Here is a 71,840-nt window from a genome sequence, read left to right as displayed (position 1 = left end):
GTACCAAGCCAGAAATAATCAGACACCCATTTTTCAAGCTAGCATATAATGTCACAAAAACCCAGAAGACAGCTAAATGCAGCACTAACCTTTGATGATCTTCATCAGATGACAACCCTAGGACATTATGTTATACAATACATGCATGTTTTGTTCAATCAAGTTCATATTTATATCAAAAACCAGCTTTTTACATTAGCATGTGACATTCAGAACTAGCATACTTCCGGGGAATTCGCTAACATTTGACTAAATTACTCACGATAAACGTTCACAAAAAGCATAACAATTATTTTAAGAATTATAGATACAGACCTCCTCTATGCACTCGATATGTCCGATTTTAAAATAGATTTTTGGTGAAAGCACATTTTGCAATATTCTAAGTACATAGCCCAGGCATCACGGGCTAGCTATTTAGACACCCGGCAAGTTTAGCACTCACCATAATCATATTTACTATTATAAAAGTTTGATTACCTTTTGTTGTCTTCGTCAGAATGCACTCCCAGAACTGCTACTTCAATAACAAATGTTGGTTTGGTCCAAAATAATCCATCGTTATATCCGAATAGCGGCGTTTTGTTCGTGCGTTCCAGACACTATCCGAAATGGTAATGAAGGGTTTCGCGCATGGCGCAATTCGTGACAAAAAAATTCTAAATATTCCATTACCGTACTTCGAAGCATGTCAACCGCTGTTTAAAATCAATTTTTATGCCATTTTTCTCGTAGAAAAGCGATAATATTCCGACCGGGAATCTCCTTTTCGGAAAACAGAGGAAAAAATCACAAAGACGTGGGCGGTCAGGTCACGCGCCTAAGCACAGAGTCCCTTGATCGGCCACTTGAGAAAGGCGATAATGTGTTTCAGCCTGGGGCTGGGATGACGACATTCAGGTTTTTCCCGGGCTCTGAGCGCCTATGGACGACGTAGGAAGTGTCACGTTAGAGCAGAGATCCTTAGTAAAAGATAGAGATGGCAAAGAAGTTCCAGAAATGGTCAGACAGGCCACTTCCTGTAAAGGAATCTCTCAGGTTTTGACCTGCCATTTGAGTTCTGTTATACTCACAGACACCATTCAAACAGTTTTAGAAACTTTAGGGTGTTTTCTATCCATATGTAATAAGTATATGCATATTCTAGTTACTGGGTAGGAGTGGTAACCAGATTAAATCGGTATGTTTTTTATCCAGCCGTGTCAATACTGCCCCCTAGCCCTAACAGGTTATGCCAACCCCTCTGAATCAGTGCCATAACAGAGTACAGTGACAGTCATGCTTGCACCTTTACATCACTGAAAACTGCGTATCTTTCGCCCCCAAAACATTCAAAAGTTATGCACCTATTACCAGAGCTACTTTTCCTTTTTCTACCACAATTCACACACATTTCATATCATAAACCACTGGTGGGCCGCTAACTGGGGGTTAGATAGCAAACAACCTTGTTTAGTCATGTTACCTAGCTAACTAACAACCTGGTAACTTGACCAATAGGTTATGCACAAATCTGGATGGCACAGGAAGAACAGAAAAGAGATTGATAGCCCACTCAAAGAGATGCGCTTCAAAACTAGGATGCATATACCTAGCTATATCTTAAGCAAACATGTCTTTTTTTGCGGGGCAAGAGAGCATTACATAATTTTGTACTTTTCTTTGTGCTATCACAATAGGCCTAGTACCCAGTACCATTATTCTCTGCCTGGTCTCGCATCCTTAGTCAAATGTTGGTATTGTGACAACACAAGCACATATTTGGGCCCTCACCAGTTTGCATCCCTGTTAATAGTCAAATTGCCACGTCCGTTTGTGATATTACAACAACAAAGACTGGAAACAAGGGACCCAGATTCTTTTTCCTCTGACATCATTGCATGTGTGATAGAACAGCAGCATATGTACTGCAATTTTTAACCTTGATGCTCCCCAGCTCTGCTTCATCAACAAAACGATAGCAACCTGTTTCCCCTACTGCGGATTCCACTCTACCTACATGTACACATTACCTCAATTACCTCGACTAACTGGTGCCCCTGCACATTGACTCTGTACCGGTACCCCCTCTATATAGCCTCGCTATTGTTATTTTACTGCTTGTCTTTAATTATTTATAGCTTTTATTTCTTATTTTTTACTTATCAATTTTTTACTTAACATATTTTTTCATAAAACTGCATTGTTGGTTAAGGGCTTGTAAGTAAGCATTTCACTGTAAGTCAACACCTGTTGTATTCGACGCACGTGACAAATGTTTCTCTTAACTTCCCATTTTACTAACTTCTCATTCTTACATTTCTCATCCGTCCTTCTGCTCATTCCCTTTCACTCTCTCTTTCTCCCCCTCTATCTCCATCTCTCTATCCCCCTCTTTCTCTCCATCCCCCTCACTCTCCCCATCTCTCCATCCCCCTCTATCTCTCCCCACTCTATATCTCTCTCCTTCTCTCTATCTCTACCGCTCTCTCCATCTCTCCATCCCCCTCTCTCAATCTCTCCCCCCTCTATATCTCTCCCCTTCTCTTTATCTCTTCCGCTCTCTCCATCTCTCCATCCCCCTCTCTCTATCTCTCTCCATCTCTCATCCCCCACTCTCCATCCCCCTCTCCCCATCTCTCCATCCTCCTCTCTCCATCCCTCTATCTCTTCATCCCTTTCTATCCCCCTCTCCCCATCTCTCTCCCTCTCAGTCGCTCCTGGAGGCCCACGACATGGTAGCCTCTAAGTGCTATGAGGCCGTGCCCCCAGCGGAGCTGTTTAATGAAGAGCTGGGGAACAGTTCTCTGATGCAGGCCGATGCTGTACGCATGATCGGCATCCGCAAGAAGTCTGGAGAACCACTGGTGAGAGAGTGAGAGAGTGAGAGAGAGAGTGAGTGTGGGAGAGATCGAGAGGGAGAGAGATGGCGAGTTTGTGTGTGTGTGTGTGTGTGTGTGTGTGTGTGTGTGTGTGTGTGTGTGTGTGTGTGTGTGTGCATTTGTTCCTGCTTGTGTGCGTTTCTGCATCTCTGCAATGATTTCATTGACGATCTATCTGTTCCTTCCCTCTCTCAGGGAGTGACGTTCAGAGTGGAGAAGGAGGAGCTGGTCATCGCTAGGATCCTCCATGGAGGAATGATTGACAGGCAGGGTCTGCTGCACGTGGGTGACATCATAAAGGAAGTGAATGGGCGGGACGTAGGGAACAACCCCACTGAGCTGCAGGAGATGCTGAAGGACTGCAGCGGAGGAATCACTCTGAAGATACTGCCTAGTTATAGAGATGCACCCGCCCCACCACAGGTACACACACATGCTCATACAAACACAGCACATGCAGGGACACACACATGGACGTACACGTGTGCCCTCTCACACTCAAGCATTCATGCTCTCTCTCTATCGCTCTCCCTCCCCCTCTCTCTCTCTCTCTCTCTCTCTCTCTCTCTCGCTCTCTCCCCCTCTCTCTCTTTCTCCCCCTCTCCCTCTCTCCCCCTCTCTCTCCCCCTCTTTCTCCCCCCCTCTCTCTGCCCCTATCTTTTTCCCTCTCTCCCCCTCTCCCTTTCACTCTCTCTCTCTCTCCCCCTCTCCCTCTCTCTCTCTCCCCTTCTCCCTATCTCTCTCTCTCTCTCTCTCTCTCTCTCTCTCTCTCTCTCTCTCTCTCTCTCTCTCTCTCTCTCTCTGTCCTTCTTTCTCACCCGTCACACATACTCCATCACTTAAACAGCCACATGAATGGATACAATCACGCAGGTCCACACACAGACACACACACTCACAGACTGCTCTTATTTGGCTGTGTAACAGCTGCAGATGTTTGGTGGTGGTGGTGGGGGACTGGTGGTGAAGTGAGTCCTGGGGCCGTCCCAGAATGCCCTGCTCTGGAATCTGAACCCTGGCTGAGAGCCCTATTAATAACCCTCCACATAGTATCTGGGCCAGGGAGACACACACACCAACACTGTACAGACTCACACACACTATCTTAAATGTCCACACACACACACATCCAGTCCGGATCTTGTTTCAGTGTTTCTGTCTGGCTGCCAGTGTAAGCTGACAGTGCCCAGACCACGCACCTCTCTTGGCAAATACCTCTGTTGGCAGGATGTGAATGCCTGTGGTCAGTCCTGCACTAGATATCTTGTGTGTGTGTGTGTGTGTGTGTGTGTGTGTGTGTGTGTGTGTGTGTGTGTGTGTGTGTGTGTGTGTGTGTGTGTGTGTGTGTGTGTGTGTGTGTGTGTGTGTGTGTGTGTGTGTGTGTGTGTGTGTGTGTGTGTGTGTGTGTGTGTAATCCTTCCACTAACCTTATCTACCTAGCTGTTGTGTGTAGAAAAACACTAATCCTTCCACTATCTGTATCTACCTAGCTGTTGTGTGTAGAACAACACTAATCCTTCCACTAACTGTATCTACCTAGCTGTTGTGTGTAGAAAAACACTAATCCTTCCACTAACTGTATCTACCTAGCTGTTGTGTGTAGAAAAACACTAATCCTTCCACTAACCTTATCTACCTAGCTGTTGTGTGTAGAAAAACACTAATCCTTCCACTAACCTTATCTACCTAGCTGTTGTATGTAGAAAAACACTAATCCTTCCACTATCTGTATCTACCTAGCTGTTGTATGTAGAAAAACACTAATCCTTCCACTAACTGTATCTACCTAGCTGTTGTGTGTAGAAAAACACTAATCCTTCCACTAACCTTATCTACCTAGCTGTTGTGTGTAGAAAAACACTAATCCTTCCACTAACCTTATCTACCTAGCTGTTGTGTGTAGAAAAACACTAATCCTTCCACTAACCTTATCTACCTAGCTGTTGTGTGTAGAAAAACACTAATCCTTCCACTAACCTTATCTACCTAGCTGTTGTGTGTAGAAAAACACTAATCCTTCCACTAACTGTATCTACCTAGCTGTTGTGTGTAGAAAAACACTAATCCTTCCACTAACTGTATCTACCTAGCTGTTGTGTGTAGAAAAACACTAATCCTTCCACTAACTGTATCTACCTAGCTGTTGTGTGTAGAAAAACACTAATCCTTCCACTAACCTTATCTACCTAGCTGTTGTGTGTAGAAAAACACTAATCCTTCCACTAACTGTATCTACCTAGCTGTTGTGTGTAGAAAAACACTAATCCTTCCACTAACTGTATCTACCTAGCTGTTGTGTGTAGAAAAACACTAATCCTTCCACTAACTGTATCTACCTAGCTGTTGTGTGTAGAAAAACACTAATCCTTCCACTAACTGTATCTACCTAGCTGTTGTGTGTAGAAAAACACTAATCCTTCCACTATCTGTATCTACCTAGCTGTTGTGTGTAGAAAAACACTAATCCTTCCACTAACTGTATCTACCTAGCTGTTGTGTGTAGAAAAACCCTGTGTTGACTGTATATAGTTATAGTTTGGTTGTAGAAGCACCATTGATTAACATCAAACTTCCCTTTTCTCAGGTGTACGTGCAACCCCACTTTGACTACGATCCAGCAAATGACCATCTGATCCCGTGCCGAGAGGCGGGGATTTGCTTCAAGAGGGGGGACCTCCTTCAGATCGTCAACAAGGAGGACCCCAACTGGTGGCAGGTGATGGTGATCCTCAACAACAATACATCTTTTTTTGTTCTGGTTTCTACTGGTTTAATATTGGTTTGTAACTTCTACTGATTTCTACTGGTTTTATATTGGTTTGTAACTTCTACTGATTTCTACTGGTTTTATATTGGTTTGTAACTTCTACTGATTTCTACTCGTTTTATAGTGGTTTGTAACTTCTACTGATTTCTACTGGTTTAATATTGGTTTGTAACTTCTACTGATTTCTACTGGTTTAATATTGGTTTGTAACTTCTACTGATTTCTACTGGTTTTCTACTGGTTTGTAACTTCTACTGATTTCTACTGTATTTATATGGGTTTGTAACTTCTACAAGATTTCTACTGGTTTAATATTGGTTTGTAACTTCTACTGGTTTTATAGTGGTTTGTAACTTCTACTGATTTCTACTGGTTTTATAGTGGTTTGTAACTTCTACTGATTTCTACTGGTTTAATATTGGTTTGTAACTTCTACTGATTTCTACTGGTTTATTATTGGTTTGTAACTTCTACTGATTTTTTACTGGTTGTTCACTGGTTTCTACTGTTTGGGTGAGACAAGTTGTTCTGATGTCTGGTGTGCTCTCCTGTGATAGGCGTGTCATGTGGTTGGTGGAGCCACTGGACTGATCCCCAGTCAGTTCCTGGAGGAGAAGAGGAAAGCCTTCGTCCCAAGAGATTTTGATGGCTCAGGTACGGCTTGACTTTGCCTCCTAGCTCCATTCTCATCTAGATGAGCTAAACTGAGCTGACTGGCAACTTTTACGTAATGTAGCCAGTGACTGCTTGGTTTTGAATCAGTGGAGAGCACTTACTTTGAATTGTTTAGTTGGTCTGCCACTGTGAGGTAGCCTTGCCTGCCAGGCTGAGGGCAATGAGGTCATGAGATAATTACTCAGTAGCGCTCCATAGAATGGGTTATGGTGCCCCCTTCTGGCCTTCAGATGCAAAGACAGATAGGAAGACGCTTGCACCTGTATTGATGTGTGAATATGTGTGTTTGTGTATGCAACAGGGATCCTGTGCGGTACGATAACTGGAAAGAAGAAGAAAAAAATGATGTACCTAACAGCCAGGAATGCAGGTGAGCATTCAATACTCATCTCTCATTGGCTGATTCTGTCATGGCTCATTCTTCTAATTGGTTTTGTGCTGGGGCTTCCTGACTGTGTAGTTCCCCATTTACTAATCAGCATTTTACATCCCCATTCCCTTCTTTTATTGACTGACAACACTACATTCTCCTCTGTGATTGGCTTACTCTTGTGTGTTCCTCTCTGTGATTGACTGAGAGCAGAGTTTGACAGGCACGAGCTGCAAATCTATGAGGAGGTGGCCAAGATGCCCCCGTTCCAGAGGAAGACTCTGGTTCTGATTGGAGCCCAGGGGGTGGGCCGACGCAGCCTCAAGAACCGACTGGTGGTCCTTAACCCAACATACTTCGGAACCACCATCCCCTGTGAGTCTAGAACCCATACCGTTCTAATTCTATTTCTATTCTAGAACCCCCCTCCAGAACCTAGTGGACTACTGTACTCTCAGGACACTGTCTGAACAGACAGAAACCCTTGGAGTACGTTTAATTTGGCTGCTTTAAGTCAGCTTGTCTCGTGATCTTCCCCGTTGCTCCACTGTTCTTCTTACATTCCTGTTCATTCTCTCTCCATCTCTCTCCCACATCCCTTTCTCTTCTCTCTAACCCTTTTTCTCTTCTTGTCTCTCCTCTCCTCCCTCCCCGCTCCTCCCTCAGTCACCTCCCGGCGTCCCCGTGATGATGAGCTGGACGGTAAGTCGTACCGGTTTGTGACGCGGACGGAGATGGAGGCGGACGTGAAGGCGGGCGGCTACCTAGAGCACGGCGAGTACGACGGGAACCTCTACGGAACCAAGATGGACTCCATCCACGAGGTGGTGGACACGGGGCGTACCTGCATCCTGGACGTCAACCCACAGGTCACAATCAAATCAAATCAAACTTTATTTAAAGTGCATTTAAAAAGCACAACAATAAAAATAACAGGGTAGAATCCCAGTATGAGATACTCGACATGGTCTGTCTGTCTGTCTGTCTGTAGATGTGTTTGTCATCTCTAGCTGGTTGACTGACCCTCTCTGTCTGGACAGTAGGCTCTGAAGGTACTAAAGACTGCAGAGTTCATGCCGTATGTGGTGTTCATCGCAGCACCAGAGTTTGAGACGCTCAAGGCCATGCACAAAGCTACGGTGGACGCTGGAATCACCACCAAACAACTCACGGTCAGGACCTTTTCCTGGCCATAGACACTGAGCCGCTTATTCCCAGAGTATTTTCACATGTTGCTTTCCGGTATCCTTCCATTGTTATGTGATTTTAGGGCGTTATGTAGTTTTTTATGGAACATTCTCTCGCTAGAACACACAACACTCACAGTGTACTGTGCTTGTTAGCCACTGCTTCTCAAGAACATGCACAAACCGAGAGAGACACACACACACACTCACCCTCTGTCTCTGTCCCTGTCAGGATGTGGATCTGAGGAAGACTGTTGATGAGAGTGCTCGTATCCAGAGGACCTACAACCATTACTTTGACCTCGCCATCACCAACGACAACCTGGACCGCGCCTTCCAAGCGCTACAGGCTGCCGTGGACAAACTCTGCTCCGAACCACAGTGGGTCCCCGTCAACTGGGTCTACTGAGCCCCGACCGGACACTGTCTGACCAGTCAACATGACCGTGCATGTGTTCGACCACAGAGACAGGGGAAGGAAAGGAGAAAGGGTTCGTCATGTGAGGGACTTTGACGGGGGAAACCCAAAGCAACCGCCTCATCCCTCTCTCCCTTCCTCCTGCACACAATGCACATTTTTTCTACTCGAAACTCAAAAGGCAAATAGTTCTTATTTATTTTAATATTTGTAACTTTTTACGAAATATCTTTCTATTCATACCAACGTGGAATTCAGAAACATGAATAAAATAAAAAGGCCAAACATCAAGGCCATATTTATTGTTGTTGTTATGTTTGTTTTTTGTAGTTGTTCCTCTGAGAACTAATGATGTTTTTCCTTCTCCGAGGACTGCTCTAGAAAGAGTTTTTATTATTGTTATATCAACACAGTTCAAGAACGAAGTTCAAGAACGACACTATGGAATATTCCAGAACTCTGAGCAGTGTTGCCAAGGAAACCTGTTTACAGCGCTTGTTATTGCCATGACAACTACCGTGTCTCAGTCCAAATCCTGTGAAGCCCACCCTTGTGATTGTTGTAGGACCTCCCACCCCCACTCCAAAGAAAATCCCCTACAGTGCCCTGTAGTATGTACTGTAGTTGGCTACCCCTTGATTGGTTTGTGTTTACCTCTTTAGAATTATGACTTAAGGAAAAATGTACTTATTGTCTGAATATCTATCCCTCACACATCCTACAAAGAGAATGAAGACAAAAAGCTTTACACTTTACATTGTAGTATTGAAGATCAGGATCAAAACACTGTGTCTGTGTTTCATTCATGTCTTTCTTTGAGTTGTCTGTACTTTTCTTTTACTACCGTAGGATTCACTGTCTTTCGTCGCTACGGTGATCTTTTTAGCTAAGTGACATTTTTGTCTAGCATGATCCTTTGCTTTGAGTTGTTGTTTTCGAATATTGAACAAATACTACATCCTGTTTTGAAGCGTTCTGTCTGTGTTGTGTCGAGAACATGACCATCAGAATACCACTCACCATCTACCCTAATCTCTATGTAAGGTGCTTATTGTTGTTTTTTAATCTGTTGCTATCCCACAGTCCTCTCCTCCAATATCACAAAGCTCCAAAACCCTCCTGCACTGTAACCTAAATACTACATTCTGTTTCCTGTGGTCACTGAAAGATTTCCCAACTCGTGACCAAAAACAGACATCTCTAATAGCAATACATTGTTACAATAAATGAACTGAAATTCAGCTGGAAAGTTGTCCTTTTTTGTTTTGGGTAATGGTTATGTTTAGTTTATATTTAATGCAGTAATATTTAAAGCCATTCAGAGACAATGGATGGTTCATAAATATACAGTATATTTTATTAAAAACACAGAATGCATAGTTTTGTGGCAGCATTGCAACTATGTAGAATTGTGAAATTGCAGAATGCACCATATTGATATTCTACTGAAAAGCATGTTAATCTAACAAATAGCAATATGCTATGACTTGATGTTTTACAGAGGTAATACATCTACATACATACACATTCTGACTAAGCCATACCACTAACAGTACCAGCAACTGGGATGACTCACTAGAAATGAGCAGAAATCTATGAGCCCATAATCTCACAACGAGTTATAGAACATCTTGTCTGTAGATAGTGAGTGGTATGTTCATAAACTGAATAAACATTTTGTTTATATACATTACCAGTCAAAGGTTTTTCTTTATCTGTACTATTTTCTACCTTGTACTGATAGTGAAGACATCAAAACTATGAAATAACACATATGGAATCATGTACAGTGAGGGAAAAAAGTATTTGATCCCCTGTTGATTTTGTACGTTTGCCCACTTACAAAGAAATGATCAGTCTATAATTTTAATGGTAGGTTTATTTGAACGGTGAGAGACAGAATAACAACAACAAAAATCCAGAAAAACGCATGTCAAAAATGTTATAAAAAAAGATTTGCATTTTAATGAGGGAAATAAGTATTTGACCCCTCTGCAAAACATGACTTAGTACTTGGTGGCAAAACCCTTGTTGGCAATCACAGAGGTCAGACATTTCTTGTAGTTGGCCACCAGGTTTGCACACATCTCAGGAGGGATTTTGTCCCACTCCTCTTTGCAGATCTTCTCCAAGTCATTAAGGTTTCGAGGCTGATGTTTGGCAACTCGAACCTTCAGCTCCCTCCACAGATTTTCTATGGGATTAAGGTCTGGAGACTGGCTAGGCCACTGCAGGACCTAAATGTGCTTCTTCTTGAGCCACTCCTTTGTTGACTTGGCCGTGTGTTTTGGGTCATTGTCATGCTGGAATACCCATCCACGACCCATTTTCAATGCCTTGGCTGAGAGAAGGAGGTTCTCACCCAAGATTTGACGGTACATGGCCCCGTCCATCGTCCCTTTGATGCGGTGAAGTTGTCCTGTCCCCTTAGCAGAAAAACACCCCAAAGCATAATGTTTCCACCTTCATGTTTGACGGTGGGGATGGTGTTCTTGGGGTCAAAGGCAGCATTCCTCCTCCTCCAAACACGGTGAGTTGAGTTGATGCCAAAGAGCTCCATTTTGGTCTCATCTGACCACAACACTTTCACCCAGTTGTCCTCTGAATCATTCAGATGTTCATTGGCAAACTTCAGACGGGCATGTATATGTGCTTTCTTGAGCAGGGGGACCTTGCGGGCGCTGCAGGATTTCAGTCCTTCATGGCGTAGTGTGTTACCAATTGTTTTCTTGGTGACTATGGTCCCAGCTGCCTTGAGATCATTGACAAGATCCTCCCGTGTAGTTTTGGGCTGATTCCTCACCGTTCTCATGATCATTGCAACTCCACGAGGTGAGATCTTGCATGGAGCCCCAGGCCAAGGGAGATTGAAGGTTATTTTGTGTTTCTCCATTTGCAAATAATCGCACCAAATGTTGTCACCTTCTCACCAAGCTGCTTGGCGATGGTCTTGTAGCCCATTCCAGCCTTGTGTAGGTCTACAATCTTGTCCCTGACATCCTTGGAGAGCTCTTTGGTCTTGGCCATGGTGGAGAGTTTGGAATCTGATTGATTGATTGCTTCTGTGGACAGGTGTCTTTTATACAGGTAACAAACTGAGATTAGGAGCACTCCCTTTAAGAGTGTGCTCCTAATCTCAGCTCGTTACCTGTATAAAAGACACCTGGGAGCCAGAAATCTTTCTGATTGAGAGGGGGTCAAATACTTATTTCCCTCATTAAAATGCAAATCAATTTATAACATTTTTGACATGCGTTTTTCTGGATTTTTGTTGTTGTTATTCTGTTTCTCACTGTTCAAATAAACCTACCATTAAAATTATAGACTGGTAATTTCTTGTCAGTGGGCAAACGTACAAAATCAGCAGGGGATCAAATACTTTTTTCCCTCATTGTAGTCACCAAAAAAGTGTTAAACAAATCAAAATATATTTTATATTTGAGATTCTTCAAAGTAGCCACCCTTTGCCTTGATGACAGCTTTGCACACTCTTGGCATTCTCTCAACCAGCTTCATGACGTAGTCACCTGGAATGCATTTCAATTAACAGGTGTGCCTTGTTAAAAGTTAATTTGTGGAATTTCTTTCCTTAATGCATTTGAGCCAATCAGTTGTGTTGTGACAAGGTAGGGGTGGTATACAGAAGATAGCCCTATTTGGTAAAAGACCAAGTCCATATTATGGCAAGAACAGCTCAAATAAGCAAAGAGAACAACAGTCCATCATTACTTTAAGACATGAAGGTCAGTCAATCCGGAAAATGTCAAGAACTTTGAAAGTTTCTTCAAGTGCAGTTGCATAAACCATCAAGCTCTATAATGAAACTGGCTCTCATGAGGACCGCCACAGGAAAGGAAGACCCAGAGTTACCTCTACTGCAGAGGATAAGTTCATTGGAGTTAACTGCACCTCAGATTGCAGCCCAAATAAATGCTTCACAGAGTTCAAGTAACAGACAAATCTCAACATCAACTGTTCAGTGGTGCCTGCTTGAATCAGGCCTTCATAGTCAAATTGCTGCAAAGAAACCACTTCTAAAGAACACCAATAAGAAGAAGAGACTTGCTTGGGCCAAAAAACACGAGCAACGGACATTAGACCAGTGAAAATCTGTCCTTTGGTCTGATGAGTCCAAATTTGAGATTTTTGGTTCCAACTGCCATTTATTTTTGAGACGCAGAGTAGGTGAATGGATGATCTCTGCCTGTGTGGTTCCCACTGTGAAGCATGGAGGAGGAGGTGTGATGTTGCTTTGCTGGTGACACTGTCTGTGATTTATTTAGAATTCAAAGCACACAACCAGCATGGCTACCACAGCATTCTGCAGCGATACGCCATCCCATCTGGTCAGCGCTTAGTGGGGCTATAATTTGTTTTCCAACAGGAAAATGACCCAAAACACACCTCCAGGCTGTTTAAGGGCTATTTGAACAAGAAGGAGAATGATGGTGCTGCATCAGATGGCCTGGCCTCCACAATCACTCAACCTCAACCCAATTGAGATGGTTTGGAATGAGTTGGACCGTAGAGTGAAGGAAAAGCAGCCAACAAGTGCTCAGAAGATGTGGGAACTCCTTCAAGACTGTTGGAAAAGCATTCCCAGGTGAAGCTGGTTGAGACAATGCCAAGAGTGCGCATAGCTGTCATCAAGGCAAAGGGTGGCTACTCTGAAGAATTGATTTAACACTTTTTTGGTTACTACATGATTCTATATGTGTTATTTAATTGTTTTGATGTCTTCACTATTATTCTACAATGTAGAAAATATAAAAATAAAGAAAAACCCTTGAATGAGTAGGTGTGTCAACTTTTGACTGGTACTGTAGGTTACATATAGCTTAAAATAGCATTTAAGCAACATTATATATTAAAATAAGCATATACTGTACATTTTTCTTTTGGAATAACAAAATCTTCTGTATGCACGTTTTATCTGTATGACCATGCAGAAAGAATGTAAAGCTTATGTGAAATACTAGGGTGTAAGAGCAACATTTGAGTGTATTGAGATTTGAGGCGTTTCTTTCCAAACACAGTAAGGTAAAGACTGCTTGTCCAGGTTTTGAAAAGTGTTTCTTCGAACACAAGTCTTACTTCATGTTCTGGAGTTCATTGTTTTACAACTTTTCAAATTCAAACAGTTACATTGAGAATTAGTTTGTAAAAAAATGTGTTAGTGCCACCAAAAATACAGAATTCATTGAGTGCATATAAGGAAAACACACAGGTGAAACACTGGAGTTTCACACAAAATGCAATATTTGAAACATACCGATCCATGCACACACATCCTACCCCTTCCCAGTGTACAGAGATGTAAGTCCTTGCACAGCAATGCACATGACCAATGGAAACACTCCTGGCTTTGTTCCAGTCTCCGCCCACAGCCTGTCAGTCTCTCTCCGCAGCATCACATTGGAGGAGAGGAGGAGCTGCTCTGCCCAATGGAATGCCCCCTCTTCCTGCAAGGGGAGGGGCAGTGACTCAAAGGGGAGGGACTGACCATTTACCTTTAGCTGTGGGACAGACAACAAGTAAGGTACAGGGCAAAGTCTACAGTATAATTCATCCTGACTATTGTCTGGGTAAAACATAGTTATGAACTAATATTGGATCAGTCTATAGTAGAATTCATCATAACTACTGTCTGGGTATAATACAGTTATGAACTAATATTGGATCAGTCTATAGTAGAATTCATCATAACTACTGTCTGGGTATAATACAGTTATGAACTAATATTGGATCAGTCTATAGTAGAATTCATCATAACTACTGTCTGGGTATAATACAGATATGAACTAATATTGGATCAGTCTATAGTAGAATTCATCATAACTACTGTCTGGGTATAATACAGATATGAACTAATATTGGATCAGTCTATAGTAGAATTCATCATGACTACTGTCTGGGTATAATACAGATATGAACTAATATTGGATCAGTCTATAGTAGAATTCATCATGACTACTGTCTGGGTATAATACAGATATGAACTAATATTGGATCAGTCTATAGTAGAATTCATCATGACTACTGTCTGGGTATAATACAGATATGAACTAATATTGGATCAGTCTATAGTAGAATTCATCATAACTACTGTCTTTGTATAACACAGTTATGAACTAATATTGGATCAGAGTATTCATATCAAATTATTTTATTTGTGATAGAGTGATATGAATCAGGAGTCATGAATCGTAAAATCATATAAAGTGACTGGGGAATTTTAGAATGAATTGAATCAGACTGATCAGAGTGTTGAGAGCTTCAGTAATGAATGGTGAGTCGTGTATAGTGACTGTTGAATCCTATAGAGAATTGAATCAGACTGACCAGAGTGTTGAGGGTTTCAGTAGTGAATGGTGAGTCGTGTATAGTGACTGGTGAATCATATAGTGAATTGAATCAGACATACCAGAGTATTGAGGGCTTCCAGGACATCAGGGCTAGATTCTCCCAGCAGAGTCAGAGCAGCATCAGGCAACGCTACAGAAACACAAAACACAGGGCTTAGAGAATGCAACATACACACACACACACACACACATATATATATTCACACACACACACACACACACACACACACACACACACACACACACACACACACACACACACACACACACACACACACACACACACACACACACACACACACACACACACACACACACACACACACACACACACACACACACACACACTCACCCTCCAAGGCGCTAACCAGCAGGTGAGTGGCAGTCAGATGGAGGGGGATGGACGCTCCGTCAGCCTGTATCTGATTTGTTGGGAATTTCTGGACCAGGTCCGATAGGGCGGAGACAGATTTGATTTGAGAAACAGACAACTCCTTTACCTCTGTAGGGTCAACGTCCTCACCTCTACACAACCCCTCCAACTGAGAGAAAGAGAGAGCGAGAGATGTAATGTTTACTGTAGATTTTTCATTGTTTACTATCTATTTCACATTCTTTGGCAATGTAAACATGTTTCCCATGCCAATAAAGCCCTTTGAATTTAACTGAATTGAGCGAGAGAAATGGAGAGGGAGAGAGAGATGAAGAGAGAGAGAGATAAAGAGAGAGAGAGATAAAGAGATAAAGAGAGAGAGAAAGAGAGAGAGAGGGAGAAAGAGGGGGAGAGAGAGAGATAAAGAGAGAGAGAGATAAAGAGATAAAGAGAGAGAGAGGGAGAAAGAGAGGGGGAGAGAGAGATAAAGAGAGAGAGAGAAAGAGATAAAGAGAGAGAAAGAGAGAAAGAGAGAGAGAGGGTGAAAGAGAGGGGGAGAGAGAGAGATAAAGAGAGAATGCAATGAAAACAAATATAACCAAATCATACTGTGACAGATATGACTGTGCCTGATCTAAAAGGTCCACAAAACAATGCTATCAGACAAGCGCTACATCCCAAATGGCACCCTATTCCCTTATAGTGCACTACTTTTGGCCTTGCCCACAGTGCCACTAACCATGTGTTCTACAACCGTGAGTGTGGTTCTGTCCACTAGAACCTCACAGAGTCTCTGGAACAGAGTGGACCGGGTAGACTCTGGGAGAACCACTAACTGATGTAGATAGACCTCCAAGTGCTGCAAGTCTGTAGGGGAGAGGGAGATAAATAACCAATCAGAGCTTGCCTCTCAGGCTCACTTTTCTCATGACACATCATTCACAATATGATCACTGTATGATGCTATCAGAGGAATTCCTCTCAGTCTGATTCTGAGAGTGAAAATTTCCCCAATGTTAAATGCTTTTATCCAAAGTAAGGGAAACTCAGCACTGCACTTCCTCTCTCAGTATCATTCATTTGATGAAAAGAGGAAGAGTCAACCCTTGATTTCTGCTGTAGAATAATTTCAATTCCTCTTTTATACATAGGGCATATTGACACACTATCACACACAAACACACTGACATGTTGGTCAAATCAACTGCTGTATACCTAAATGTCAACAAAAAAGGGAACTAAATTCTCAACTGACATTCCTGGATCAACAATAAATGAATGAATGCATGAATGAAACACACACACAAACACACATACTTTTCTGCAGTGCGCTGAGTGGTGCTCCTTCAGGAATCTCCTTCTCCGCCCACTCCAGCCCGTCCACAACACACAGGGAATCAAAGGAATCCTGGGAAGGCGAGGTCTTCCCAGAGTCTGCCTCGAATCCTCCAAGAGTACCATGCTGTAGACACAGCTCTGAAAATACAGAGGAAATACAGAGAGAGAGAGAGAGAGAGAAAGAGAGAAAAATAGCCAAAAAGAGAGAGGGAGAGCGAGAGAGCGAGAGATAAAGAGAGAGAAGGAAAGAAAGAGCGCGCGAGAGAGAGACAGAGAGAGAGACAGAGAGAGAGAAAGGGAGAGAGAGGGAAAGAAAGAGCGCGAGAGAGAGAGACAGAGAGAGAGACAGAGAGAGAGAAAGGGAGAGAGAGGGAAAGAAAGAGCGCGAGAGAGAGACAGAGAGAGAGACAGAGAGAGAGAAAGGGAGAGAGAGGGAAAGAAAGAGCGCGAGAGAGAGAGACAGAGAGAGAGACAGAGAGAGAGAAAGGGAGAGAGAGGGAAAGAAAGAGCGCGAGAGAGAGAGACAGAGAGAGAGAAAGGGAGAGAAAGGGAGAGAAAGGGAGAGAGAAGGAGAATAAGTAATTTGCCTTGTAGAATTGCAACGTAATAGTACCTAGAGTGGGGGGCACACACACACACACACACACACACACACACACACACACACACACACACACACACACACACACACACACACACACACACACACACACTCACCATAGTGTCCGTCTTTCCTGACCTCTAGCTCTATGAGGCTGTAGGCGATGACAGTGAGAGGTGGAATCTCCAAGGAAACGTCACTGTCCATCTCTATACTGCTATTCTCCTGCACACACACCTGATATACACACGTGGAATAACATGTAATAAACACACACCTGGTGTGATACACAAACAAAACTAATATATACTCAATAACACATAGAAAAGATGTGTCGTAACGCAACACACACCTGGCACAACTAACGACATGTTAAAACATGTAACAACACTTCCCAGTCTCTCCGTCTCTCCTTTTCGCTCCCCCAACCCACCTTTACAGACTGTGTCCCCAGTCTGCCCAGTAGTCCCAGAACCCCCTGGCAGGTGCCCTGCTCCTGGACCTGTTCTGAGATGGAGCAGGGGGTGGTGGTCAGGATCCTCTCCTTCAACACAGCAAACACCTCGGCACGCTTCTGACTCTGCTGCACCAGCACATGCTGCATGTCCACCATCCTTCACACAGAGATGTGGGGGGGAAGTTACTGCTGGCCTCCAATGACAGGTACAGTACTGCACATAGACATACACATAGATGAATACACAGATGGATAAAATAAATAATACAAATACTGAGCTGTATTGTACTCAACAAAAAAAAGCGGGAAACTATATTATTTTATACTAATACAATTGCTCTGAGAATTAGATTTTGTTTAACAAGTAATATAAATTGCTCAGAGAAGGAGATTTTGTTTAACAAGTAATAATTATAATTTAATAATAATAAGAATTGGATTTATATAATGCTTTTTTATGAACTGAGGTACTCAGTAATCTTTTTTTCATCTAAAAAAGACAGTGGTAAAGATTATTGGCACCCCAGTTTTCAATACCTTTCAATACCTCACCTGGTGTGCAAAGAGCACTATTTTCATTTTCATTCAACCAATGGAAACGCCTTTACACTTGGATAGGAACCAATGGAAACGCCTTCACACTTGGATAGGAACCAATGGAAACGCCTTCACACTTGGATAGGAACCAATGGAAACGCCTTCACACTTGGATAGGAACCAATGGAAACGCCTTCACACTTGGATAGGAACCAATGGAAACGCCTTCACACTTGGATAGGAACCAATGGAAACGCCTTCACACTTGGATAGGAACCAATGGTAATTTATATCTCTAAATTCATAACATACTAACTGCCTCTGTAGCGAAATATTTACATATGTTTTTTTAGCATAGGCCTATTTATTGATATTTATTTCACTCATCACAAATTGTAAGCAAGTTAGAGTGCCTCATGATTGTCATTGGGAAATGATCATTGATGTTGATGATTGATGTAAATCTGCTAATTAGCTTGTAATTTATCTTCAACGCTCTTAAATAATAATGTCATAATATAGCCAAATGTTCCTAATCTTCTAACTCATGATATATGACTGGCTGGCTAGTTGATTGGGTGGATATTTTAGTGTATGGTGGTTAGCTAGTCTATACTACCTGTGTTTAGTGTTAATTAGTGAAAATCGGGAGGTGCCGGATCAGAAAGTGAGCGTGAGAGGGGGGTCACCTGGGGAGCTCTGAGCTACCGGAATGCATGAGATTTTGTTTTACCTTTATAATAAAGGTAAATAATTGCATGCATATCATCGCATTTGTGTAATGTCATAGAGCTGTAGAGTCTGTCGTAGAGCTGTAGAGTCTGGTATAGAGCTGTAGAGTCTGGCATAGAGCTGTAGAGTCTGGTATAGAGCTGTAGAGTCTGGCATAGAGCTGTAGAGTCTGTCGTAGAGCTGTAGAGTCTGGCATAGAGCTGTAGAGTCTGTCGTAGAGCTGTAGAGTCTGGCATAGAGCTGTAGAGTCTGGCATAGAGCTGTAGAGTCTGGCATAGAGCTGTAGAGTCTGGCATAGAGCTGTAGAGTCTGGTATAGAGCTGTAGAGTCTGGCATAGAGCTGTAGAGTCTGGTATAGAGCTGTAGAGTCTGGCATAGAGCTGTAGAGTCTGGTATAGAGCTGTAGAGTCTGGCATAGAGCTGTAGAGTCTGGTATAGAGCTGTAGAGTCTGGCATAGAGCTGTAGAGTCTGGCATAGAGCTGTAGAGTCTGGCATAGAGCTGTAGAGTCTGGTATAGAGCTGTAGAGTCTGGCATAGAGCTGTAGAGTCTGGTATAGAGCTGTAGAGTCTGGCATAGAGCTGTAGAGTCTGGCATAGAGCTGTAGAGTCTGGCATAGAGCTGTAGAGTCTGGCATAGAGCTGTAGAGACTGGTATAGAGCTGTAGAGTCTGGTATAGAGCTGTAGAGAGCTGTAGAGTCTGGTATAGAGCTGTAGAGTCTGGCATAGAGCTGTAGAAACTGGCATATAGCTGTAGAGTCTGGCATGGAGCTTTAGAGACTGGCATAGAGCTATAGAGTCTGGCATAGGGCTGTAGAGTCTGGCATGGAGCTGTAGAGACTGGCATAGAGCTGCAGAGTCGGATGTAGAGCTGCAGAGTCAGATGTAGAGCTGTAGAGACTGGCAAAGAGCTGTAGAGTGGTATAGAGCTGTAGAGTCTGGCATGGAGCTGTAGAGTCTGGCATAAAGCTGTAGAGTCTGGCATAGAGCTGTAGAGACTGGCATAGAGCTGTAGAGACTGGCATAGAGCTGTAGAGTCTGGTATAGAGCTGTAGAGTCTGGCATAGAGCTGTAGATTCTGGCATAGAGCTGTAGAGTCTGGCATAGAGCTGTAGATTCTGATATAGAGCTGTAGATTCTGGTATAGAGCTGTAGAGTCTGGCATAAAGCTGTAGATTCTGGCATAGAGCTGTAGATTCTGGTATAGAGCTGTAGATTCTGGTATAGAGCTGTAGATTCTGGTATAGAGCTGTAGAGTCTGGCATAGAGCTGTAGATTCTGGTATAGAGCTGTAGATTCTGGTATAGAGCTGTAGAGTCTGGCATAAAGCTGTAGAGTCTGGCATAGAGCTGTAGAGTCTGGCATAGGGCTGTAGAGTCTGGCATAGGGCTGTAGAGTCTGGCATAGGGCTGTAGAGTCTGGCATGGAGCTGTAGAGTCTGGTATAGAGCTGTAGAGTCTGGCATAGAGCTGTAGAGTCTGGCATAGAGCTGTAGAGTCTGGCATAGAGCTGTAGAGTCTGGCATGGAGCTGTAGAGACTGGTATAGAGCTGTAGAGTCTGGTATAGAGCTGTAGAGTCTGGCATGGAGCTGTAGAGACTGGCATGGAGCTGTAGAGTCTGGCATAGAGCTGCAGAGTCTGGCATAGAGCTGTAGAGACTGCTATAGAGCTGTAGAGTCTGGCATAGGGCTGTAGAGTCTGGCATAGGGCTGTAGAGTCTGGCATGGAGCTGTAGAGTCTGGCATAGACCATTTTGTAGACCATTTTTAGTAGCCTAGGGTCCGGGAAAAGCTTTCCAGTTTCACTGACTCACCGAATGATGCGCAGCTCACTCGCAAGTGATGGCCGATGCACTCGTGCCAAAAGCCAATCTCTCTCTTGTATAAGTTGATAAAATATGTTGGTAGCCTACAGCAGAAAATGTTGAGTCTTCTCTCTTCAGCAGGAGCTATTTGCTTTCTAACTTGTGTTTTCCCGCGATTGTATTTCAAATATTCAAATAATGTTTTGTATGCATGCTGTTCACTGACAGATTTGCCACACACTCCTGACTGTAGTCTATACCTTGTTATTGGGCTACACACAATCAACAGCTATGTTATTTTTTTAAAGAAGCTATTATTCCTCTGTCATTCTCACGGTGTAGTAAACTATTCTGAAGTATTCCTTTCTTTCTGAACAGACAGCAGGGCTGCAGCTCCTACAGCACCCTTCAGTGGCAATGACTCTATAAGGAAGTAAATGATGAAGTGCTGCAGCCTGTGCATAGGCTCTCAGCCAACCAGACGGAATATTAAGGATGATGTAAATCAGGTGTTTTCAGGTGTTTATCAAATGTTATGCTGCTGTGGCAGTGCTGTTGATATTTAAACTGGGTAGCTTGCTATACACACTTAACCGGTGACTGCATTTCAAGCCATGCATGTTTGGATACTGGGTGACCACAATGTGCATACAGGAAAGAAAAAGACAACATGGCACACGAGCTCCATACAGGGCAGGCCAAAGGACGACGTAGGGCTAGGGGTGGAGGGTGGCAAACTTAACAACGTCACAACGAGTTGGGGGTATTGGGTTTAGGACAACGATGACCAAAACTGTACAACGGAAAATCTATATAGCACCAGCCTAAAGGGTACTTGGTGAGTGGGAGGGCAAAGGGGCAGGTGCTTGGCACAGAGAGACCTCTATCTGGTTCTATAGTCAGATGACATGAAAATAGAGCTCTTTGGTCACATAGACCAGTAGTCGGTTTGGCATCGAAAAGAGGAATATTATGCAGAAAAGAACCCCATACCTACTGTAAAATATGGTAGTGGATCTTTGATGTTATGGGGCTATTTTGATTCCCCTGGTCCTGGGGCCTTGTTAAGGTCAACGGCATCATTAACTTTACCCAGTACGTGGATATTTTAGCCAACAACCTGGTTGCCTCCTGAAACTTGGTCACAAGTGGATCTTCCAGTAAGACAATAATCCCAAGCATACATCAAAATCCACAAAGAAATGGTTAATTGACCACAAAATCAACATTTTGAAACGGCCATCTCAGTCTCCGGACTTAAACCCCATTGAAAACCTGTGGTTTGAATTGAACAGGGTTGTCCATAAGTACAGACGAAGGATATCAAGGATCTGGAAAGATTCTGTTTGGAGAAATGATCTAAGATCCCTCCCAATGTGTTCTCCAACTCATTAAACATTTCAGAAAAAGGCTCAGTGCCATTATCCTCACAAGGGGAGGTATTGAAAACAGGGGTGCCAATCTATTGTTATAGTATAAAATTATTTTCCTGAAACCAATTGCATACAATATAGCTCGGTATATTATTACACTGAACAAAAAGATTAATGCAACATGCAACAAGTTCAAAGATTTCAGTTCATATAAGGAAATCAGGCAATTGAAATAAATTCATTAGGCCCTCATCTATGGATGTCACATGACTGGGAATATAGATATGCCTCTGTTGGTCACAGATACCTTTTTTCTTTAAATGTAGGGGTGTGGATCAGAAAACCAGTCAGTATCTGGTGTGACCACCATTTGCCTCAAGCAGGGCGACACATCTCCTTCACATAGAGTTGATCAGGCTGTTGATTGTGGCCTGTGGAATGTTGTCCCACTCCTCTTCAATGGCTGTGCAAAGTTTCTGGATATTGGCAGGAACTGGAACATGCTGTCGTACACGTCGATCCTGAGTATGCAGGCCATGGAAGAACTGTGCCATTTTCAGCTTCCAGGAATTGTGTATAGATCCTTGCGACATGGAGCTGTGCATTATCATGCTGAAACATGAGGTGATGGAGGAGGATGAATGGCACGACAATGTGCCTCAGGAGCTCCTCACAGTGTCTATGTGCATTATCATGCTGAAACATGAGGTGATGGAGGAGGATGAATGGCACGACAATGTGCCTCAGGAGCTCCTCATGGTATCTATGTGCATTATCATGCTGAAACATGAGGTGATGGAGGAGGATGAATGGCACGACAATGTGCCTCAGGAGCTCCTCATGGTATCTATGTGCATTATCATGCTGAAACATGAGGTGATGGAGGAGGATGAATGGCACGACAATGTGCCTCAGGAGCTCCTCACGGTATCTATGTGCATTCAAATGGCCATCAATAAAATTAAATTGTGTTCATTGTCCGTAGTTTATGCCTGCCCATACCATAACCCCACTCCCTTCATGGGGCACTCTGTTCACAATGTTGACATCAGCAAATCGCTCGCCCACACTACGCTTTACTGCCCCGGTACAGTTGAAAGAAGAGCACTCTTCTCCAGCGTGCCAGTGGCCATCAACGGTGAGAATTTGCCCACTGAAGTCGGTTACGACACCGAACTGCAGTCAGGTCAAGACCCTGGTGAGGATGACGAGCACACAGGTGAGCTTCCCGTAGACGGCTTCTGACAGTTTGTGCAGAAATTCTTTGTTTGTGCAAACCCACAGTTTCATCAGCTGTCTGGGTGGCTGGTCACAGACCATCCCGCAGGTGAAGAAGCCGGATGTGGAGGTCCTGGGCTGGCGTGGCTACACGTGGTCTGCGCTTCTGAGGCCGGTTGGACGTTCAGCCAAATTCTCTAAAACAATGTTGGAGGTGTCTTATGGTAGAGAAATTAACATTCAATTCTCTGGCAACAGCTCTGATGGACATTCCTGCAGTCAGCAGGCCAATTGTACGCTCCCTCAAAATTTGAGACATCTGTGGCATTCATTGTGTTGTGTGACAAAACTGCACCTGTGTAATGATCATGCTGTTTAATCAGCTTCTTGATATGTCACACCTGTCAGGTGGATGGATTATCTTGGCAAAGGAGAAATGCTCAATAACTGGGACGTAAACAAATGTGCAAAACATTTGAGAGAAATAAACTTTCTGTGCCTATGGAAAATGTATTTTATTTCCAGCTCATGAAATATGGGACCAACACTTTACATGTTGCGTTTGTATTTTTGTTCAGTGTATTTATTCCATACAATCTTTTTTGTTCATCTTTATCAAGGGTGCCAATCATTTTGGACTTGACTGAATGACCAAAACTGGAGAGACTGGGTCTGACAGAAACAGAGATGGAGAGATTTAGGAAGAGAGAAAGAGAGAGAGATGCGGATGCTTGTACAGCATGTATGAATGAGTGTGTGTGTGTCCCCGTGTATTCTTCTATGTGTATGTCTATTTACAGTACGGTACCTGTCATTGGAGGCCAGCAGTAACTTCTGTACGTCAACATCTTGCTTCTTCAGCTTGCCGAATGATGATTGGAGCTTTGAGGAGCCCCGCCCCTCCACATTGACACTGATGTACCCAGACTTGGCATCCAGCTTCCCACTCAGGTTGTCTACAAAACTCCCCTCATAGGACAGGAAGTCTGATTCAGACACGTCTGAGAGAGTACAGAGACAAGTGCCGTATGAAGATAGACAGATAGAGTAGGAGTCAGAGAGGTACTGTATGTTAGTTATGAATGACTATATGATTTGGACAGTTGTGTGTGGGAAAAAGATGAGATGTACAGTTTGTGAGATGTATATGAGGAGTAACCATGGCCCTACTTTACCTGGAGTGAGTTCTTTGTCTCCTAGCAACAGGTGACTGAGTGTGAAGTCAGAGGGCAGGTACTTGGGCCGTTGCCAGAACCAGAAACGGTTGCGCTTGACGACCAGTGCCATGGGAACCAACTTGTCTGAGTCATTAAGGCGGGAGACGGAGATCAGGGTTCCATCTGGGTCGATCTGACGAACAAAGTTTGCAGTTGCCTTGGCAAACATCACCTATGAAGGGGCGGGGCCCAACACCTGGAGGAAGGCAGAGTCACAGTAACACTGGAGTAGGATGAAGTGGCTCCTGGCTCATCTATATCTCCCACCTGCATCCCTATTCCCTACCAAAATGAATCATACAAAGATTTTTATGACTGCTCTGTTTTTTTCTGTGATCTGCAAATCTCATACTGTATTTCCCCAAATTTCCCCTTAGAATTCCCCTTCAGATGTGTAGCAGGTGCATGTGTGTGTTGTCCTACTATGTCACTGTCAACCAACAGTGTGTTCAAACATAGATCCTAGTACTGTATGACTCACTGATTGGACAAGAGGGATGTCCCCTGAGTGTTAACACCATTAACAACAACACGCCACCCCCTAACTCCATCCCTGCCCTCCACATTCTAGCAGCTCAGTTTTCAAAGTTTAAATATTTAAAGCAATCTAGAGGGAGAGCAGGGGAGAGAAAGGGAGAAAGAGAGGGAGGAGAGTGAGAAAACAGGGAGAGAAAGAGGGAGGAGAAAGAGAGAGAGAGAGAGAGAGAGAGAGAGAGAGAGAGAGAGAGAGAGAGAGAGAGAGAAAGAGAAGAGCATAATGTGTGTGGAATATGTGTGGAATATGTAAAATAAACAAGGGAAAAAAACATGCAGGATAGCAGAAGGAGTGAATAATGACTAGAGAGGGAATGACTGTTCAGGGAGAGAGATCAAGAGAGAGAAGAGAGAGGGGAGGGATCAAGAGAGACATGAGGGGAAGGTAGATATCAGTAAACAGATATGGAAACGTGTCATCACAACACCACCTTCCTTTCAGTCCCTCAAACCACTGACTATAACTCTACCCTGAATTACAGGTTCTTTCAGTGTATTGGCTCATATAGTGGGCAGGAAAATCCCAATTTGATAAATAGAGGACCTCCTCCCCATCTCTTATACTGCCCACCCACTACTGTAAGTGACTTGAGCCATGAAGTCATAATCACTAGCACGCTCTTCTGCGCAATAAGCAAATAACGCATGATTCGGATTAGGCATTCCAATAAAAAGTGAGAAGTAAATCATTGCTGTTATTGACAGAAAGCCCATCACTAACAGCAGTAAACATAAGGTATATAAAAGCTATTGTGAATTTTGAGGTTACAAATGTAACCGGTGTGAAATGGCTAGCTAGTTAGCGGGTGCGTACTAATAGCGTTTCAATCCGTGACGTTACTCGCTCTGAGACCTTGAAGAAGTTGTTTCCTTTGCTCTGCATTGGCCGTGGCTTTTGTGGAGCCATGGGTAACGGTGCCTCGATCGTGACTATTGACGATGTGTGCAGAAGGTCCCTGGGGCGAGGCGAGGGACGGAAGCTATACTGTTACACAATGATATGTGGCACCAGGGGGGAAATAAATATATGATCCAAAACGTTGTATTTCATATATGCTGTGATGTTTCAATAATGTGTGAAGAGAAGTCTGTAAAACACAAACACTATCATTTATTTAAAAAAAGGTTTTCATTGGGCAGGCTATTTAACACAAAAAACACAGGTTTATTATTAGCCTACCTTTTCGTAGTCTGGATTGATAACAGGGATCGCGTGCAGCGCCTCCGAAAAAGCACCGGTCCCGTGGCCTGTCACTTCTGGAATGTCGGTTCTGGCACGCGTAAAGTCACCGTAGTCACTCCAAACAGCAGCGCAAGAAAATGTAAAACTATCCAAATTCCCTGTTCTTATGAATTTACATTTAAACTGTTGTACTCCGTTATACAGAGAGTAGACTATTGATAATAACCCCGCTACTTTATGGATTATTTTACTTTCTGTTGAAATGAATGTCGCTACACACCCACAACCACACGATAGGCTGTCCTAAGATGCTTATGGTATCGACTGGAGCAGAGAGTTATCAGTCAGACAGAGTGGGTTGGGTCCTATTTCTGTAATCGGGGGAGAGCGGACTTTGCTGCCACCACACCCCCACATTCTAGGGGTTGTACTTAGGTAATTGCTATCATATGAGCGGTGTGTGTGCGCGTGTGTGTACTTTTCTGACAAGCGCGGACTTGCCCCACTTCGTTGATTCATTCCATATATTTTAACCGGTATAAATGTATTTAGAGCATAACATGACTATTATTCAACAAGCTGGATGAGCGGTGAAAGACTGTGTGCGTGTGTTGGTTATGCATTAGAGGAAGCAATGGTTGTACCAGACTTTAGGAGGGCAGTAGTGGTTGAACATAGTGATTTAGTGTGAGAGAATGTAGACCTACTCTGTGCTGTAAATGCTATAGCCTAATATTGTGCCCATGTCAATGTGACAATGACGAAATCTTGAGTTTCCTCCCCAAACATGCGCACACACAGTCCTGACTTAACACATCAAGTCTAGTGAATTCCACAAAGTGTTTCTCAAATCAGGATTTGTCCATTACATAATGGAAACCCAAGCATAACTTCTTCTTTGTACTATGACTTCAAATATGAGGGAAGTCGAGCCTTATTCTGTTTTCAGTGTGGGAAGAACACTTTTTACAACAGTGTCATAACATCGACAATAAAATGTATATTTTACAGTTATATTGACCATGTGAACGTCAGAGAACAGTGTGTTATTGTGAAAGTGTGTGTGCCTGTTTTGCACAGAAATAGGTCAATAGCCTATCTCTAGATCACCCTTCCCTCCCCTGACCCAATCACCACCAAGAACCACTTATCACCAACATACTGTACAGTGCCTTCTGAAATTATTCAGACCCCTTGACTTTTTCCACATTTTGTTAAGTTACAGCTTTATTCTAAATTTGATTAAATAGTTTTTTCCCTCTCATCAATCTACACACAATGACAAAGCAAAAAATAGTGTTTTTTAATTTTTTGCAATAAATAAATAAATAAATACGGAAATATTACATTTACATATGTATTCAGATCCTGTACTTTGGCAGCGATTGCAGCTTCGAGTCTTCTTGGGTATGACGCTACAAGCTTGGCACACCTGTATTTGGGGAGTTTTTCCCATTCTTCTCTGCAGATCTTCTCAAGCTCTGTCAACTTGGATGGGAGCGTCGCTGCACAGCTATTTTCAGAGATGTTCGATCAGGTTGAAGTCTGGGCTCTGGCTGGGCCACTCAAGGACATTCAGAGACTTGTCCCGAAGCCACTCCTGCGTTCTCTTGACTGTGTGCTTAACTTCGTTGTCCTGTTGGAAGGTGAATCTTCGCCCCCAGTCTGAGGTCCTGAGTGCTCTGGAGCAGGTTTTCATCAAGGATCTTTCTGTACTTTTCTCCGTTCATCTTTCCCTCGATCCTGACTAGTCTCCCAGTCCCTGCTGCTGAAAAACATTCCCACAGCATGATGCTGCCACCAACATGCTTCACCATAGGGATGGTGCCTGGTTTCCTCCAGATGTGACGCTTGGCATTCAGGCCAAAGAGTTCAATCTTGGTTTCATCACACCAGAGAATCTTGTTTCTCATGGTCTGAGTCCTTTAGGTGCCTTTGGCAAACTCCAAGCGGGCTGTCATGTGCCTTTTACTGAGGAGTGGCTTCCGTCTGGCCCCTCTACCATAAAGGCCTGATTGTTGGAGTGCTGCAGAGATGGTTTTCCTTCTGGAAGGTTCTCTCATCTCCACAGAGGAACTCTGGAGCTCTGTCAGAATGACCATCGGGCTCTTGGTCACCTCCCTGACCAAGGCCCTTCTCCCCCGATTGCTCAGTTTGGCCGGGCGGCCAGCTCTAGGAAGTCTTGGTGGTTCCCAACTTCTTCCATTTAAGAATGATGGAGGCCACTGTTCTTGGGTACATTCAATGCTGCAGAAATGTTTTGGTACCCTTCCCCAGATCTGTGCCTCGACACAATCCTGTCTCGGAGCTCTACGGACAATTCCTTCGACCTCATGGTTTTTGCTCTGACATGCACTGTCAACTGTGGGACCTTATATAGACAGGTTTGTGCCTTTCCAAATCATGTCCAATCAATTGACTCCAATTAAGTTGAAGAAACATCAAGGATGATCAATGGAAACAGAATGCACCTGAGCTCAATTTTGAGTCACAAGGCAAAAGGTCTGAATACTTATGTAAATCAGGTATGTCTGTTTTAAACAATTTCTAAAAATCTGTTTTTTTCACTTTGTATAAGGAATTTGTATTATTTGTACTTTTACATTTGATACTTAAGTATATTTAAACCCAAATACTTTGAAGTTTATCCAAGTAGTATTTTACTGGGTGACTTTCACAGTAATTTGTATTAAAAAAAGGTATCTTTACTTTTATTCAAGTATGACTATTGGGTACTTTTTCCACCACTGCTGTACATTCCCAGTGTTTCATTTGTAACTCCAGAGGTGCAGGAACAAAATGTGGGCGCGAGAGGGGGTGGGGGGAGTTCTGAGATACCGGAACGCATAAATAAAAAAGACATAAAACAAATGCACCTTAATAAAGCGTTGCATGCATATCATCGCATTTGCGTAGTCACATAGAGCAATACAGCAGAGGCACTGACAGAAGTTGCACACATTGAGAAAAAAATATGTGGCCACTTATAAACGCATAGAAATGTGGCCTTTTATAAACGTATTTCATGCAATTCTAGGTCATTTTACACGACTGGAGACTTTGGCATAATCTTTTTTAATACAGCACAAATGATCGAAATGGCAGGCCACTTTGACACTGAAACCAATAAAAACGACCTTGTCTTGAATCCATAAATAGTCTAGGTGTGGAGAGACGCCTATTGTAGGCTACAATGCGGAGGACATTATAGTCCTAAAAATGCTTTCCAGTTTCACTGACTCACCCAATGACGTTCAGTTCACTCACTGGGGGCGGCGGATGCGCTCGTGCCAAAAGCCTGTCTCGCTCTTGTTTTACTTTAAGAAAATATTTGGAAGTTGATCAAATATGTTGGTAGCCTACAGCATAGTCTCTTCTCTTTTCAGCATTAGCCATTCGCTATCCAGTCGGTGTTTTCCCTCGATTGTATTTGAAATATTGCGAAAAGCCTGTTTTGTCTGCATGCGGTTTGTTCACTGACATATTTGCCACGCATTCCCGACTGTAGGCCATTCCTTGTTATTGGGCTACAATCCACAAGAAGCTATTGATCCTCTGCAGCTAAATTATAGGCCTTCTCATGGTGGAGTAGAATATTCTGAATGATTTCATTCATTTCTGGACAGTAATTCTATAACTTTGGCAAATGTATTTAAATTAATCAGGGGTGCTGCAGTTCCTTCAGAACCCTTCGTGGAAATAAATGATAGTGTAACGCTGGAGGGATCAGAGTTGCAGGCTCATGTCTAACAGCAGAGATGAGAGTTGCAGGCTCATGTCTATCAGAGCAGAGAGATGAGAGTTGCAGGCCCATGTATTTCAGAGCAGAGAGATGAGAGTTGCAGGCTCATGTATTTCAGAGCAGAGAGATGAGAGTTGCAGGCTCATGTCTATCAGAGCAGAGAGATGAGAGTTGCAGGCTCATGTATTTCAGAGCAGAGAGATGAGAGTTGCAGGCTCATGTCTATCAGAGCAGAGAGATGAGAGTTGCAGGCTCATGTATTTCAGAGCAGAGAGATGAGAGTTGCAGGCTCATGTATTTCAGAGCAGAGAGATGAGAGTTGCAGGCTCATGTATTTCAGAGCAGAGAGATCTTAGAAAGTGAATCTCATTCTCTTTATGTGAGAGATACAGGCTTGATTCTCACACAGCAACGGTCACCGGTTGGTCTCACACATCCAGTAGGTTACAATGTTGCGCAAACCATAAACTGGAGCTGGATCAACCCCAATCAGCTGTTAGAATATAGGCCCATGAAGAAAATCAACTTTACACATTCGTTTTTTTTGTGGGGGCAGGAGAATTAACGAAGAGGCAAGTCTAATGAACTTTGATCGCTTTTATTAGAATTTGTACATTGAAAATAATTGTTCATGCATGAGAGTAACCGGATCTGACCAAATACACGTAGGTTCCGGAACAAAACCCAGCTCAAATTAATCATTTTACATGCCAAACGAACACATGACCACACACACAAAGTAGTCATTCTGACTCTTGTATAACAGTTCCACTGTTTTATTGTTCATCTTCATAGATAATGCTCTATTTCTTTACTGATATACAGTACATATAATCTTATAACAGGGCAGCACACAGGCATTAACACTCAGTCTTATGAATTTCCATGTGGCTATATTTCATAAGTTCTGTTAGCCAATGGTTGAGGAGTTAAGACCGTCTGTATTGTGAATGGACAGAACCGTACAGTAGAGTGATTGACTTTTAGAAAAAGTTCAATCTCCTAGTTACAAGACTCCATCAGTGTGCTTCTTTACACTACATTAATAAGAGTGGTATGACATCATAAAAGTGCAATGAGGCACTTTAACTCACCAACTGTGAGTGATGATTTGCGTAATCATCTACAGCAGGTTTTCCTGAGTAGTAAATCATTCCATATTATAAACTGGGTGGTTTGAGCCCTGAATGCTGATTGGCTGAAAGCTGTGCTATATCAGACCGTATACCATGAGTATGACAAAAAAAAAGTTTTTTTACTGTTCTAATTACATTGGTAAGCAGTTTATAATATCAATAAGGTACCTTGGGGATTTGCGGTATATGGTCAATATACCACAGCTAATTGCTGTATCCAGGCACTCCGCGTAGCCGTGGTATGTTGACCATATACCACACCTCCTCGGGCCTTATTGCTCAATTAAGACACTGGTGGCTGGACTGCATCCGTACTAAAGTGGCAGCATAAAATATACATTTGACAAATATACAGAGAAAAGGATGACATTGGAAGAAGATAGACTAAAGTAATGACAAAAACAAAACAGGAAGCTCTTTTCTTTTAAACACAGAGTCAAGTGAAAGCTCTGTCTTAAGTTAGCTCCATCTCCACCTACAGAAGCAGGAAGCCCATATTTGGCCGTGGGCCCTGACACTCAGCGGTCCATAGTCAACAGGACAGAGTGTTGTCCCCAAGTGCTGACCTAAGGTCAGTTTTGAGTTTTCCCTGTATTGGTTAAGGTTTGTTGTAGGCGAGAATAATCTGACCCTAGATCTGTGCTCCCATGGGGTCACAGGGTTATAGGTAAGGTCAGAGGTCACCACAGCACAGGGAAGTCCTCTCTGCTGAACCTGGGGTTCTTCCGCTGCTCCCAGTATATATTAGAGCTCAGCCACGTGTCATCCTTTGATTTCCTGATAAATAAACAAAACAATAGTCACAACACATATTTCACAACGCACCCAGGGAGGCAGGTAGCCTAGCGGTTAACAACATTGGGCCAGTAACCGAAAGTTCATTGGTTCGAATCCCTGAGACACCTAAGTGAAAAATCAGTCAATGTGCCCTTGAACAAGGCACTTAACACTAATTAAGACAGTCTGTAAATCGCTCTGGATAAGAGTCTGGTAAATTACTCAAATGTAAAAATGATAACTGTATAACCCTAACCCCCAGTACAACCTAAAAAGTAAAACTGTGAGATCTCATGAATCCACTGAGAACAGCTGTTAATGGTGTTGTTTTGACCAGTCAGACACTGAGGCTAATGGAGTGCTATGCACACCACAGACCAGTGACAGTGTGTTAAGTTATATAGACAGACGCCATTCCGTCAGACCTTTTCCATATTGTATAGGATTCTGTACAGCTAAGAAGGAAGACTGACTTGTTCTGTGTTCAAGGCCAAATGTGTGACCAATGAACTCCCTTGTCTGCTAAAGTCAGACAGAAAGAGACACACACGGTTGCGTACTTGAAGAAGCGTGGTTTGTGTGTCACATTGTTCTCCTCCAGGACTTTCCTCCTCTCCCTCTGGAGCTCCTCTATCCTCCGTTTCTGCTCCTCAGCTCCCTCAATGTTCCCTTCTTCCAAGCACCTGAAAGAGCATGAGAGAGAGAGCATGAGAGAGAGCATGAGAGAGAGCATGAGAGAGAGCATGAGAAAGAGCATCCCGGGTGTGTCGTACCTCTGGTCGAGACGGAAGCGTGTGTCTGTGGGGGGTAGGTGGGGCTTCAGGGCAGCGTCAAGCTCATTCAGCTCTATAGCAAACTGAGTGAAGCCATAGTACTGGTCCTGGTCCACAGGCATGGGGTCTACACACACACACACAATAATATTACACCATTTTCTTTTACAACTCTTATGGCGAAAGACAACATATCAAGCTATAATATTTACTGTAGGGTTGAGTTTTGATGGACAGTCCAAAGAGCCAGTCACTCACTTGCTCTCCAGATGCAGATAGCAGAAGGTGGGACTCCTTGGTACACGCCCTCGTGCCATTTGCCAAAGAAGGAGTGGATGACACGCCCCCCTGTGTCCGTGACCATGCCCTCTATCTCGTTAACCGTTGAGCTCCATGATCTCGCCTGCGGGTTAAATACGCAAAACGTATTAATAATCAACAAATTAATTAACAAACCAAGGACACAAAACGTCAGGTCAATCTGAAACCCATCAAACTGTTAAATCATGTTATAAATGATTTAATAAAAAGTCCATACAATTCTATATCTAACACATGAATCCATCCACCAATCACCAGCTTTCCAAGAAAAATAGTCTGCAGGATCTTGTTCCTCCTGTCCCTCAGCAGATGGTGCTGTTACACCTAGGGGTTCATATGTGTTGCCCAATTGACATGTTAGGTTACGTCTCAAATAACCCCCTATTCCCTATATAGTGCACTACTCTTGACCAGAGCCCTATGGGTAGTAGTGCATTATATACAAAATAGGGTTCCGTTTGGGACATGCCCTTAGTGTAGCTGTGTGCACACAGGTATGGGCTTCACTGTATATAGTCCCTCTCCTCACCTTGACGAAGGTCACTTTACACTGGCAGGCGTCACTGCTGGTGTTTTTGATTGACATCTCTCCGTAGTGTTCTATCCAGCGCTGGCCACTCAGGATGTTGTGGATGCAGGAAGTTACCTTGTTCCACTCATAGTGGTCCCCAAACCTGAGGATGACAAACACACCTGTCGCACCACACGACACCAGACCTGTCGCACCACACGACACCAGACCTGTCGCACCACACGACACCAGACCTGTCGCACCACACGACACCAGACCTGTCGCACCACACGACACCAGACCTGTCGCACCACACGACACCAGACCTGTCGCACCACACGACACCAGACCTGTCGCACGACACGACACCAGACCTGTCACACGACACCCCCCCCCCCACTCTCTTTTGCATGAAAGCAGTTCTTTGATGCACACACACGTCTGTACCAGTGGAGGCTGCTGAAGGGAGGAATGGCTCATAATAATGTCTGGAATGGAGTCAATGGAGTGGAAACAACCACATGGAAACCACATCTTTGATACCATTCCATTTACTCCATTCCAGACGTTATTACATTTACATTTACATTTTAGTCATTTAGCAGACGCTCTTATCCAGAGCAACTTACAGTAGTGAATGCATACATTTCATACAATTTCTTTTTTTTTTTTTTTTCTGTGCTGGCCCCCCGTGGGAATCGAACCCACAACCCTGGTGTTGCAAACACCATGCTCTACCAACTGAGCTACAGGGAAGGCTACGAAGCGTCCTCCCCTCAGCAGCCTCCACTGGTGCACACACACGTGCGCACGGCCCACACACACACACACACACACACACACACACACACACACACACACGCTATAGATCAAAGAGACTCACGCTGGCAGGGTCACATGAGTGGTTCCCATGCGAACAATCTCCATGGATTTCCCCCAGAACTTATTCTTCCACTGGACATCTGAGTGGGAGACAGAGCAGAGACAGACAGGAGACAGACAGGAGACAGACAGATGTAAGTAGGTCGGTGGGGGAGTAACAATCCCAAATAGAGCAAAAAGGTGGTGATTTGTTTACCTTGCCAAAAAGTGAAGTTGTTAGAGTCACAGTGACATGCTGAAACAGGTGGGTGATGGCTCACCTAAGAAGGACAGGGGGTACAAAGTAACTGACAATGTAATGACAGTCATCCTACACAATGGTTGTGTCCTCAATAGCACCCTATATAGTGCAGTCATTTTGACAAGAACACTATGGCTCCTGGTCAAAGGTTGTAGACTGAATGGGAATAGGTTGTAATTTGGAACAGAACATTAATTAGCCCAGTGATTCTTGGTTTACTGTATGCGAGTGACATTAACTTGTTCCAGTTTACCTGTTCTGCTATGAACCGGAAGCCCTTGTCAGGTCTGTCACACTCGTAGGTCTCTCCTAGGACGGGGTTAAAGGGTTTACTTCCTGCCCGGTGATAACTGGAGGCGTACGCAGACACTGCAAACGTCGCCACATACACCTGCACAGGAGACAGTGAGAGTGAGTGAGGGAGAGAGAAAGAGGTGTGTTACTCACCATGTGCAGGTAGAGGTTGTGATAGTGTGGATTCTCACAATGCATCATAAGAATCCTGGTGTGAATATGTTTCAATTCTCTCACCATGCGCTGCAAGGGACTGTGTGTGTGTGTGTGTGTGTGTGTGTGTGTGTGTGTGTGTGTGTGTGCATTATGTTTGCTAGTGCATGTGTACCTGCATCCTATACCCTCACCATTCTCTGGTACGGGTCCTGTGTGTTATTCGCTGTATCCAGCAGCTCTGAGTACTCCACCTCCTCACACAGTCTCTGTAGTGTGTTGAGAGGCTCATTGAGCTGAACAGGCATGGCTATCTTGGACAGGTCCTTCCCTATGTTGTTCTTGAGGATGTTCCATAGACTGACACTGCTGCTGCTGGGCTGGGGGGAGGGGAGGGTAGTCCGCCTGCGGGCCACCTGAACACCACTTCCTCCTGAGCCTGCTGGGGGAGAGAGAGGGGGTAGAGGTGCTGGTCTTAAAATGGATGTACATCGGTCTCAACCTTTAAGTCTTTAAGTCTTTACTGAAGACTCATCTCTTCAGTGGGTCCTATGATTGAGTGTAGTCTGGCCCAGGAGTGTGAAGGTGAATGGAGAGGCTGGAGCAACGAACCGCCCTTGCTGTCTCTGCCTGGCCGGTTCCCCTCTCTCCACTGGGATTCTCTGCCTCTACAGGGGCTGAGTCACGGGCTTACTGGTGCTCTTCCATGCCGTCCCTAGGAGGGGTGCGTCACTTGAGTGGGTTGAGTCACTGACGTGGTCTTCCTGTCTGGGTTGGCGCCCTCCCCTTGGGCTGTGCCGTGGCGGAGATCTTTGTGGGCTATACTCGGCCTTGTCTTAGGACGGTAAGTTGGTGGTTGGAGACATCCCTCTAGTGGTGTGGGGGCTGTGCTTTGGCAAAGTGGGTGGGGTTATATCCTTCCTGTTTGGCCCTGTCCTGGGGTATCGTCGGATGGGGCCACAGTGTCTCCTGTCTCAGCCTCCAGTATTTATGCTGCAGTAGTTTGTGTCGGGGGGCTAGGGTAAGTCTGTTATATCTGGAGTATTTCTCCTGTCTTATCCGGTGTCCTGTGTGAATTTAAGTATGCTCTCTCTAATTCTCTCTTTCTCTCTTTCTTTCTTTCTCTCTCTCGGAGGACCTGAGCCCTAGGACCATGCCTCAGGACTACCTGACATGATGACTCCTTGCTGTCCCCAGGCCACCTGGCCGTGCTGCTGCTCCAGTTTCAACTGTTCTGCCTGCGGCTATGGAACCCTGACCTGTTCACCGGACGTGCTACCTGTCCCAGACCTGCTGTTTTCAACTCTCTAGAGACAGCAGGAGCGGTAGAGATACTCTGAATGATCGGCTATGAAAAGCCAACTGACATTTACTCTTGAGGTGCTGACTTGTTACACCCTCGACAACTATGATTATTATTATTTGACCATGCTGGTCATTTATGAACATTTGAACATCTTGGCCATGTGCTGTTATAATCTCCACCCGGCACAGCCAGAAGAGGACTGGCCACCCCTCAGAGCCTGGTTTCTCTCTAGGTTTTGGCCTTTCTAGGGAGTTTTTCCTAGCCACCGTGCTTCTACACCTGCATTGCTTGCTGTTTGGGGTTTTAGGCTGGGTTTCTGTACAGCACTTTGATATATCAGCTGATGTAAGAAGGGCTATATTAATAAATTTGATTTGGACAGACATTTGCTCACTCATACAAATCGTTATGCTCGTCATGAAAATACTCATACAAACGCGCGTACACACACACACACACACACACACACACACACACACACACACACACACACACACACACACGGGATACCTGACTCATGTCTCTCGCTTCCTCTCTCATTGCTGTAGCCGTTGTCCATGGAAACGCTGTCGCTGACGTCGCTGATATACGAGTCATCATCATCAGAGGCCTGGAGACAGAAAATGTATAGAAATTGACTCAGGGTCAGATTATTGATAACCTCCCTAATGGATTTGGTTGGCATTGGGGTTGGGTAATCTACTCCCAGATATGTGGTTAGGGCTCACCTCATTCTCAGAGGAGCTGGAGGTCAGCTGGTACTCTTGAGCATCAAAGAACTCAGACATGGACTCAGGGATGGATACTCGACTCTCATTGGACACCTGGTGGACAAGGGGGCGGGATCCATCTGGAAGATCCTGATTGGGTTTATGTTTAGGTCAGTCCCAATGGCATGTTTGGTATACAAACACAATCTCTGGAAATCAACTTCACAATACAATGATATGTGCAATATTGTGGAAAACAGCACATGCACACTCTCACACCTTACTCACTGAGCCATAGTCTGCCTTGAGGCCCATGACCTGTGCTGGAGGAGGGGCCTTCAGGTCAATAGTGTGTCTCACTCTGTCTCTCTCTGCTGACAGAGAACTATAGGCTGACCGCAGAGTGGAGTGAACTAGAGAGGGAGACAGAGAGGAAGAAAGAGGGTTGGAGAGGGTTGTGTGTGTGAGAGAGAGTGACAGAGTTTTAACCACCATACCCAACCTTCCTCTGGGAACTCTAAAATACCTAATATTGAACCAGGGGGCCGATCAGAAACCAGGGACTCACTGTTGTTAGCAAGCCTGCAGAAGTCCTCCTGGAGGCGGTTGGCATCAGTAGGTGAGTCTGGGGAGTCCAGGAAAGCAAAGGCCTCCTCGATGTTAGCTTCAGCAGTAGAGAGGTTTGGGTGGGAGGTATGGAAATGAGGAGAGGCAGGTGGGGAGACACAGCCAGGAACCTGTTGGGAGCCGAGAGAAAAATCCAGATTAAAGACAATCACAGGTGGGGGATTAATTTGGTGTCCTAATGTACACAGAAAACTTCTTTAAACAACAGTTGACATGTACACTCCCCTATGTATTTGTAGTCAACATAAATTGCAGGCCTATGTAACACACACATATACTACATGACCAAAAGTAAACTCAGCAAAAAAAGAAATGTCCCTTTTTCAGGAGATAATTCGCAAAAATCCAAATTTCACAGATTTTCATTGTAAAGGGTTTTAACACTGTTTCCCATGCTTGTTCAATGAACCATAAACAATTAATCAACATGCACCTGTTGAACAGTCGTTAAGACACTAACAGCTTACAGACGGTAGACAATTAAGGTCACAGTTATGAAAACTTAGGACACTAAAGATGCCTTTCTACTGACTCTGAAAAACACCAAAAGAAAGATGCCCAGGGTCCCTGATCATCTGCATGAACGAGCCTTAGGCATGCTGCACGGAGGCACGAGGACTGCAGATGTGGCCAGGGCAATAAATTGCAATGTCCTTACCGTGAGACACCTAAGACAGCGCTACAGGGAGACAAGACGGACAGCTGATTGTCCTCGCAGTGGCAGACCACGTGTAACAACACCTGCACAGGATCGGTACATCCGAACATCACACCTGCGGGACAGGTACAGGATGGCAACAACAACTGCCCGAGTTACACCAGGAACGCACAATCCCTTCATCAGTGCTCAGACTTTCCGCAATAGGCTGAGAGGCTGGACTGAAGGCTTGTAGGCCTGTTGTAAGGCAGGTCCTCACCAGACGTCACCGGCAACAACGTCGCCTACGGGCACAAATCCATCATCGCTGGACCAGACAGGACTGGTAAAAAGTGCTCTTCACTGACGAGTCACGGTTTTGTCTCATCGGGGTGATGGTCGGACTCGCGTTTATCGTCAAAGGAATGAGCGTTACACCAAGGCCTGTACTCTGGAGCGGGATCGATTTGGAGGCGGAGGGTCCATCATGGTCTGTGGCAGTGTGTCACAGCATCATTGGACTGAGCTTGCTGTCATTGCAGGCAATCTCAACGCTGTGCGTTACAGGGAAGACATCCTCCTCCCTCATGTGGTACCCCTCCTGCAGGCTCATCCTGACATGACCCTCCAGCATAACAATGCCACCAGCCATACTGCTCGTTCTGTGTGTGATTTCCTGCAAGACAGGAATGTCAGTGTTCTGCCATGGCCAAGCGAAGAGCTCGGATCTCAATCCCATTGAGCACGTCTGGGACCTGTTGGATCGGAGGGTGAGGACAAGGGCCACTCCCCCAGAAATGTCTGGGAACTTACAGGTGGAGTAACATCTCACTGCAAGAACTGACAAATCTGGTGCAGTCCATGAGAAGGAGATGCACTGCAGTACTTAATGCAGCTGGTGGCTACAGCAGATAGTGTAGCTTTGATTTTGACACCCTTTGTTCAGGGACACATTATTTCTGTTAGTCACATGTCTGTGGAACTTATTCAGTTTATGTCTCAGTTGTTGAATCTATGTTCATACAAATATTTACACATGTTAAGTTTGCTGAAAATGAATGCAGTTGACAGTGGGAGGACGTTTCTGTTTTTGCTGAGTTTATGTAGACACCTGCTTGTCGAACATCTCATTCCAAAATCATGGGTATTAATATGGAGTTGGTCCCCCCTTTGCTGCTATAACAGCCTCCACTCTTCTGGGAAGGTTTTCCACTAGATGTTGGAACATTTCTGCAGGGACTTGCTTCCATTCAGCCACAAGAGCATTAGTGAGGTTGGGCACTGATGTTGGGCGATTAGGCCTGGCGAGCAGTTGGCGTTCCAATTCATCCCGAAGGTATTCGATGGGGTTGAGGTCAGGGCTCTGTGGAGGCCAGTCAAATTCTTCCACACCAATTTCAACAAACCATTTCTCTACGGACCACGCTTTGTGCATGGGGGTATTGTCATGCTGAAACAGGTAAGGGTCTTTCCCAAACGGTTGCCACAAATTTGGAAGCACAGAATTGTCTAGAATGTAATTGTATACTGTAGTAGCGTTAAGATTTCCCTTCACTGGAACTAAGGGGCCTAGCCCAAACCATGAAAAACAGCCCTAGACTATTATTCCTCCTCCACCAAACTTTACAGTTCCCATTATGCATTGGGGCAGGTCGCGGTTTTCCTGGTATCGGCCAAACCCTGATTTGTCTGTCGGACTGCCAGATGGTGAAGCATGATTCATCACTCCAGAAAATGCGTTTCCACTGCTCCAGGGTCAAATGGCGGTTAGCTTTACACCAATCCAGCCAATGCTTGGCATTGTGCATGGTGATCTTAGGCTTATGTGTGGCTGCTTGGCCATGGAAACCCGTTTCATGAAGCTCCCAATTAAGTTATTGTGCTGACGTTGCTTCCAGAGGCAGTTTGAAACTTGGTAGTGAGTGTTGCAACTGAGGACAGATCATTTTTATGCTCTATGCACTTCAGCACTCTGTTTTGTGAGCTTGTGTGGCCTACTACTTCACGGTTGAGCCGTTGTTGCTCCTAGATGTTTCCACTTCACAATAACAGCACTTACAGTTGACTGGGGCAGCTCTAGCAGGACATAAATTTGACTAACTGACTTGTTGGAAAGGTGGCATCCTATGACAGTGCCACACTGAAAGTCACTGAGCTCTTCAGTAAGGCCATTCTACTGCCAGTTTTTGTTTATGGAGATTGCATGCCTGTGTATTTTATACACCTGTCATTAACGGGTATGGCTGAAATAGCCAAACACTAATTTGAAGGGGTGTCCACATACTTTTGTATATATAGTGTATATCCTGCCACAGTATTACAAACTCCATGAGACAGTATTACAGTAGTAGTCGTCAATGCAACACTTCTCTCCAGTGGTTGTAGGTGTGACATGGACCGGTAGCAGGTATTGCTTTGAGAGAAAATATAAAAAAACAGTGTGTACCTGTAGTGTGGCCATGATATCTTTTTTGGTATCTTTGTTGTAATTTTTTGAACGCCACTTCCTGGGCCCCCTCTTCTCCTTCTTGGGAATGTCGTATGTTGAGGCCTGGTGTCCCAGAGAGCGTAACAGAGAGAGGGAAGGGACAGACAACCATTACCATAGAGAGAAAACGTAGAGGTTAGGGTTAAAGTCTTAGCGTAAATTGAGATGTGCATACCTGCAGTGTACTGATAGCAGGGGCAGAGTAAGAGGAAGTGTAGCGTAGATCAGGGTTATAGGTCGTGTTACCATGAGGCTGTTGGCAGGGGCAGAGGAAGTGTAGTGTAGGTCAGGGTTATAGGTCGTGTTACCATGAGGCTGATGGCGGGGCAGAGGAAGTGTAGTGTACGTCAGGGTTATAGGTTGTGTTACCATGAGGCTGATGGCGGGGCAGAGGAAGTGTAGTGTACGTCAGGGTTATAGGTTGTGTTACCATGAGGCTGTTGGCGGGGGCAGAGGAAGTGTAGTGAAGGTCAGGGTTATAGGTCGTGTTACCATGAGGCTGATGGCAGAGGAAGTGTTTTGTAGGTCAGGGTTATAGGTCGTGTTACCATGAGGCTGATGGCAGAGGAAGTGTTTTGTAGGTCAGGGTTATAGGTTGTGTTACCATGAGGCTGTTGGCGGGGGCAGAGGAAGTGTAGTGAAGGTCAGGGTTATAGGTCGTGTTACCATGAGGCTGATGGCAGAGGAAGTGTTTTGTAGGTCAGGGTTATAGGTCGTGTTACCATGAGGCTGATGGCAGAGGAAGTGTTTTGTAGGTCAGGGTTATAGGTTGTGTTACCATGAGGCTGTTGGCGGGGGCAGAGGAAGTGTAGTGAAGGTCAGGGTTATAGGTCGTGTTACCATGAGGCTGATGGCAGAGGAAGTGTTTTGTAGGTCAGGGTTATAGGTCGTGTTACCATGAGGCTGTTGGCGGGGGCAGAGGAAGTGTAGGTCAAAGTTATAGGTTAAAGCTGCACTATGTAACTTTTTGGGCGACCCAACCAAACATAGAAGTGCGTGTTATATATCTATCATTCAAATTGAAAGCAAGTCAAGAAGCGGTAGATATGTTCTATGTGCACTATTTCCATGCTTCCATTCTTAAGTTTGTTTTTGCATCTTTTACTTTGTTTTGTACACCAGCTTAGGGTTAAAGGGCAAAGGTTATGTTTTACCATGAGGCTGATGGCAGGGGCAGAGTAAGTGTAGCGTAGTTCAAGGTTATGTTTTACCATGAGGCTGATGGCAGGGGCAGAGTAAGTGCGGTGGAGAACCTCCATACTCCTCAGTAACAGGTTGAGTTCCAACAGGTAAGACTCACACTCCTCTAAATCTAAGAGAGAAGGATGACAGATGAATGGCAGAAGTTGAGGGAGGATCAAAATAGAGACAGTAAAGGCCAAAACAGTTGAAGAGTTCATGCCTATTTTATGATGACATTTTTTCTTAAGGCAAGCTAAAGTCTACGCCCCTTCGTCGGTGATTGGTCAACAGTATGGATTCTTCAGTAAAGTATTTGTCATTCAACAAGAGAATACTAGTTTTCATGAAAACTGTTTCATGCACCAAACATCTTAGTTAGATGTAAAACTGTGCATCTAAGATCTCCTCTGCAAAAACGCCAAAATCAATGACAGATTTCTAGAATTATCTTAGATTAATTCTGAATATTTTAGGAAAGTATATACCGACTACGGCGTTTCAAAATGGACAAAAAGTACCTTTGCTGCTTTTTTCAAATCTTTCAAGCGAATGTCTTGTCGGAGAGTATGCGAGCACACTAGTTTGGGTCGCCTAGCCGACTTTGGCAAGCCGGCAGCTGAACTGAAGCATGCCGACGCCACAAGGCTGTGTCCCAAATGGCAAACCTATTCGCTATATAGTGCCCTATGGGCTCTGGTCAAAAGAAGCGCATCATGTATGGTATAGGGGGCCAGTTGGTACACAGCCAACAAGTAAGGTGAGATCCAGAAAATGTATGGGACAGACAGGTGAGAGGTTTCACCTCCATACCTCTGCAGCACTTGTCCATGTCTTCTGAGGAGTGGAGCCAGGCACTGACCTTAGCCTGCTGGACAACTGATGCCTGCTTAGCCAGACTGGAGTGGCGCTAAGAGATGGAGTGGGGACAGGATAGAGAGATCGAGAGTGGAGAGAGGGAAAGACAAGGAGATGGAATGTGCATGGACAGAATCCTATCAACTACGCTATACAGTACAATAATGAAATTATGATTGGTCAGTTAAGAAGCTCCAGGAAGACGTTGCTCTTAGGCAGAGAAAAATGATTATGGATCAGTGTCTAGGGAGAACTGTACCTGTCTCATGGAGTCGTTGGGGTTGGGAGAGAGGTGTGAGGAGGGGTGGAACAGAAGCCTCTCGTGGGGGTACATTGCGATCTCGTTCTGACGGAAGACGCGGTGATGTCGCAGCTTCGACACCCAATCATCAAACAGCTGCTGTGACTTCACTTCCTGAGACTTGTCAGACTTCACCTATAGAACAGAGAGATTGTCATTCAAGTAGAAGAGAGAGAGAAACAAGATAAACAAGAGAGAGAAACAAGATAAACGGGAGAGAAACGATAAAACGAGATAAACAAGATAAAACTAGATAAATGAGAGAGAGAGAGAAACAGAAAGAGAGAGACAGTCACCTTGAGGTGATAAATGTTGTTGTTGGTGTCCAGATCTATGGCCTTGGTTTTCTTCTTGATTGACATGACAGACAGCCCCACATCAATGCAGCCATGCAGCTTGCCCTTCTTCAGCAGGAAACAAAAGCTAAGGTCAGTGTGTGTGTGTGTGTGTGTGTGTGTGTGAGTGTTTGTTTAATTGACTAAATGAGCAAATGCTTTCTCCTTCATCAATGACACATATTGTACATGAACTAAATTCTGTTTGTGTGTGTTGCATCTGCCTGAAATACTTTTGAATAGGTACTTACATCAGCTCCACGTTTTGAGTACTTCAGAATGCCTTTCTCCAGCAAGAAGTATCTCTGTATAACAAGAGACCAAATAGCAACTGTCTCAGCCGCCCTTCTGTCACATTTCAAACTTGATCTGCTTTAGGCCAAGGAAATATCTTCACAACTTACTGCTGTGGACAAAAGCTTTTTACATGAATAACATAGTAGTAATTGCGGAGTTAAAGGAGGGGCAGGGTGTATCAAGTGTCTTTCCTTGATTCCTCACATCCTCTCCTCATCTCCTTAAGTCCGTAAGAGGAGAAGGTCTGAAAATAACCTCTGGTTTTCTCCTCCAATGCATTCGGAGGATTCAAGGAAAGACCCTTGAGATTCCCCTGCAGTGAGAGGTAAGGAGTTAAGTCAGCTGACGTAGTTAGTCCGTTAGCTCAGCTAGCCACTGTAGCTAGCCAGCAACTCTTCCAGTATGTGTTGATGCCATTTCACAGGATTTGTTTTTGGACGGAAGCTGTAGAGATCGGTAAGAAATGACACTTCTGTAGCCAAATAACATATTCATATTTTTTTTAAAGCATTAAAATGACCTGGTATGATGACGTATTAATCACTTACACAGTATAACACCGTTATTTTAGAGTTTTTGCCCAAAGTCAACCTTTAAGGGACGTGCCCACCTTGTGCCATCCTTTCATGGGTGAGAAAGCAGTCAGGAGTAAGGCAGGTAGTACCCACCTTTTGCCATCCTTTCATGGGCCATTTCCTCCTCTTGAGCAGGAAGCCCTCCTGTTTCTCTGGCTCCTGGATGTTGCCAGGGTTACCCTTCAGGCCCTCGATGATCTCCCAGCTGTCCTGTAGACAGAGACTCATGGGGTTACACACACACACACACACACACACACACACACACACACACACACACACACACACACACACACACACACACACACACACACACACACACCTGATGGTTGGCAGCGCCAGCTCGTCCAAACATGACGTCACTGTGGGTAGGGGACACTGATGTCATCTTCCTGTTACTTAGCATTCCGACATCAAGAGACTGTTACCATGACTACCACTGTGTCAGAGAGAGAGAAACAGGAAGCAGTGAGAAAGACAACATTCAGTTATTTAATTTTCTGCACGTTTTGAGACAAACAGGTGAGCTGAGAGAAATGAAATCTGCATACCACTTGTAGGACATAACAATAGGTGTGACTTGAGAGAAGATAATCTATTCTACACCCTAATAAACCTAGGAGTGCTTTTACTGTAGGTTAGGCATGAGATCATCACATGTTCTTTATATTGGCATCAAACACACACACACACACACACACACACACACACACACACACACACACACACACACACACACACACACACACACACACACACACACACTTCCTGCAGAATACACCTTGTGTATGGGGAAATGCCAGTGAGCCAGTGGCAGCAGCACTGTAAAACCCACATGACCCCAAGCACAGTCAGTCATTGCTGCTGTGCTGACCAGCAGAATCCACAACAAATGAGTCATCAATACTGGGTTATACAATCAGTCCCAGCCAAGTCCTTCAAATCACAGCAGAGGACTAAGCTAGCCGGTAGCCACACACGCCAACACTGGGAGAGACAGGGAATTCTGCTGCTTGGTAGTTGCTAGAAGCATACACAATCTGATGTGAATAAAACATTCACATTCCGTGATACTAGGGCTGGCACAATGACAGTATAAACCGTGTAACTGATGATTGTGGATGAAGACAGTCATGAGAAGAAAATAACGAACAGCTGACTGAAGACAAGACGGCCGGGCATTCGTGCGTTTCCGCAGTTACACATGAACTCTGCAACGTGATGGGACTTTGTTGCTCCTTGCTGAAACAAACAAGGTGTGTAGCAAACAAGTATTTGGTTGCCTAGGCAACACCCCCTGCCTGCAGCACATGAGAAAATGTGCATAAAACAAGCTATTCAAACAATTATAACGGTGACCGCGGTCATTTGGCTGACCAATAACCACTATGCAAAATTCCAGGACAGTCACAGACCTACGTGTTATGCCAGACCAGGAGTCATTCAACCACAGGATCATTCTTTCTTCAGCGGATGGTCGGGGGCCGAAACAATTATAAATCATTTGTACTCTGCAAATTGCTGCAAGAAGCCCAAACAGATATTGTATTTGACAAAAACAAATCATTTAAAAGCCATGATTACATTGGTCCATGATCACATATGTCTATTTATGAGTGGAAATACTTGGGAATAGATTACCTAAACTAAAATCATTTTGAGGTGAATTCCTAGTGTCCTGGGGGGGGGGGGGGGGGCAAATAAAATAATCCGCGGGCCATCCGTTTGACGATCCCTGCCCTATATTATTAGGTCTACTACATATGGAGACAACAAGGCATGCTGGGTGGGTTCTGGCGGCGCAAAGTATTGTGATATGAGCATAATGTTTTTTGACGGTGTGCACTAATGAATACACCCCTGCTTTTTGCAAGGCTGGTTTTGCAACCCGGTATGGTACAAGAATGGTATGAAAGTATCCAGATCTGGATACCACCCAACCCTAATGTACACAGCGTGTCAATGAGAAGTGAACAATATGTCCACATTCTTACTGTGATGTAACAACACACATTCTTCCTCTGTGTCTGTGTTTGTTAGAGCCTGATGACAGCCAAAATGCACACTCTGCACACTGCATAGCAGTGTTACCCCAACTCCAGTCCCCCCCAACAGCACACATTTCTGTTGTAGTTCCGGACAAAAACAACTGATTCAACTTGTCAAGGGCTTGATGATCAGGTTGTAGGGCTGTCCCAGACTAAGAAAAAAATCTTGGTCGACCGAAAGTAGTCTGTTCTTTCAACCAATCAATTGTTCCAAAAAAATGTAAACGTGTATTTTTCCATATATAGACACACGCTATGGTGTTTTAATAAACTCAACTACAGTTGAAGTAGGAAGTTTACATACACCTTAACCAAATACATTTAAACTCAGTTTTTTACAATTCCTGACATTTAATCCTAGTAAAAAATCCCTGTTTTACGTCAGTTACGATCACCACCTTATTTAAAGAATGTGAAATATCAGAATAATAGTAGAGAGAATTATTTATTTCAGCTTTTATTTCTTTCATCACATTCCCAGTGGGTCAGAAGTTTACATACACATAATTAGTATTTGGAAGCATTGCCTATAAATTGTTTAACTTGGGTCAAATGTTTCGGGTAGCCTTCCACAAGCTTCCCACAGTAAGTTGGGTGAATTTTGGTCCATTCCTCCTGGCAGAACTGGTGTAACAGTCAGGTTTGTAGGCCTCCTTGCTCGCACACGCTTTTTCAGTTCAGCCCACACATTTTCTATAGGATTGAGGTCAGGGCTTTGTGATGGCCACTCCAATACCTTGACTTAAGCCATTTTGCCACAACTTTGGAAGTATGCTTGGGGTCATTGTCCATTTGGAAAATCCATTTGCGACCAAGCTTTAACTTCCTGACTGATGTCTTGAGATGTTGCTTCAATATATCTACATCATTTTCCTGCCTCATGATTCCATCTGTTTTGTGAAGTGCACCAGTCCCTCCTGCAGCAAAGCACCCCCACAACATGATGCTGCCACCCCCGTGCTTCGCGTCTGGGATGGTGTTCTTCAGCTTGCAAGCCTTCCCCTTTTTCCTCCAAACATAACGATGGTCATTATGGCTAAACAGTTCTATTTTTCTTTCATCAGACCAGAAGACCTTTCTCCAATAAGTACGATCTTTGTCCCCATGTGCAGTTTCAAACCGTAGACTGGCTTTTTTTAATGCCGGTTTTGGAGCAGTGGCTTCTTCCTTGCTGAGAGGCATTTCAGGTTATGTTGATAGATGACTCGTTTTACTGTGGATAAAGATACTTTTGCAGCGGTTTCCTCCAGCATCTTCACAAGGTCCTTTGCTGTTGTTCTGGGATTGATTTGCACTTTTCGCACCAAAGTACGTTCATCTCTAGGAGACAGAACGCGTCTCCTTCCTGAGTGGTATGACAGCTGCGTGGTTCCATGGTGTTTATACTTGCATACTATTGTTTGTACAGATGAACGTGGTACCTTCAGGTGTTTGGAAATTGCTCCCAACGATGAACCAGACTTGGAGGTATACCATTTTTTTTCCTGAGGTCTTGGCTGATTTCTTTTGATTTTCCCATGATGTCAAGCAAAGAGGCACCTAGTTTGAAGATAGGCCTTGAAATACATCCACAGGTATGCCTCCAATTGACTCAAATGATGTCAATTAGCCTATCAGAAGCTTCTAAAGCCATGACATCATTTTCTGGAATTTTCCAAGCTGTTTAAAGGCACAGTCAACTTAGTGTATGTAAACTTCTGACCCACTGGAATTGTGATACAGTGAATTATAAGTGAAATAATCTGTCTAAACAATTGTTGGAAAAATTACTTGTGTCATGCACAAAGTAGATGCCCTAACCGACTTGCCAAAACTGTAGTTTATTAACTAGACATTTGTGGAGTGGTTGAAAAACAAGTTAATGACTCCAACCTAAGTGTATGTAAATTTCCAACTTCAACTGCATATGCATTGAGCTTATCTGACTCTTCAGGCTTACCATTTGATGAAATAACACACAAATGACTTAAGAGGGAGCCAAAAATCTCGATAACCTGACCCAACCATTTTTCTCCCGCTGCTGCTGGCTTTGGCAGATTCTGCCGTTACTCTCTTGAAGTTGCCGGTGATACAGTAGGCTTCACGAGGGGTCTGCAAACTTTTCTCATGTGGAATGCCAATTTATCTTACAATTTCTACCATCTGCGAAGCCAAGCGTGTGCAAAGCTGTAATCAAGGCAAAGGGTGGCTACTTTGAATAATTTGAAATATATTTTGATTTGTTTAACACTTTTTTGGTTACTACATGATTCCATATGTGTTATTTCATAGTGTTGATGTTGTCACTATTATTCTACAATGTAGAAAATAGTAAAAATAAAGAAAAACCCTGGAATCAGTAGGTGTCCACACACACACACACACACACAAATGTGTTGGTACCCCTCCATAAAAATGAAGAATGCACAATGTTCTCTGAAATAACTTGAAACTGACCAAAGTAATTGGCATCCACCATCGATTTCTATTAAATATGGAATAACAGACTTTGCTGTAGATTTTTTTATTCAACATAATATTGTAAATAATAAAACAAATGAAAATGGCATGGACCAAAATGGGACCCTTAACCTAATATTTTGTTAATCAACCTTTAGAGGCAATCACTGCAATCAAACATGTTCTGTAGCTCTCAAATGAGACTTTGGCCCACTCTTCCTGAGCAAACTGCTCCAGCTGTCTCAGGTTTGATGGGTGCCTTCTCCAGACTGCAAGTTTCATCTCTTTCCATAGATGTTCGATAGGATTCAGATCAGGACTCATAGAAGGCCACTTCAGAATAGTCCAATGTTTTGTTCTTATCCATTCTTTGGTGCTTTTAGCTGTGTTTTGGGTCATTATCCTGTTGGAGGACCCATGACCTGCAACTGAGACAGAGCTTTCTGACACTGGGCAGTACATTTCGCTCCAGAATGCCTTGATAGTCTTGAGATTTCATTGTGCCAGGCGCAGCAAAGCAGCCCCAAAACATAACCGAGCCTCCTCCATGTTTCACTGTAGGTATGGTGTTCTTTTCTTTGAAAGCTTCATTTTTTCTTCTGTGAACATAGAGCTGATGTGACTTGCCAAAATGCTCCAGTTTTGACTCACCTGTCCAAAGGACATTCTCCCAGAAGGATTGTGGCTTGTCTATATGCATTTTAGCAAATTCCAGTCCGGCTTTTTTATGTTCTTCTTTCAAAAGTAAAGTCCTCCTGGGTCTTCTCCATGGAGCCCACTTTCTCTCAAAAAGCGATGGATGGTGCGATCAGAAACTGACGTACCTTCACCTTGGAGTTCAGCTTGTATCTTTTTGGCAGTTATCCTTGGTTCTTTTTCTACCATACGAACTATCCTTCTGTTCAATCTGGGGTCCATTTTCCTCTTGAGGCTGTGCCCAGGGAGGTTGGCAACAGATCCATGGACCTTAACTTCATAATAATATTTGCAACTGTTGTCACAGGAACATCAAGCTGCTTGGAGATGGTCTTGTAGCCTTTACCTTTACCATGCTTGTCTATTATTTTCTTTCTGATCTCCTCAGACAAATCTCTCCTTTGCTTTCTCTGGTCCATGTTCAGTGTGGTGCACACAATGATACCAAACAGCACAGTGACTACTTTTCTCCATTTAAATAGACTGAATGACTGATCACAAGATTGGAGACGTGTGATAGTAATTAAAAGAAACACATTTATTTGAAATATCACTATAATCCAAGTATTTATTATATTTTCTAAAGGGGTACTAACAAATGTGTCCAGGCCATTTTAGAATCTCTTTGTAGAATTAGCAATAATTCATCTCTTTTCACAGCTTCTTTGCTTTATTCTATGACATACCAAAGGCATGCAAGTATACATGATAAAATAGCTTTTAATTTCACCACTTTTCAGGAGGAATGAAGCATTATTCCAATGAGCTGTAAGGGTACCAACACACACACACACACACACACACACACACACACACACACACACACACACACACACACACACACACACACACACACACACACACACACACACACACACACACACACACACACAGAGAGTGTACAAAACATTAGGAACACCTGCTCTTTCCATGACATACACTGAGTGTACAAAACATTAGGAACACCTGCTCTTTCCATGACATACACTGAGTGTACAGTGTTCAACATTTTTTTAAAGACAAAAGCAAAAAACAGGTTTGTAGAAATGCTAGCTAATTTATTAAAAACAAAAATACCTCATTTACATAAGTATTCAGACCCTTTGCTATGCGACTCGAAATTGAGCTCAAGTGCATCCTGTTTGCATTGATCATCCTTGAGATGTTGCTACAACTTGATTGGATACCACCTGTGGTAAATTCAATTGATTGGACATGATATGGAAAGGCACACACCTGTCTATATAAAGGTCCCACAGTTGACAGTGCATGTCACAACAAAAACCAAGCCATGAGGTTGAAGGAATTGACCTTAGAGCTCCGAGACAGGATTGTGTCGAGGCACAGATGTGGGGAAGGGTACCAAAACCTTTCTGCAGCATTGAAGTTCCCCAAGAACACAGTGGCCTCCATCTTAAAATGGAAGACGGTTGTGGTTCCAAAGACTATTCCTAAAGCTGTCCGCCCAACTAAACTGAGCAATTGGGGTAGAAGGGCCTTGGTCAGGGAGCTGACCAAGCACCCGATTGGAGCTCTAACAGAGTGACTGAGTTCCTCTGTGGAGATGGGAGAACCTTCCAGAAGGGCAACCATCTCAGCAGCACTCCAACAATCAGCCCTTTATGGTAGAGTGGCCAGATGGAAGACACTCCTCAGCCCGCTTGGAGTTGGCCAAAGGCACCTAAAGGACTCGCCGACCATGAGAACAAGATGCTCTGGTCTGATGAAACCAAGATTGAACTCTTTGGCCTGAATGCCAAGCGACACGTCTGGAGGAAACCTGTCACCATCCCTATGGTGAAGCATGGTGGTGGCAGCATCCTGCTGTGGGGATGTTTTTCAGAGGCAGGGATTGGGAGACTAGTCAGGATTGAGGCAAAGATGAACGGAGCAAAGCACAGAGATCGTTGATGAAAACCTGCTCCAGAGTGCTCACAGGACAAGCACACAGCCAAGACAACACAGGAGTGGCTTCAAGTCTCAATGTCCTTGAGTTCTAGAGCCCTGACTTGAACCTGAAAATAGCTGTGCAGCGACACTCCCCATCCAACCTGACAGAGCTTGAGAGGATCTGCAGAGAAGAATGGGAGAAATTCCCCAAATACAGGTGTGGCAAGCTTGTAGCATCATACCCAAGAAGACTTGAGGCTGTAATCACTGCCAAAGGTGCTTCAACAAAGTACTGAGTCAAGAGTCTGAATACTTATGTAAATGTAATAATTTTTATTTTAAATAAATTAGCAACAATTAAAAAAAATCAGTTTTTGTTTTGTCATTGTGGGGTATTGTGTGTAGATTGATGAGGGGAGAAAAACAATTGAATCCTTTTTAGAATAAGGCTGTAACGTAACAAAATGTGGAAAAAGTCAAGAGGTCTGAATACTTTCTGAAGGCACTGTATATAAAAATAAAATAAGAATTTAGCAGAACTCATATCCAGAGCGACGTACAATAGTGAGTTCATACATTTTTATACTTCTTTTTGTACTGGTCCCCTGTAGGAATCGAACCCACAACCCTGGTGTTGCAAGTGCCATGCTCTACCAACTGAGCCACATATGCTACTGCTCAACTACTCAGTCCATCGATCAAACAAATCGACCAGTTGACTAATTGGGGTCAGCCCTATTTAGTTGACAAGTAGAATCAGGTGTGCTCACCTGGGGCCCCCAAATAATATGTACTGTTGAGGTTACTGGAGGACCGGAGTAGAGAACCACTGCTATAGAGTGAATACTATGGAATGTTCTGTTTGAGTGCCTATGGGGTAGATGCATGTGTGAATGAATGCATTTGTGTCTGTGTATGCAGCAGGATTTTCCCCAACATGCTGTCTAGTTCCTCCAAAAGCTCTATAGAGTGTTCTGTGTGTGTGTCAGTGTATAGTGTCTGGTTCCCCTAGCGATCAATTAAATGTTTTTATACAGCCCTTTTAACATCAGCTGATGTCACAAATTGCTGTACAGAAACCCAGCCTAAAACCCCAAACAGCAAGCAATGCAGATGTAGAATCACGGTGGCTAAGAAAAACTCCCTAGAAAAGGTAGGAACCTAGGAAGAAACCTAGAGAGAAACTAGGCTATGAGGGGTGGCCAGTACTCTTCTGGCTGTGCCGGGTGGAGATTATAACAGAACATGGCCAAGATGTTCAAACGTTCATAGATGACCAGCAGTGTCAAATAATAATAATCACAGTGGTTGTAGAGGGTGCAACAGGTCAGCACCTCAGGAGTAAATGTCAGTTGGCTTTTCATAGCCGATTATTCAGAGTTAGAGACAGCAGGTGCGGTGGAGAGAGAGAGTTGAAAAACAGCAGGTCCCTAGGCCTCTCTCAAGAGTCAGAGCCATGCTTAGGACATGACTCAACAGTAGGAATGTTCCCCGTCCAAGACCAAACACTATAATACCTCCAACACCCTGTCCCAAATGGTACCCTAATTCCTATTTAGTGCACTACTTTTGAGTTGTGCACTAGATATACACACTATACATGCACAAAAGTATGTGGACATCCCTTCAAATTAGTGGATTTGGCTATTTCAGCCACACCCGTTGCTGACAGGTGTATAAAATCGAGCACACAGTCATGCAATTTCTCTCTAGATAGATTAGGGTGCCATTTGCGAGGTAACCACCGAGATAAGATATATCAGAATAGATTCTTACACTGCATGGATACCCTTTACTATGGCAGAATACCTTGAAACTGCTTTAGGCCTGCTGAACAGAAACACTATCACAACACTTCCCATTAAAAAGCTGTGTCAGTGTACACACCTTCTACACAGAAAAAAGTGAAACCCTTCTCCAAATTCACTGAACTGTATCCAGCAGTATTTTTACCCTCCAACAGGTTCCATAGATACTGAATAAACACTGAGTTAGACAGAGTGAGGGTGAGACTGGGAGGAAGAGGAACGCCAAAACACTGTACCACATCATTTACCACACCAATACCATTCCACTCTTATTAGTGAACTGAAACCGAAAAGAAAATGAAGTGAAGTGAAACAGTATGGATTTCCAGGCTAGTTAATTGCAGTAGAACTGGGTTGAATACCTCAACACAAAAGGTCACTAATAGTAACAGGTAGACCTAGATTCCAGAGCACAGTCTTCATTGTGCTCTACAGAACCTTGACAACAGAAAATAACAACTGATTTACCTCAGCTGTTTGCTGAGAACTGTACACTCCTTGAGGCGTGTCTGGTTCGGCACTGGAAGTTCTAGGGTGGCCTTGTCTTATGTAACCAAGTCAACGATTAAAGCCATTACACCTTGTAAAATGACCTGGTTGAAGTTATGACAGGGTCAAAGCTACGTACTGTCATGAGAAACACTGAGGATATATATAAGTGATTTTATTTTTGTGAAAGCATCTTTGAATGGCCTTCAAGATGCTGATGCTTTCACAAAAATACAATAAATAAAAAAGCTTCATAAATCCCCATAGTGTTTCTTCTGACACGTCACCGAGTTGACAGGGCAAAGGCATCCCTGCTATGCAAAACCAGTCAGCCAGGTAGCTCAGGGCCATACAAGGACATTTCCATTTACACAGCAATCTCCCTGATTAAGATGGGGAAGGGAGTGTTCATTTGGCATGCTATGCCGAAACGCTTCAGATAGAAATAGAATGAACAGAGCAAACCAGTCAAGTGTTGTAGTGTAGACGTGTCAGTTCTGTACATCCAATGTCTAGGATTCTGGAACGCTTGGAGAATCTACCCGAGGTGACACTGTATAGATATTAGTGCTGCCCTTGGCACTGATGTAGGATCAGTGACTAACTCACCAGCAGCAAATGGGCTACTGCTCGCTCAGCCCCCTGGGATAGCAGTCCTCCACAGAGGCAGCTGCCTACTCCCATCAGTTGCTAGCTGTAATGTTAAATGTTCTACCAAATTCCAAGAGGACATGTACTAAGCCAACGCAATGGCCTTTATCGCCTCTAAGGAGGTAGAGTTATTACAGTGTTTTACAACATGTGCAGGCCAATCACCTCTCTGAGATTTCAGATAAGGAAGTGGTAGGGAAAAGTGAAAACCTCTGCCCCAATGTTTAATGCATAAGAAAACGCTCATGATAAAAAACACCCAATGACAAACTGTTAGTATGACAGCAGCCAGGGTTTCCAGAGTAGAACCTTGGATGGGTCATCTCTAGCTAGATGATGCTCTTCAATAGATGCATTAAAATAAAAGCTCAACCATCTCTGTTAATGATCGAGAGAATGGCTGCGCTTACACAGGCAGCCCAATTCTGATATTCTTTCCACTAATTGGTCTATGGACCAATAACATCGGATATTTTCACATCAGATCTTTTTCAGAGCTGATCCAATTGGTCAAAATACCAATTAGTGAAAAAAAGATCAGTCAAAGAGCCGCACAATCTCTGTATTACAGAAGCAAAGTGGACCATCTGTAACTCTTCCTCCTATCGGCATATATCCTTGACATCATCTGTAGCCCTGCCACCAACAGATCCGATCAGCTTTGATCTGCCAAAGAGCCCTGATTCATAATTAGAATAGTACAGCTATATCCATTCATTGTAATTCTAAGGGCTGACAGGTGTGGTTGTTGACCCTGATTTTAATTTCACCTTTATTTAACCAGGTAAGTCAGTTGACAACAAATTCTCATTTACAACTGCGACCTGGCAAAGATAAAGCAAAGCAGCGCGACACAAACAACACGTACAGTCAATAACACAATAGAAAAATCTGAATACAGTGTGTGCAAATGAAATAAGGAGGTAAGGCAATAAATAGGCCAATAGTAGCGAAGTAATTACAATTTAGCAATTTACACTGGAGTGATATATGTGCAGATGATGATGTGCAAGTAGAAATACTGGTGTGCAAAAGAGCACAAAAACGGGGATGAGGTAGGTTGTTGGTTGGGTTATTTACAGATGGGCTGTGTTCAGCTGCAGCGATCGGTAAGATGCTCTGATAGCTGACGCTTAAAGTTAGAGAGGGAGATATAAGACTCCAACTTCAGTGATTTTTGCAATTCGTTCCAGTCATTGGCAGCAGAGAACTGGAAGGAAAGGCGGTCAAAGGAGGTGTTGGCTTTGGGGATGACCAGTGAGATATACCTGCTGGAGCGCGTGCTACGGGTGGGTGTTGCTATGGTGACCAGTGAGCTCAACTAAGGCGGAGCTTTACCTAGCAAAGACTTATAGATGACCTGGAGCCAGTGGGTTTGGTGACAAATATGTAGCGAGGACCAGCCAACGAAAGCATACAGGTCGCAGTGGTGGGTAGTATATGGGGCTTTGGTGTCAAAACAGATTGCACTGTGATAGACTGCATCCAGTTTGCTGAGTAGAGTGTTGGAGGCTATTTTGTAAATGACATCGCCGAAGTCAAGGATCAGTAGGATAGTCAGTTTTACGAGGCTTTGTTGTGAAATAGGAAGCCGATTCTAGATTTAACTTTGGATTGGAGATGCTTAATGTGAGTCTGCAAGGAGAGTTTACAGTCTAGCCAGACACCCAGGTATTTATAGTTGTCCGCATATAAGTCAGAACCGTCCAGAGTAGTGATGCTAGTCGGGCGGGCGGGTAGCAATCGGTTGAATAGCATGCATTTCGTTTTACTTGTATTTAAGAGCAGTTGGAGGCCACGGAAGGAGAGTTGTATGGCATTGAAGCTTGTTTGGAGGTTTGTTAAAACAGTGTCCAAACAAGGGCCAGATTTATACAGAATGGTGTCATCTGCGTAGAGCTGGATCAAAGAATCACCAGCAGCGAGAGCGATATCATTGATATATACAGAGAAAAGAGTCGGCTCGAGAATTGAACCCTGTGGCACCCCATAGAGACTGCCAGAGGTCCGGACAACAGGCCCTCCGATTTGACACACTGAACTCTGAGAAGTAGTTAGTGAACCAGGCGAGGCAATCATTTGAGAAACCAAGGCTATTGAGTCTGGGTCAGGAATAGGGCTGGGAATTGCCAGGGACCTCACGATACAATATTATCACAATACTTAGGAGCAGATACGACATGTATTGCGATTCAATACTGCGATTTGATGTTCCAAACATATTGCTCACTATGTCAGCTGCAGAGAGACGAGAAAGCACGAGAAAACACGTTGGCTCACTATTTACAAAGAAAATGGAAGCGCTAGCTAATGCAGATAGTTTGAGCCAAATATCATCCCAAAACAATAATCGACCCCCCCCCCTAATCACTAGTTAGGAAGTGTATAGCTACCTGTCTGAGAAGTCTAGCCTGACCAGTCATTCTGCTGTCATTCCAATGCACCACAAATATGCTATGCCTGTTAGAGAGGATCAGGAGACATCTCGCTTTCTCTCTCACTCACACACCTACCTGAGAGACAGGGCCAGTCTTATGTACCCATAATTTGAGGGACCGAATTTAGACCAAGCCATGTTATGAAACTCAATGAATAACCACTCTACTGTATTACTCTCTATCGGCTAAGCTGAGACATACAGAAGCCAACCCTCATGCCATACAGGGTTGCCATGGAAACGCCCGAGCGCATGGGAGGGGATGTATTCCGTTTGTTTGGGCTTCAAGGAAAATCTGATGGCATAAAACATGGGTCTATTTATATCCAGTGTAGCTGGACTTAAAGTAACTGTCCAGTGTTTCCAGATTTCAATGAAATATGACCTATAATTACAATATAAGTGAAAAAGCTCCATCCAAAACATGTTTTATTAAGTACGTTAAAAAGTAGGGGTGTGAACGCTTAAACGATCGTTAATGTTTAGAAAAAAATCCCTAAACAAAATATTTGTCACATTTTTACTGTATTAAAAATCACAGTGTCGTTATCACAACACTACCGCTGACAGGTCCCAGTTATCATCAAGGGAAACTATTTTTATTAACAAATACCTAATGCAGCAATTCAGTAACATTAGTAGGAGGAGATATGAATCTTTAAAGTTCTTTGTCACGGACATAAAGCGCTCCGCACATCGTTGTTGACAGTTGGAAAGATGGCAGAGAGTGAGAGACAAGGAAGCGACAGCAGCGAAGTCCTGTATGGAAATACTTTGAGAAATTGTGAGGTGGTGGTGAAATATATACAAACTTTTGCAAGGTGGAATTGAGCTACAGAGGCAGTACAGGTGCAATGCTTTACCATCTGAAAGGGAGTCCCAACCCATTGCTGGCAGCAGTGCGATAAAGGACAGAGTGAAAAAAAAATCACAGGGCTGATAACAGAAATGATTGCAGTTGATATGCAGACATTGTCAATGGTAGAGGATGTCAGCTTCACTGCCCCTGATGGCATATCTAGAACTCAGACTACAAGATGCCATGTTGAATAACCGCGACGGCCTGGATGGAGAAACTGTACAATGATTGCTCTGCAAGTACAAAGCATGAGCTCTCAAACACCATACGTGGTGTTAACAAAAAACGTGTCTACGAAAACACCGTCATACATCACTGCAACGAGCCTTCACCTAGATGAGAAGTAAAACATTAAGTCCCATGTACTGACAACACGGAGGAGAGGGTTGACCTGAAAACGGCATTAAGTACCATCGTTGCTAAGTAGATGGGGGACTGCCGTAAAGTGAGCATTGTCTATTAGGTAGCCAAGACTGCGTTACACTGAACTGCATTACCCTCGTAGCGGTCATACCAATGGTTTATATACATCATTGGGTCTTACGCAGGACCATATCTGAACTCCCGTCATTTTATGATTTTTCTTATCTTTTAAACAATTTTATATGGTAGTCTAAACATTAAGAACAACTGTCACATCCAGCCGCGGGAAATAGGGTGCTGCAGCACCCCCTGCAAAAAACATAATATTTTGTTTGTTTGTTGATAAAAACAAAATTGAAGTTTTTCACAAAAGTAGAGGGCCTTTACTAGGCCTGTATTAGCGGACCGATATAACCGTCTATAGTGCAGCAGCCCCACCCCGAAAACATCTTCCGCAGATATCCCTTAAAAAGCTGCTTTTTTTCTGATTGAATGGTGTGGGCATAACCCAAAAACAGAACGTGTGGGAGTATACCTTGTCATTAGAAATATTCATGGAAGTAAATGGCTGATTGGCCAGCTCATCCAATGAGCCAACCTGATGTCACCTTATATTATAGTGCCTTCAGAAAGTATTCATTCCCCTTGACTTATTCCACATTTTGTTGTGTTACAGCCTGAATTCAAAATGGATTAAAATATACTCCCCCTCCCTCTAAAAACACAATACCCCATAAAGACGAATTGGCAACACGTTTTTAGAATTTATTGCTAATTTGTGACTGACCGACTCGATCTTATGTGGCAACATTTGAAATTGTGTTTTTTACATTGGATAAAAGTAGAGACTGAGCTAGAAAATGTTATATAATACACTACAGTTAAGGAACAACAGGAAAGCAATTCTGCTTTGAAAGTTGATAAACTTGTAGCCCTACTTTTGAGAAAATGGCCCTTGAATGTTTTGGTACCCCTACTGGAGCGCTCTATGTCTAGACTCATTCAGCATTATTCATGCTCTCCCACACCCATCTCTTTACAGATTCACGAGGCAATGTGCTAAACAGATGGTAGAGAATAAAATCTATTAATTTATTAAAATCTATTAATTTTACAATAAATGTCTCCAGCTTCTCAGTTTCATATTTGAGTTGCCTGCTGCTTAAGGTCTTCAGATAACACATTCCACTTTCCTTTTTATACTTCTACAAAATGACTGACAAAAGGAGTTGGCATAAAGTTTTGTCTCAAGTGTAACAAGACTTGATGGTTAAATTTCATTTGTCTTTGTTTCATCTGACAACACCCTCTAACTAATTTATGAATAGTAAACCAGTGCTGCTAAAAGTTAGAATCAATTTTAGAATTATTTGCTTCTAAACAACCAAAGATCTAAAGGCTGGTTTATACTACGTCTATCGACATGTCCGTAGACAGTTGTTGCAGTGACATCATGAACATTCTATTGTCGTCCAACATCAAACTTGTCGTTGTGAGAAAGTATAAACACAAAAACGACAGGCTGCATGACATCAGCAGCCTTGTGGTCCAAAATAGCATAACATCCGTTTAAACCTGAATTAAGTTTACGTCAATCTAGCAAACCAGGCAACTAGCCCTAAAATGGCGCCGGAAGAAATGGCAGCAGTTTTACGGTCTCCTAACCAATTGTGCGATTATGTTTTTTTTTAATGCGTTATTTGTAACTTATTTTGTAAATAATGTTTCTGCCACTATCTCTTATGACCGAAAAGAGCTTCTAGATATCAGGACAGAGATCACTGACCTCAGATTAGAAAAATATTTTTTCAACAACAAGCAAGACTCACATGATATTCTCCAAACACCCGGCAGGGCAGACATCCCAGTTATTCACAAGAGGAAGCGACGCAGGTACAGAGGACGAAAAGCCGGATGCCTCGTCAGGACCCGCAGAAGGCGAGTAGGAAAGCTGCCGTTACCGTCAATATTACTCGCCAACTTGCAATCATTGGACAATAAATTAGACGAGGTACGATCACAAATATCCTACCAACGGAACATCAAAAACTGTAATATCCTATGTTTCACGGAATCGTGGCTGAATGACGACATGGATATTCAGCTAGCGGGATATACGCTGCACCAGCAGGATAGAACAGCACACTCCGGTAAGACAAGGGGGGGCGGTCTGTGCATATTTGTAAACAACAGCTGGTGCACAAAATCTAAGGAAGTCTCTAGATTTTGCTCTCCTGAAGTAGAGTATATTGTGATAAGTTGCAGGCCACGCTCCTTGCCTAGTGAGTTCTCAGCTATACTTTTCGTGGCTGTTTATTTACCACCACAAACAGATGCTGGCACTAAGACCGCACTCAGTTAGCTATATAAGGAAATAAGCAAACAGGAAACCACTCACCCAGAGGCGGTGCTCCTAGTGGCCGGAGACTTTAATTCAGGGAAACTTAAATCAGTTCTACCAAATTTCTATCAACATGTTAAATGTGCAACCAGAGGGAAAAAAATTCTAGATCACCTGTACTCCACACACAGAGACGCGTACAAAGCTCTCCCTCACCCTCCATTTGGTAAATCCAACCACAACTTTATCCTCCTGATTCCTGCTTACAAGCAAAAATTAAAGCAGGAAGCACCAGTGACTCTGTCAATAAAAAAGTGGTCAGATGAAGCAGATGCTAAACTACAGGACTGTTTTGCTATCACAGACTGGAACATGTTCCGGGATTCTTCTGATGACATTGAGGAATACACCACATCAGTCACTGGCTTCATCAATAAGTGCATCGAGGACGTCGTCCCCACAGTGACTGTACGTACATACCCCAACCAGAAGCCATGGATTACAGGCAACATTCGCACTGAACTAAAGGGTAGAGCTGCCGCTTTCAAGGTGCGGGACTCTAACCCGGAAGCTTACAAGAAATCCCGCTATGCCCTGCGACGAACCATCAAACAGGCAAAGCGTCAATACAGGACTAAGATTGAATCATACTACACCGGCTCCGACGCTCGTTGGATGTGGCAGGGCTTGCAAACTATTACAGACTACAAAGGGAAGCACAGCCGCGAGCTGCCCAGTGACACGAGCCTACCAGACAAGCTAAATAACTTCTATGCTCACTTCGAGGCAAGCAACACTGAGGCATGCATGAGAGCATCAGTTGTTCCGGACGACTGTGTGATCACGCTCTCCGTAGCCGACGTGAGTAAGACCTTTAAAACATGTCAACGTACACAAGGCTGCAGGGCCAGACGGATTACCAGGACGTGTGCACCAGGCATGTGCTGCCCAAGTGGCAGGTGTCTTCACTGACATTTTCAACATGTCCCTGATTGAGTCTGAAATACCAACACGTTTCAAGCAGACCACCATAGTCCTTGTGCCCAAGAACACAAAGGCAACCAGCCTAAATGACTACAGACTCGTAGCACTCACGTACGTAGCCATGAAGTGCTTTGAAAGGCTGGTAATGGCTCACATCAACACCATTATCCCAGAAACCCTAGACCCACTCCAATTTGCATACCGCCCAAACAGATCCACAGAAGATGCCATCTCTATTGCACTCCACACTGCCCTTTCCCACCTGGACCAAAGGAACACCTATGTGAGAATGCTATTCATTGACTACAGCTCAGCGTTCAACACCATAGTACCGTCAAAGCTCATCACTAAGCTAAGGAACCTGGGACTAAACACCTCCCTCTGCAACTGGATCCTGGACTTCCTGACGGGCCGCCCCCAGGTGGTGAGGGTAGGTAGCAACACATCTGCCACGCTGATCCTCAACATTGGAGCTCCCCAGGGGTGCATGCTCAGTCCCCTCCTGTACTCCCTGTTCACCCACGACTGCATGGCCAGGCACGACTCCAACACCATCATTAAGTTTGCAGACGACACAACAGTGGTAGGCCTGATCACCGACAACGACGAGACAGCCTATAGGGAGGAGGTCAGAGACCTGGCCAGGTGGTGCCAGAATAACAACCTATCCCTCAAAGTAACCAAGACTAAAGAGATGATTCTGGACTACAGGAAAAGGAGCACTGAGCACGCCCCCATTCTCATCGACGGGGCTGTAGTGGAGCAGGTTGAGAGCTTCAAGTTCGTTGGTGTCCACATCAACAAACTAGAATGGTCCAAACACACCAAGACAGTCGTGAAGAGGGCACGACAAAGCCTATTCCTCCTCAGGAAACTAAAAAGATTTGGCATGGGCCCTGAGATCCTCAAAAGGTTCTACAGCTGCAACGTCGAGAGCATCCTGACCGGTTGCATCACTGCCTGGTACGGCAATTGCTCGGCCTCCGACTGCAAGGCAATTCAGAGGGTAGTGCGTATGGCCCAGTACATCACTGGGGCAAAGCTGCCCGCCATCCAGGACCTCTACACCAGGCGGTGTCAGAGGAAGGCCCTAAAAATTGTCAAAGACCCCAGCCACCCCAGTCATAGACTGTTCTCTCTACTACCACATGGCAAGCGGTACCGGAGTGCCAAGTCTAGGACAAAAAGGCTTCTCAACAGTTTTTACCCCCAAGCCATAAGACTCCTGAACAGGTAAACAAATGGTTACCCGGACTATTTGCATTGTGTGCCCCCCCCAACCCCTCTTTTACGCTGCTGCTACTCTCTGTTTATCATATATGCATAGTCACTTTAACTATACATTCATGTACATACTACCTCAATTGGCCCGACCAACCAGTGCTGCCGCACATTGGCTAACCGGGCTATCTGCATTGTGTCCCACCACCCGCCAACCCCTCTTTTTACACTACTGCTACTCTCTGTTCATCATATATGCATAGTCACTTTAACCATACCTACATGTACATACTACCTCAATAAGCCTGACTAACCGGTGTCTGTATATAGCCTTGCTACTGTTATTTTCAAATGTCTTTTTACTGTAGTTTTATTTCTTTACTTACCTACACACACACACACCTTTTTTTGCACTATTGGTTAGAGCCTGTAAGTAAGCATTTCACTGTAAGGTCTGCACCTGTTGTATTCGGCGCACGTGACAAATAAACTTTGATTTGATTTTGCTTTGAACTAAAAACAACTTTCTGGCTAGCCAGTTCAAATAATGACCATATCATAGCTGACATCTTAAAACTTTAGCTAATTTGTATTCATTATAACAGTAAAATAAACTCACAACAAGATCACTATTTACAAGTTAAATGGTGAGCTAATTACAGGAAATAGCTTATGATTGTGAGTGTTACAAAATAAAAGCAGGGCATTCTACCTGAGAATTTTAGAACTTGGTCTCATTGGCCTAACGTTATATCCTAATTTGACATTTGAGCAGGTCATGTTCTTCACATTACCGTTTCTAGTAAACACACACTAAATCAAATACAATCTAAGTGTATTTGTCACATGCACAGGATACAGAATGTGTAAAGAGTACAGTGAAATAGTTATTTGCATACTGGAGTCTTTTGTTTAGACATACAGCTAGCTAGCTAAACAATGATCCATAATCCCAACTCACAATGTTACTACACTGCATGAAAGTGAAGGTAGCTAAAGCTAACCAACTAGGTTCAATGTTAGCTAGCTAGCTAACATTAGGCTATAACTAGCAATGCAAATGGCTCTGAGAAAATGTTTAAAGATGTAGCTAAACCAGAGGCAGGTGTTTTATACAACAGCCTTCTGTTTCTCTTTGCAATCAAATGCCAGAATTTTCTCCACCTCCTTAGCAATCATACTCTGCTTCCACTAGGCATTCCACTGATTTCAAAGCTTGGTCCTCCAGAAAGTGGAGAGCATCAGGAACACTAAGTTCTTCATGATATATACAGTTGAAGTCAGAAGTTTACATACACCTTAGCCAAATACATGTATACTCAGTTTTTACACTTCCTGACATTTAATCCTAGTAAAAAGTCCCTATTTTAGGTCAGTTACGATCACCACTTTATTTTAAGAATGTGAAATGTCAGAATAATAGTAGAGAGAATTATTTATTTCAGCTTTTATTTCATTCATCACATTCCCAGTGGGTCATAAGTTTACATACACTCAATTAGTATTTGGTAGCATTGCCTTTAAATTGTTCAACTTGGGTCAAGCGTTTTGGGTAGCCTTCCACACACTTCCCACAATAAGTTGGGTGAATTTTGGCCCATTCCATCTGACAGAGCTGGTGTAACTGAGTCAGGTTTGTAGGCCTCCTTGCTCGCACATGCTTTTTCAGTTCTGCCCACAAATTTTATATGGGATTGAGGTCAGGGCTTTGTGATGGCCATGATGCCATCTATTTTGTGAAGTGCACTAGTCCCTCCTGCAGCAAAGCACCCCCACAACATGATGCTGCCACACCTGTGCTTCACGGTTGGGATGTTGTTCTTCAGCGTGCAAGCCTCCCCCTTTTTCCTCCAAACAAAACAATGGTCATTATGGCCAAACAGTTCTATTTTTGTTTCATCAGACCAGAGGATATTTCTCAAAAAATTACAATCTTTGTCCCCATGTGCAGTTGCAAACCGTAGTCTGGCTTTTTTTTAATGGCGGTTTTGGAGCAGTGGCTTCTTTCTTGCTGAGCGGCATTTCAGGTTGTGTCGATATAGGACTCATTTTACTGTGGATATAGATACTTTGTACCTGTTTCCTCCAGCATCTTCACAAGGTCCTTTGCTGTTGTTCTGTGATTGATTTGCACTTTTCGCACCAAAGTACGTTCATCTCTAGGAGACAGAACGTATCATCTTCCTGAGCGGTATTTCATTTTACCTATATTTAACTTGGCAAGTCAGTTAAGAATAAATTCTTACTTTCAATGACGGCCTAGGAACAGTGGGTTAACTGCCATGTTCAGGGGCAGAACGACAGATTTGTACCTTGTCAGCTCGGGGATTCGAACTTGCAACCTTTAGGTTACTAGTCTAACACTAACCACTAGGCTACGCTGCGTGGTCCCATGGTGTTTATCCTGTTAGGGCTAGGGGGCAGTATTTACACCGCCGGATAAAAAACGTACCCGATTTAATCTGGTTACCACTCCTACCCAGTAACTAGAATATGCATATACTTATTACATATGGATAGAAAACACCCTAAAGTTTCTAAAACTGTTTGAATGGTGTCTGTGAGTATAACAGAACTCATTTGGCAGGCAAAAAACTGAGAAGGTTTCATGCAGGAAGTGGCCTGTCTGACAAGGTGTCGTTCTTCTTGTCTCTGTTTATTGAAGAGTGAGGATCTTAGCTGTCCCGTGACACTTCCTACGGCTGCCATAGGGTCTCAGAAGGCGGTAAAAAGCTGAATCGTGGCTTTGCAGGCTCTGGCTGAAAAAAAGTAGCGCGTTTGGGTAGTGGCTGGTTACAGTACTGTGAGACTCAGGCTCGTGCCCGCGTCGACCGAAAGCTTTGTTTACTTTCCTCTGTTTAGCTAAATGGACATTCCCGGTCGGAATATTATCGCTTTTTACGAGAAAAATTGCATAAAAATGGATTTTAAACAGCGGTTGACATGCTTCGAAGTACGGTAATGGAATATTTAGATTTTTTTTGTCACGAATTGCGCCATGCGCACGACCCTGATTTACCATTTCAGATAGTGTCTGGGACGCACGAACAAAAACGCCGCTATTCGGATATAACGATGGATTATTTTGGACCAAACCAACATTTGTTATTGAAGTAGCAGTCCTGGGAGTGCATTCTGACGAAGACAACAAAAGGTAATCAAACTTTTATAATAGTAAACCTGATATTGGTGAGTGCTAAACTTGCCGGGTGTCTAAATAGCTAGCCCGTGATGCCTGGGCTATGTACTTAGAATATTGCAAAATGTGCTTTCACCAAAAGCTATTTTAAAATCGGACATACGAGTGCATAGAGGAGTTCTGTATCTATAATTCTTAAAATAATTGTTATGCTTTTTGTGAACGTTTATCGTGAGTAATTTAGAAAATTGTTAGTGAATTCGCCGGAAGTTTGCGGGGGTATGCTAGTTCTGAACGTCACATGCTAATGTAAAAAGCTGGTTTTTGATATAAATATGAACTTGATTGAACAAAACATGCATGTATTGTATAACATAATGTCCTAGGGTTGTCATCTGATGAAGATCAAAGGTTAGTGCTGCATTTAGCTGTCTTCTGGGTTTTTGTGACATTATATGCTAGCTTGAAAAATGGGTGTCTGATTATTTCTGGCTTGGTACTCTGCTGACATAATCTAATGTTTTGCTTTCGTTGTAAAGCCTTTTTGAAATCGGACAGTGTGGTTAGATTAACGAGAGTCTTGTCTTTAAATAGCTGTAAAATAGTCATATGTTTGAGAAATTGAAGTAATAGCATTTCAAAGGTTTTGAAAATCGCACCACAGGATTCAACTGGCTGTTACGTAGGTGGGACGAATTCGTCCCGCCTAGCCCAGAGAGGTTAAACTTGCGTACTATTGTTTGTATAGATGAACGTGGTACCTTCAGGCATTTGGAAATTGCTCCCAAGGATGAACTAGACTTGGGGAGGTCTTGGCTGATTTCTTTTGATTTTCCGATGATGTCAAGCACAGAGGCACTGAGTTTGAAGGTAGGCCTTGAAATACACCCACAGGTACGCCTCTAATTGACTCAAATGATGTCAATTAGCCTATCAAAAGCTTCTAAAGCCATGACATCATTTTCTGGAATTTTCCAAGCTGTTTAAAGGCACAGTCAACTTAGTGTATGTAAAATTCTGACCCACTGGAATTGTGATACAGTGAATTATAAGTGAAATAATCTGTCTGTAAACAATTTTTGGAAAAATGACTTGTGTCATTCACAAAGTAGATGTCCTAACCGACTTGCCAAAACAGTTTTTTGTTAACAAGAAATGTGGAGTGGTTGAAAAACGAGTTTTAATGACTCCAACCTAAGTATATGTAAACTTCCGACTTCAACTGTATATAAAAGAATCTGCATTAGAAAGGATTACCTACACATATTGAGCAGCTCATGTTCTAGACAGAAGCATGCTACAAGGCAGACCAATCCGAGATCTTCTCTTGGCATGTCCAGCCTATCCATTATCTCAGCCAATCATGGCTAGTGGGAAGGTTCCTGACTTTTTCCATGGCTAAACTAACTAGGCTCCTAATATAACAATTGTATTAATATTTACAGATGGCATTCATATGCCTTAATTACAAACTTGTAAGTTCACATGTTCCAGAAGGCATTTCTGACAACAAAAAAAACAGATTTAAAAAAAATGGTTAACTGTAAATGCCTCTCCTGTGAAGTAGTGACGCGTGACATACGCTTAGTTTCCTGAAACGAGTTACATTTACTGAAAATTGAATACAGAAATATCGACATCTAAGAGCTTTCCACACCTGGATTGTGCAACATTTGCCCATTCTTTTCAAAGAACTTTATGCTCTGTCCAATTGGTTGTTGATCATTGCTAGACAACCATTCAGGTCTTGCCATAGTTTTTCAAGTACACTGAACAAAAATATAATGTAAAGTGTTGGTCCCATGTTTCATGAGCTGAAATTAAAGATCCCAGAAATTTTCCATATGCACAGAAAGCACATGTATCTCTCAAATTTTGTGCACAAATTTGTTTACATCCCTGTTAGTGAGTATTTCTCCTTTGCCAAGATAATCCATCCTCCTGACAGGTGTGACATATCAAGAAGCTGATTAAACAGCATGATCATTGCACAGGTGCATCTTGTACTGTGGACAATAGCACATCCGGCTTCTTCACCTGCAGAATGGTCTGAGACCAGCCACCTGATGAAACTGTGGGTTTGCACAACCAAAGAATTTCTGCACAAACTGTTTCTGACAGTCTCAGTGAAGCTCATCTACGTGCTCATCATTCTCACCAGGGTCATGGCCTGACTGCAGTTCGGCATTGTAACCGACTTTAGTGAGAAAATTCTCACCTTCGATGGGCACTGGCACGCTGGAGAAGTGTGCTCTTTACAGATGAATCCCGGTTTCAACTGTACAGTGCAGATGGCAGACAGCGTGTATGGCGTTGTGTGGGTGAGCAGTTTGCTGATGTCAATGTTGTGAACAGAGTTCCCCATGGTGGCAGTGGGGTTATGGTATGGGCAGGCATAAGCTACGGACAATGAACACAATTGCATTTTATCGATGGCAATTTGAATGCACAGAGATACCGTGATGAGATCCTGAGTCCCATTGTCGTGCCTGTCATCCGCCAATGCACTGCCCCTTGTCACCAGCATTTGTACACCATTCCTGGAAGCTGAAAATGGCCTGCATATTCAGACATGTCACCCATTGAGCATGTTTGGGATGTTCTGGATTGACGCGTACGACAGCGTGTTCCAGTTTCCACCAATATCCAGAAACTTCAGCTTCTCTCCTATCACAGCCATTATACTCTAACTGTTTTAAAGTCACTATTAGCCTCATGGTGAAATCCCTGAGTGGTTTCCTTCCTCTCCGGCAACAGTCAGGAAGGACACATGTATCTTTGTAGTGACTAAGTGTATTGATACACCATCCAAAGTGTAATTAAAAATATCAGCATGCTCAAAGGGATATTTAATGTCTGCTTTTTTTTTCACCCATCTACCAATAGGTTCCCTTTTTTGCAAGGAATTGATGATTGAATCAGTTTGAAATTCACAGCTTGACTGAGGGACCTTACAATTATCTGTATGTGAAGGGTACAGAGATTATGTCCATGCAGCTTACTCTGCGACTTGTTCCTGAACTTATTTAGGCTTGCCATATTGCTTATTGACTCAAGACATTTCAGCGTTGTTTTTAATTCATTTGTAAACATTTCAAAACCATAATTCCCCTTTTAAATTATGGGGTTTGTGTGTAGGCCAGTGAACATAAGCTACATTTATCAATTTTAAATTCAGGCTGAAACGACAAAATGTGGAAAAAAGTTAAAAGGTGTGAATACTTTCTAAAAGCCACTGTATGAGGAAATAGCAAGCATTTTTTTAAAACAGCCTGCTTGAGATTCAAGCTTGAGGTGGGGTTTTTTATTCTATAATTTATGCTTTGGCCACAAAACACGAGTAAAGGACAAGTCAACAACATTATTTGGCTACGAGTTAACAGATTATGAACGTTTAAATGAGATTTTCACTGGACAGTTATTTAGAGCTCACAGAGTTAGAATGACTAGTCTATAGGCCTATATTAGTCAAGGAAACCACAAACAATCAAAAGGGTGTTCCAATCTCGCAGCATTTCAGTGGGTGTTCTGTCAAGAGAAATGAGTCATTAGGCCAGTGTTTCCAAAACTCGGTCCTGGGGAGGGGTGCACGTTTTGGTTTTTACCTAGCACTACACAGCCGATTCAAATAATCAAAGCTTGATGATTACTTTATTTGAATCAGCTGGCAAAACCCCAAAACTTGCACCCCGTTGGGTCCCAAGGATCGAGTTTGGGAATAGCTGCATAAAAAGGCTCTGCATGGTAAAGCGGACTTCTGCAGTGACCGTACAGCATTTACTGTGATACGGCCTCTGCACAAGTCAGGGCATTCATACTTATTGTGCTTCGCAGAACTGTTGTGAAGGAGGTTGTCAAGGAAGTGAGTATGTGTTTATACTGGACCTCCCGCACACACCTACCGTCAACCAATCAGGTCAATGCGGAGCTATATGAGCACTCAGCATTGTTACGAAATTTGAGAGGCACACTGCGATGCGGTACAGAGCTCAATTTGGCCTCTGTACCTCCGGATGCTCCGCGATTGCATCACACCCTCCATACGGATCCTCCGACCACATTACGGATCCTCCGACCACATTACAGATCAAGCATAAATTGGCTTTTAGGCTATGTGGGATATTTCCGCACTAGACATGTCTCAATGAAAAGTCCATGAAGTGACTGATAAGGTGTTACTGATCATTAAGACCGACCTACGCTGCATTCATATGCCAGTCTGAACTAGGAAACGCAGAAAATTGACTTGCTGATTAGTTGAACGCCGCACATGTATAACTACAACCAGTTAACAAGTCAGAAATGTTCGACTTCCGACTAGGATGTGAACGAGGCACTGACGAACCAAAATCAACCAAACTCATCTGAGAAGGCTAATTAAATAGTCCCATAACTAATGTAGCGTTAATGTGCTATTAGGAACAAGGGAACTATATCCAGTTAGCAAGTCGGAAATGTCACTTCCTAGTTCCGACTAGGGTCATTAACACGGCAACTGACAGCGAAGGTCACCTTTTACCGCCCCGACTGCTCGTATTTCACATCTCTCGCACCAAGTCCCGACCTCGGAACCACAAGGAACAACTCAGCGCAGCAGGAATGTCCATTCCTACCATTGAGAATATTTCAATAGGGGCAGCGCGCACCATATGGTCCAAATTGCTTGTTGGAATTTGCGTTTTACAAATTCAGGCTATCCCCATAATGTGTCTTTAGGCTTCCTACAATGTGTGTGTTATATATATATAAAATAGAAGACATGCCAATACAATCTAAAGTTATTCAACTAAAATTAAGCAACTTAGTCAATTAAATGTAGCCTAGACTAATCAATTAAAATGTAGTAGGCCTATGTCTAAAAATTGTGAAATTAACTGAGGGTGTCAACTTGATCCATTGCAAAGAGAATGTTCAGATAAACGTTCCATGTTTGGAAATATTCCTTGCAAATAGAACAGATTAATCATTACAGAAACTGAGCTCCGTCCTTTGGACTTGTTTGAAAGATGATCCAAGCAGTTACGTAGTCCCACCCACTAGTAATTACATCGAAAGGTATATGTTGCAAATTAATTCCGCGACCAAAAGCAAGAGGCGAGAATATACAACTCTGTCGCTGCAATTCAGAAAGTAAACAACATTTGGATATGCCTAAATAGTCAATTGAATACAACAATCGCTTACACGTTTGAGATGAAAACTGCAGTGAATGAAATCCAGCACAAATTGAAGGAAGTATTAGTCCATGTCTTACTGTGTGAGTGAATGAATGCTGAGGCTGGGATGCCTTTTGGTCCAATGACTCGCGAGTAAAAAGAGGAAACCGCACTCAACCGGCAGTGACGTGGTAAAAAACGTAGACGTTTCCAGGTGGTACGGCCAAATATTGAAGTACTGGAGACTGCGTGCAACATATCCCACTGTTGTTTTCAAGGTAATCTACTGACCTTCTCGTAGGGTCTTCGCATAAATGTATATTGACCAACATTCCGTTGTTGCAGTGGCGCGGCGAGGAAGACTAGGCAGAGGGCTCCTGTACATTTGTAAATATTTTGTTGTTTTAAGTATTTTGATTGCATTTTTAAGCAACTATTTGTTTTTGTGACTTCTTGAATTTTCTTAATATTGGGTGGTTTTGTCCAATGGAGTTGCTGGACTAATGGCGCGAGAGTTTGTTTTCCGCTTAGCTAGGTAGTTGGGTAGCTGGCTATTCAATCATTTGAATGATGCATCAATACAGCACAAGCATTTTTTTTTATTGCTGGTTGCATCAACGATGTGGACTTGTGCATGTGACGTTAAACATTTTAAACTTGAGAGAAGCCCACCTCATAGGGAACTGTTTCCTGACTACTGCCTTGTGTGGTGGTCTTCCTGGCGCTTATAGCTGCCAAGCATCACCCAGGTGGGTGCTACACTTCAGTAGTGGACTATCCAGCCTACCTACAGAGGAGGAGGAGGAGACAACAACAGACGAGGTGCCTGATGAAGATCTCTGGGCTTGTCTAAGTAACTGACTGACACTGCTCCCTCTCTGTGCCATCGAAGCTCCCTCCTCTTAAACTACTGCCCAGCCTTTCTGAACTGCCTGTATGAACAACACCTTATCATCTGAATCTGTGAAAGACCATCGCCCAAGACCTGACAGATCTCTACATTTGTTTTTACAGGGTCTTTGAGATTCTCTTTAATGAAAAGCGCAATATAAAATAAATGTATTACTATTAGCGCACAGGGAGCAGCGCAACCAGCGACGACGTCATCCAAGAACATGAGACATTGTTTGGATGAATATAAAATGTTAATATCTTCGTTGTGAGTGA

The 71,840-nt window shown here is 43.5% G+C and overlaps 3 protein-coding genes across 20 annotated transcripts in view; 1 reads left to right on the top strand and 2 right to left on the bottom strand.

Annotated features, from left to right (window-relative positions):
- LOC106588853 (protein PALS2-like) overlaps positions 1–9,519 on the top strand; it is a 99,907-nt gene extending 90,388 nt beyond the window's left edge. For all 9 annotated transcript variants that reach the window (XM_014178336.2, XM_014178334.2, XM_014178335.2 and 6 more), the window contains 9 exons: positions 2,694–2,846; positions 3,057–3,284; positions 5,446–5,577; positions 6,186–6,282; positions 6,605–6,673; positions 6,887–7,048; positions 7,340–7,542; positions 7,717–7,845; positions 8,093–9,519. In XM_014178336.2, coding sequence (XP_014033811.1) covers positions 2,694–2,846; positions 3,057–3,284; positions 5,446–5,577; positions 6,186–6,282; positions 6,605–6,673; positions 6,887–7,048; positions 7,340–7,542; positions 7,717–7,845; positions 8,093–8,269 — 1,350 coding nt within the window. In that variant the 3' untranslated portion in view covers positions 8,270–9,519. The remainder of the gene's footprint in view (positions 1–2,693; positions 2,847–3,056; positions 3,285–5,445; positions 5,578–6,185; positions 6,283–6,604; positions 6,674–6,886; positions 7,049–7,339; positions 7,543–7,716; positions 7,846–8,092) is intronic.
- A 3,813-nt stretch (positions 9,520–13,332) lies between these two features.
- On the bottom strand, positions 13,333–26,338 carry LOC106588856 (gasdermin-E-like). 2 transcript variants are annotated; one of them, XM_014178338.2, is made up of 10 exons: positions 26,007–26,338; positions 24,251–24,488; positions 23,884–24,076; positions 17,389–17,569; positions 17,072–17,192; positions 16,334–16,492; positions 15,756–15,883; positions 14,996–15,185; positions 14,703–14,773; positions 13,333–13,794 (listed from the first exon to the last, which is right to left on the bottom strand). In XM_014178338.2, the coding sequence occupies exons 2-10, from the start codon at positions 24,459–24,461 to the stop codon at positions 13,570–13,572; spliced, it is 1,479 nt and encodes a 492-aa protein (XP_014033813.1). In that variant the 5' UTR covers positions 24,462–24,488; positions 26,007–26,338; the 3' UTR covers positions 13,333–13,569. The 2 variants fall into 2 exon arrangements, with proteins under 2 accessions (XP_014033813.1, XP_014033814.1); XM_014178339.2 differs by having other exon boundaries at positions 13,333–13,740.
- Positions 26,339–30,333: 3,995 nt separating this feature from the next.
- LOC106588858 (oxysterol-binding protein-related protein 3) lies at positions 30,334–70,830 on the bottom strand. Of its 9 annotated transcripts, none has more exons than XM_014178343.2 (22): positions 70,772–70,830; positions 44,475–44,591; positions 44,246–44,362; positions 43,532–43,585; positions 43,242–43,349; positions 42,904–43,080; positions 42,600–42,696; positions 41,762–41,919; positions 40,566–40,670; positions 37,424–37,592; positions 37,135–37,268; positions 36,874–37,005; positions 36,656–36,755; positions 35,034–35,281; positions 34,646–34,783; positions 34,348–34,411; positions 34,153–34,231; positions 33,288–33,432; positions 32,696–32,840; positions 32,438–32,564; positions 32,225–32,347; positions 30,334–31,664 (listed from the first exon to the last, which is right to left on the bottom strand). In XM_014178343.2, the coding sequence occupies exons 2-22, from the start codon at positions 44,556–44,558 to the stop codon at positions 31,568–31,570; spliced, it is 2,601 nt and encodes an 866-aa protein (XP_014033818.2). In that variant the 5' UTR covers positions 44,559–44,591; positions 70,772–70,830; the 3' UTR covers positions 30,334–31,567. The 9 variants fall into 9 exon arrangements, with proteins under 9 accessions (XP_014033818.2, XP_014033815.2, XP_014033819.2 ...); XM_014178340.2 differs by having other exon boundaries at positions 70,702–70,815; XM_014178344.2 differs by having other exon boundaries at positions 35,034–35,278; positions 70,702–70,772.
- Between the last annotated feature and the right edge of the window lie 1,010 nt (positions 70,831–71,840).

The sequence above is a fragment of the Salmo salar genome, chromosome ssa27 (genome assembly GCF_905237065.1).
Source record: "Salmo salar chromosome ssa27, Ssal_v3.1, whole genome shotgun sequence".
NCBI lineage: Eukaryota > Metazoa > Chordata > Actinopteri > Salmoniformes > Salmonidae > Salmo > Salmo salar.
The sequence above is the reverse complement of the archived record's forward strand: the minus strand, read 5'-3'. Positions and strand labels throughout refer to the sequence as shown.

Coding starts and splice junctions, on each gene's coding strand:
- LOC106588858 (XM_014178343.2), bottom strand. CDS start 44,558: ATGCTAAGTAACAGGAAGATGACATCAGTGTCCCCTACCCACAGTGAC. Junction 43,586..44,245: donor CCATGAAAGGATGGCAAAAG/GTGGGTACTACC, acceptor CTTGTTATACAG/AGATACTTCTTGCTGGAGAA. Junction 32,841..33,287: donor GTAAAGTGACCTTCGTCAAG/GTGAGGAGAGGG, acceptor TTTAACCCGCAG/GCGAGATCATGGAGCTCAAC.
- LOC106588856 (XM_014178338.2), bottom strand. CDS start 24,461: ATGTTTGCCAAGGCAACTGCAAACTTTGTTCGTCAGATCGACCCAGAT. Junction 16,493..17,071: donor CAGGAAAGACGGACACTATG/GTGAGTGTGTGT, acceptor CTGTATTTTCAG/AGCTGTGTCTACAGCATGGT. Junction 13,795..14,702: donor TGGAAGCCCTCAATACTCTG/GTATGTCTGATT, acceptor TCTGTCCCACAG/CTAAAGGTAAATGGTCAGTC.